General features: G+C 46.7%; 3 protein-coding genes and 1 pseudogene across 4 annotated transcripts; all 4 read left to right on the forward strand.

The window, feature by feature from the left end:
* Positions 1–10,591: 10,591 nt before the first annotated feature.
* On the forward strand, positions 10,592–21,673 carry LOC116909848 (secreted and transmembrane protein 1A-like). Its single transcript, XM_032913573.1, has 6 exons — positions 10,592–10,655; positions 17,750–17,905; positions 18,526–18,834; positions 19,838–19,891; positions 20,115–20,251; positions 20,792–21,673. The coding sequence occupies exons 2-6, from the start codon at positions 17,815–17,817 to the stop codon at positions 20,804–20,806; spliced, it is 606 nt and encodes a 201-aa protein (XP_032769464.1). The 5' UTR covers positions 10,592–10,655; positions 17,750–17,814; the 3' UTR covers positions 20,807–21,673.
* A 3,749-nt stretch (positions 21,674–25,422) lies between these two features.
* Positions 25,423–34,287, forward strand: LOC116909854 (secreted and transmembrane protein 1b-like). Of its 2 annotated transcripts, XM_032913581.1 has the most exons (4): positions 25,423–25,519; positions 32,398–32,580; positions 32,819–33,127; positions 33,691–34,287. In XM_032913581.1, the coding sequence occupies exons 2-4, from the start codon at positions 32,487–32,489 to the stop codon at positions 33,942–33,944; spliced, it is 657 nt and encodes a 218-aa protein (XP_032769472.1). In that variant the 5' UTR covers positions 25,423–25,519; positions 32,398–32,486; the 3' UTR covers positions 33,945–34,287. The 2 variants fall into 2 exon arrangements, with proteins under 2 accessions (XP_032769472.1, XP_032769471.1); XM_032913580.1 differs by lacking the exons at positions 25,423–25,519; positions 32,398–32,580 and adding an exon at positions 33,425–33,484.
* A 1,229-nt stretch (positions 34,288–35,516) lies between these two features.
* LOC116909855 lies at positions 35,517–36,070 on the forward strand (annotated as a pseudogene).
* Positions 36,071–52,016: 15,946 nt separating this feature from the next.
* On the forward strand, positions 52,017–54,914 carry Cd7 (CD7 molecule). Its single transcript, XM_032913571.1, has 4 exons — positions 52,017–52,180; positions 53,330–53,644; positions 53,838–53,974; positions 54,514–54,914. The coding sequence occupies exons 1-4, from the start codon at positions 52,111–52,113 to the stop codon at positions 54,619–54,621; spliced, it is 630 nt and encodes a 209-aa protein (XP_032769462.1). The 5' UTR covers positions 52,017–52,110; the 3' UTR covers positions 54,622–54,914.
* The last annotated feature ends 15,432 nt before the right edge of the window (positions 54,915–70,346 follow it).

Below are 70,346 nucleotides of genomic sequence, written 5' to 3' on the forward strand. Positions count from 1 at the left end.
TGCCTCCAGAACCTGATTCCCGGAACAGCAGAGCTAAGTCCAGAACATCTTATCTTGTTGGGGAAATTTGTATCTTCTCCCTTTGTTGTTGTTTGCTTTAAGTAAGAAAGTGTTCACAAAAGAACTTAGAAACCTACAAGAACAAAGTAATAATGAATGCGGGACGCGGGATGCTAAGCAAACAGAAACAGTGGTGCCAGGTGTGGGTATAAATAAGGCTGAGTCTTTGGAGTAAGAGCCTAGAGCTCTGCTGATGCAAAACACAGTGCCTAAGGGGGGCTGGGGATGTTAGGAAAATAAAACAGCTCTCATGGATATTCTGGCACAAAGATCCAGCATTCTCTTTCTTTCTTTCTTCCTTCCTTCCTTCCTTTCTTTCTTTCTTTCTTTCTTTCTTTCTTTCTTTCTTTCTTTCTTTCTTTCTTTTGTTTGTTTTTGATTTTCCAGGCAGGGTTTTAAGTAGCTGAGGCTGGCCTTGAACCCTCGAACTTCCTGCCTCCATCTCCCGAATATTGGGATCACGTGTGCCATCGTACCCAGCTGATATGAGAGGCAATGTTTTTTTGTTTTCACTTTGTGTGCATATATATACATGCCTGTACACATGGATGTAGACCAGAACTGACCACCTTTTTTAAGACAGGGTCTCTTGATGGCCTTGATCTTCCTAATTAGGGTGGGCCCATGTCTTCATCTCATCAACAATGGAATTATAGGACCAAACCACCACACCTAGCTTTTTTTTTAAAATGATGTATTTAATTTTTCCTGTAAGAGTAACATTTTATCTGCATTTATGTATGTGCAGCACGTGTGTGCCTGGTCGTCCTTATCATTCCCCATCCCCGTGCCCCACTTCCCAGAGGCCAGAGGACCAGACTGTATCCTCAGGACCTGGAGTTACAAATAGTTGTGAGCCGTTATATGGGTGCTGGGAACTGAACCCAGATCTTCTGCTTGAGTTCTAGGGTTCAAATCTGAGTCCTTGATCTTAAACGGCAACTGCTCTGCCTACTGAACTAGCTTCCAGTCCTGCCAAAGTTCACTGAAAGTATCAGTGTGGTTCGCCCACAGTTTTTCCTGTCTGTTATTTTACCCTTTGTCAACATATGTGGGATAGATTTATCTACCCATATCTTATCACCCTGGGAAAATCCACCTGGTACTAAGATATTACCTGTCCTTTCAACACACGAGAGACGGAGGCAGTAGGATCAGGAGTTCAAGAACCACTCGGCAATTCGACACAAGCTGGGCTAATGATCATTTCTGAAAATAATAGTAAAAAGGGATGCGAGGGGTTGGGGAGTATGCAAGGGCTGGTGGGGGCACTCAGGGCCTGGGATGTAGAGCCCTTGCTTAAGTTGTACAGAATCCTGGGTGTGATACTGGATACACACACACACACACACACACACACACACACACACACACACACGAGTTTTGTTTTGTTTTGTTTTAAGCATGATTAAGACAGAAAGGATCACTCTGTACTAATATGCTGCTGGCCACCACATCCTTTATTTTTTATTTTTGTCCTGTGGTCCAGATGCTAGCACACCCCATGACTTCTCCCCTCCCCACTTTGTTCACTCAGCCTTCTTTCCAAAGAGATGCTCCTCCCTCAGTGGCTGCCCCTTTGTCAGTTGTCCTTGACACAGCTTCTTTTGCCAATCCCACCCCCACACCCCCCTTTAACTCAGCACAGTGGATTCTAAACCAGGGCTACAGCTAAACGCTGAAGATGCTGACTGCTTGGGGAAATCAACTTTGAGGTGCTCTACGTCAGTCCATTTTCTGTGGAGCAGTGGCCTCAGGCTGTGCCTGCCCTAGGTGATTCCATTTTAACAAGCGGCCTTTGGCTCCATTTAGAGTCCAAGGGCCAAGACAAATGCCAGCACCTGTCCATTATCAGCGGCAGCATGAGGGACATACACGTAAGAGCGCTAAGTGTGAGATCAGCACCAGTTAGACTCCCATGCCTGTTGATCTAAACTGGAGATCTTACTGCCAACCTTCCTGAAAGAAACTGAGAGGTTGGTGGAGGGTACAGACCAGGGGAAATGGGGTAAGGGCTGTACATCTCACAGAGAAAGGATTCTCAATGTTTTGGGTTGTTGTGGAGACAGAGTATGATGTAGCTCAGGCTGGCCTTGAACTCCTGATACTCCCCTCCTCTACCTCCCAAGTGCTAGAACCACAGGCATGTGCCACACTGCCTAGCCATTCCTAATTTTAAAAGAAATTGGGCAGGTTGTGGTGTATATCTTTAATCCTAGCACATAGGAGGAAGAAACAGGCAGGCCTATGGAGAGATGGCTCAGTGGTTAAGAACACTGACTGCTCTTCCAGAGGTCCTGAGTTCAATTCCCAGCAACTACATGGTGGCTCACAACCATCTGTAATGGGATCTGATGCCTTCCTCTGATGTTTCTGGAGACAACTACAGTGTACTCATATACATGAAGCTAGCCTGGTCTATGTAGTAAGTTCCAGGCCAGCAGGGCTATATAGTGAGACCCTGTGTCCCCACAAAATTTTTGTTGGCTTGTGTACTGGCTAGTTTTGTGTGTCAACTTGACACAAGTTGGAGTTATCACAAAAAAAAAGGAGCCTCCATTGTGGAATTGCCTTCATGAGACCCAGCTGTAAGACATTTTCTCAATTAGTGATCAAGGGGAGAGGACCCAGCCCATTGTGAGTGGTGCCATCCCTGGGCTGGTAGTCTTGGGTTCTATAAGAGAGCAAGCTGAGCAAACCAGGGGAAGCAAGCCAGTAAGAAACATCCCTCCATGGCCTCTGCATCAGCTCCTGCTTCCTGCCCTGCTTGAGTCCCAGGCCTGACTTCCTTTGGTGATGAACAGCAATGTGGGAGTATGGGTTGAATAAACCCTTTCCTCCCCAACTTGCTTCTTGGTCATGATGTTTGTGCAGGAAAACAAACTCTAACACAGCTTGTTTGTTTGTTTTTTTTACATGCACGTGTGTGTGCCTGCATGTGTACACAAGAGTTGGCACTTCTACCATGTGGGTCCCCAGGATCAAACTGAGGTTCTCCGGCCTGGTAGCAAGCTTCTTTCCCTACTGGACCATCTTACTGATCCTCCAGGTTTTGAAAGAAGAAAGATCTTAGGGTTTCTTACGAGGCAGTGAGTGGAAATGTCCTGTGCTTCTGCAGATTCTTTGTTTCCTAATGCTCTTGGAAGGATCAGGAAGGCAGAGACTTGCTTTTTCTTTGAAAATCAGCTTCAGGCCAGACTGTGTGTTTCTGCTAAGGAAGCAAGTAACCTTCCACTAACCTACATCCTCTTCCAGGTCAGCTTGGAGAGTCTTTGGAGCCGTTTGGGCTGCTTCTGAGTTAATTTTAATTTCTGCAATTTGTCGAACAGGAAGTGTGAGATCCTTATCTTTTGGGGTTTTTCTGGGTCATTAGGGTACTGTTGAACCATTGAGGTGACTGCCACTTGTGTGATAGGCCATTCTAGGGATTCTTTTGGGGGAAATCTGCCACATCCAGGGAAGCTTAATAAGTCTAAAAGGGAAACAAAGAACTCAGAAAAACAAGAGTATATAGGAGACCTTTATTTTAATTTGTGTTAACTATGAAACATTAAATCTATACTATCTTGGTGTCCCCTAGGTGACTCGAACTGATTAGTCTGTGAACTTAGGGTGACTGTGATGGCTGGTTTTCATTGTCAGTTTCATACAATCTAGAATCACCTGGAAGGAGGTCAGTGAGAATTAATAATTATCTTAATTATGCTAATTAATGTGGGAGGACATTCCCTGAGCAGGGGGTCCTGGGCTGGATAAGAGTAAAGAAAGTAAATTCAGTATTAGCATGTGTGAATTAGTTCATTGCTCTGTGCTCCAGACTATCAATGTAAAGTGTGACAGTCCCATTTCTGCTGCCTCGAAGAAACCAAAATGACAGACTATGACTTGGAATTGTAAGCCAAATAAACCATTTCTCCTTTTAGATGATTTTTTTTTCAGAGTATTTTATCTCAGCCATGGGAAACAAAAACAAGACAGTAAGGCTGACGTGGTGTTGCAAGCCTTCAGTCCCAGCACTTGGGAAGCAGAGTCAGGCAGATCTCTTTGACTTCAAGGCCAGCCTAACCTACATAGAGAGACTGTTTCAACAAAATAAAACAAGTGAAAAGATTAAGACAGTGATCTACCTGAGGCATTAAAGTAATCGTTTTCATTTGGTGTCTAAAACAACATTGAACATTCACCTTTAAAACTTTTAGTAACAAAACCCTGTCTCCAAGAAGAAGGAAAATTGAGGGGACTTGGGAAGCCCCAGCAACAGTTAACATTTGTTGCAAAAGTTGACATAGTATTCCTTCTGTTTCTAGTTATTTTATATAAAGTTAGCAAGGATAAAATAGTTAAGGAACCAGACTGAAAGCCTCAAAGGTAATTAATCTCAGGTCAGGTGCTACTTGTTTTCCTGTACATTGATACAATGCAGGACAATTAGCTTTGTGTACAGGGAGCAATGTCCAATTCCTATGACGTGGACTTTAGTTCTGTTGATAGTAATCCTCCCACATGCAGCTCAGGGGCCACACAGTGATCCCATTAGCAACCCTCTGAAGCCAAGCACTCAAACTTCCCTCAGGCTCTAATCCTGGCCATTTGTGGCCAGTGCTCTGGGATATGTCTTGCCTTCTCCTCAAGCGCCTCTTTTCTCTTAACCCTCATGTTTAAAAATCTATATTTAAAATGTCTCTTAAGGCTGGTAAGATGGTTCAGCTGGTAAAGGCACTGACGGCCTTCGTCACTTGCTACAGTGCGCTGGGGTGACCTCTGTGGCTTGATGACTTTAGATTTTCAAAGGCTTTGCTTACTATCTTATCATTGTCTTTTATCATGTGTGTGTGTGTGTGTGTGTGTGTGTGTGTGTGTGTGTGTGTGTGTGTGTGATGTTCATGTTGAAGTCAGTCCTCTCATCTACCTGGCCCTCCAGGAATTTAACTTGGGTATCAGGTTGTCAGTCTTGGGGATAAGCACCTGTAGTGAGAACTTGGGTTTGTTTAAAAAACACAGAGATATTATAAGAATGTGTTTTTGTTTTAGTACCAGGTATAGGATATGGGGCTACTTCAGTTTGCCCACACAACTAACTATGATTTGCTTCGTGCTCTAGCCAGCCTTGATTTTGCCAGACAGTTTTTGGGAGTGTGTGATTTTTTTTCTTTTGAATTCTGGGAACTTTTCAGAGGATATATAAATGCTAGAGCCCTGAGAGAAGGGACTGGTTGGCCTGTTAGTGGTTGGATGTGATTTGTTGCGATTTGTCAAGTAGTCCTGCACAAAGAGACAAAGAAGAGGAAGTTGGATATCCTGGTGGTGAAGATCCAACTTGCCCCAAGGAATTCAACGCCCCTAATCAGCAGGAAGTAGTCTAACAACATTGTCACTCCCTTTCTTCTTTAACCGTTTTTTTTTTTTTCCCTTTCCTTTCCTGCCTAATGTTAGGGGGTTGAAAGAGTAGAAGAAGAGGGTAGGAGAAGGGGGGAAGAAAAAGGAACCCATGAAATAGCCAAAAGACCAATTACAAGCCCATGAAGCTATCTTTTTTTTTTTTCCAGAGCTGGGGACCGAACCCATGGCCTTGTGCTTGCTAGGCAAGCGCTCTACCACTGAGCTAAATCCCCAACCCCCGATGAAGCTATCTTGCAGACTCCTGGATGCCTTAATATCTAACCATTTGTAGTGACTGTTTCTGCATCTGTATTAACTTCTTCCTCCACCAAGTCTGCCTTGAGCGCTGTGGCTTTTTTAACCCTTTATAATCATCTGGCAACTTATAATCACTTTTACAAATCAATGGCAGCAAAGTGAGGCTAACTGGAAAGTTCAGAGATATGGGAAGAAAAATGAGCCCCTCACCCAGCTCAGAGTTAAGATTTCTTCTTAATGAAATTAACTCCAAGGAATACCTACAGAGTTCATTTCCACTCTATAGTCCAGGTTGACCTAAAGTTTTGTGGCAATTTTCCTGCTTTTAGCCTCCAAACAGCTAGAATTGCAGGCATAAACCAACATGTTGGATAGAATTCTTTTTATAGACATAATACGACAGGATATTAAACTATCGATCGGTGAACTATGTTTATATCCTAACATACATAACCTTTGAATTTAACCATAATCCTTTCTGGTCCATAGACCTGTAATTTTCTAATCACAAAAGCAAGATAATGAACCTTGTTCACAGTCAAAACACGGGTTAAATCTTTAGGACTTAGTATGTCAATGATTTGTCTGACATTTTGACTTACGTTTCTATCTTATCCACCTGTAATTGCCCAGTGCACTGGAGAGAAATCACCCTATGATCTCATTCAACACACTCCTTAGATCAACATAGGTATAGCGAAACACTGATATTTAATCTTAAAAACCTTTGACCATCATGACTGCAGAAGCCACTAAATCCATGCATGTAGCTATCCTTAGGATTATCCTGAGACGTTTATGATGTTCTAGGGTGCCTGCTGCCCTGAAGATTCCCTCAAGTCAACTCAGTCAACCTGCAAGCCAGACAACCTGCGTTCTACCTCGGGAACGTTCATGGTATTGGAGAAGAGACTCCTTGAGGTTGTCCTCTGACTTCTGCACACATGCTATGTATGGCACATATGCGCCCACACACACAGCAAAATAAAAACATCAAAAAATTTAAAGAGAAAGTCCCTCTCTCTCTCTCCCTCTCCCACAGTCAAATCTATATTAAATATTAAAACTGTGTGTGTGTTTGTATGAGAGAGAGAGAAAAAGAGAGAGAGAATACGTGAGAGAAACTGTGTGTGAGAAAGAGAATGTGTGTATGTGTGTGAGAGAGAGAGAATGTGAGTGTGTGTATATGTGTGTGTGTGATTTAGAGAGAGAGTATGTGTGTATGAGAGAGAGTGAGAGGAATGTGAGTGTGTGTATGTGTGTGTGAGAGAGAGTGTAGGAGTGTGTGTTTGTGTGTGTGTGTGTGAGAGAGAGAGAGAGTATGAGAGAGAGTATGAGAAAGAGAGAGTATGAGAGAGAGAGAGAGAGTATGAGAGAGAGAGAGAGAGAGAGAGAGAGAGAGAGAGAGAGAGAGAGAGAGAGAGAATGTGCTCGTGGAGGCCAGAGGTCACACTGGGCATTATCAATCATTTCCCTACCTTAAGTATGTGTCTCTGCGTGTGGTACACACAAATAAGTGTGTGTCGGGTATCCAGCTCTGTCACTCCCTTATTCTCTCAAGAGAGCTCTATGCTCTCTCAGAGCATGAAGCTTGCTGGCTCTTTGGCTAGGCTACTTGGATAGCCAGCAAGCCACAGTGATTACCCCGTCTCTTTTCCTCATACCACTGGGATTTCAGATGCACGCAGCCACCTCCAGCTTTTTACAGGGTGCTGGGGACTAAATTCAGGTCCCCTTGCTCACGCAGCAGGTGTGCTACCCACTGAGTCATCGCTTCAGCCCTTCCGCCTTTTTTTTTTTTTTTGAAGCTGGATCCCTTGTTGAACCTGGGGTTCACGGGCTAAACTGGCTGACCAGCAAGCCCCACAGATCCTTTTGTCTCTGTCTACCCAAGGCTGGCATTACCAGCCTGTGTCGTTGTGCCTGCTTTTTATGTGAGTGTTGGAGATTCTCTCACATAGAAAGTGCTCTCTGGGGGGCTGGAGAGATGGCTCAGTGGTTAAGAGCACCGACTGCTCTTCCTGAGGTCCTGAGTTCAAATCCCAGCAACCACATGGTGGCTCACAACCATCTGTAATGAGATCTGATGCCCTCTTCTGGTGTGTCTGAAGACAGCTACAGTGCACTCATATATAATAAATAAATAAATTAAATTAAAAAAGAAAGTGCTCACTGACTGAGCCAGTGCCATGACCACTATTTTTTTTTAATAAACTCTAACTTTGTGTAGTATTGACTAGTCCTGAAAGTCTATTCTGTGATATAATAATCCCAAAATTCCTAGAATCTGGGAGGCAGAGGCAGGCAGATTTCTTAAGTTCAAAGCCAGCCTGGTCTACATACTAGGCTAGCCAGGGCTACATAGTAAGACCTGGTCTCCAAATAAATAGTAATTCCAGCATTTCTGGGTACAGGGCTACATGCCTACAATCCCAGCATTTGGGAGGTGGGGTCAGGGGACTCCTCATCTATTCCATGAGTCCCAGACTAGCCTGGGCTACATGAGACCCTGTCTCAACACAAAATAACCAAAGAATCCTGGTGCATATGGAGTTTGTAAGGAGGAACAGACTGCAACACGCTCCTCTCTGTCAGAAAGGGCTCACCAGTCCAAATCAGCTACTAAACCATTCATGCCATTGGCCACTTAGGCATGAAAACCCCAGGGGTCAGATACAAGATGACAGAGTCCCCTGGTAGAGATGGTGTCGGTCAAGAGCCGCGAAGAGGATGAACCCGTGTGACACTGGGACAGGATTGCGAATATTTGTAGGAGACCCTCGATGCTGGACTTGAGAGCATGCTTACCACTGAAAAAGAAATGGAGGAAGAGAAGTAAAGAGGAAGCTGGCGTGACTGTCCCTGCTTGCTCTCCTTTCTTCATTACTTTCAAAATGCACAAACTGGTTTCGCTTTCATGGTGTGTGGGCGCTGACGGAGGAAATAAACTTAACGACTGTGAAGGGCAATTTCTGTGGATGAGACGCTGCTACCCCCAGCCTTCCCTTATCCCCTCACCACCAGAAACTTTGCCCCACAGGCCAGAGGCCCCTTCAGACATACAAAGGCCTGGGTGGCCCTACCTGAGAGATGCAGCCAGAGGGGAGAAAAAGTAAGGCAAAGATAATTTGGGCTGTTGTCTCGGTGACAGGGGCAATGGTATAAAGGGCGTGAGGGTTATGGTCACTGGGATCTCTCTCCCATGTGAAAAATGATGGCACAGGGGTGTCTGGAGAACCCTCGAGAGTTCCGCCTGGCCTCAGGGTCCCAGGCGGCTGCTGGGTTCCACACTCAGCCTGGTACTGTCTTTCTCGAGGCTGTAAGCTTTTTGCTTTTAATCTGACAACTTGGCAGTGGCTTGACTGCTTTGAAAGAGCGTGGAGGACATTGTTCTCTGTGGTCATCTTTGTGCTCTGGGCTGCTGGCCATTTCTTCCAGGCTCAGTGTGTCCCTAGGAAGGCAGCCCTTCTTGCTTCCTGAGTGCCTGTGAAGTTCTAGATGTTCCACCTGTGGAACAGTTGGGCCCCATATCATGTCGATCTGATTGGTCCCTCCTGCTCATCCCCATGGCGGCAGGCTCCCACAGTTGTAGTCAGCTTATTTTTCTTCCTTTTTCTTTCTGTAATTGGGCAGAGGGTGGAGCAGAGAGGCACCACATCCCACTATCCATCAGTAGCTTTCTTTGAGGCTTGGTCACCTCATGTGTCTGGAGACTGCAGGGCCTTTTCTTAGTGTTCAAAGATCTCCATTCATCCCTGTGCCAGCATGTCAAGTTAAGGCCCGGTATGCAAAAGGATGCCCGCTGCCTAGCCCCTCCAGGGTACTTCACCCATAGAGTAGACATCTTAGGGTTCTCCCATTAGATCTACACAAGGCTGCAGACCCCCTACAGAGTCACCATGGGGCCTCAGGTCATGCCCTAGTGTCCACTGAACTCACATTCAATGTATGGGCATAGATTTTGTAAATGCAAGTCCCGTCAGAGCTCACAAAGCCACTGGGGATGTAAACCATCCCTCTTCAGGGCCTCACAAGCATATCTTCCTCAGGGTCCCTCATTGCATTTACGGCCATAGACTCCACTTCCCACCGTCCATGAGAAAATTCACAGTGCGGGAACTAGGCTGACCCCACAGCCCTACTGAACCACAAGGATGCTGGAGCCGAGCATGGAGCTTACTCATGACTGGGCCTACAGCAGCCCTCCCTTCCTTGTAGCAATGGCAGACAGCAGTCTCTGCTTCTCACTGTGAGGCTTCTCAAATGTAATCCTTGCAGCTGGCTGCAGAAACTCTTTGCAAGGAGCAGGTGTCAAATGCCTGAAACCTCCTTGAACCAGGGACATATTTCAGGTGGGGCCAGGGCGTCCTTCAGGGTTTGTCATCAAGGCATAGGACCCTGGTACAGGTTGGCAAAGCAAGCTCTCTTTTAGTGTTTTACAGTGGGGCTGACAAAGGATGCCACTCCTACCCACCTCATTTACCCCTTCAGTGTGTTCCTGCCATACACCCCAAGGGTGACCAGATGGACCAAGCTGTCTTCCATAGCTCAACCCTAAGGCACATTCTGACCTGACCCTGCAAACCCACACAGCTCCCAAAAGAGCAGCCCTGAGCTCTGAATCAAACACCAGCTCCAGCCAGGGATTTCCTAGAAGAAGCCTGGACCCTCCTCAAGTGTTCCTGAGATGCAGCTAATGAAGTTTGCATGAGGCTTCTAATCAAAACATATTCATGACAGAATCACTTAAGAAACTCATGGCACTGTTAATGTTAACTCAGAGAAGTTCCTGAAAGTCGAGTGGCTTCCTACAGACTGCTGGCAAGGAAAGAAACAGAACAGGCTGCCTCGTCTAGCCCCTCCCTCCAGGCTTTCAGTTTCCTACTAGGTTGGACAAGATCAGACATCCAGTGGCAGCAGTGGCGGTAACATTGGGGAGCTTGCTGAAGAAGAGACAGGTGAGAGGCTGGGGTGTGCAGGAAGCAAGGACTAGAGGGCAGGCAGGTGGTCTGAAGGTTGAGGATTCTGTGGGTGGGAATGGCTGTCTCAGATAAGGGATGAGCAAAGGCAGAGCTGGGCCATCGGACAGGCGGTTGGGATTCAGGAAACACAGGAGACAGGGTCAGGGTTGTGGACTACATCCAGAAGGACCTGTGTGTTTCAGGTGCCTCAGGTTTGGCTCTGGAAGAGTAGAGGCAATTGCTTCGGCATTCACAGAGTGGGACAAGTAGCATGGAGTCCTCCCTTCTGCCCTCTCAACATGAATGTGGAGCATTTGAAGGATGGGAGGGCCAACAGAGTGCTACAGGCCTGTGAATGACAAAAGTGCCCTCGTCCGGTAGCACAGGTTCCTGCAGCATCTCATCACCCACAACTGTGTGCATGCGCCTATATGTAGCATCCTGAGCTTTTGCCCTCTCATACCCACATCCTGGATACTCACAGATGCCCATGAGCATCTCATAGCACACACACACACACACACACATACACATGCACACATACACATACACACACACAAACACATGCACATATATACACACACACATATACACACACATGCACACACACATATACACATACACATGCACACATACACACACACATGCACATATACACATCCACACATGCACACACATATGCACACACATGCACACACACGCACATACATGTGCACATGTACACATGTACACATTCCCATGTGCACACACACACTTATACATGCACACATGCACATGCACACACACACATGCTCACACACATGCACATATACACATCCACACATGCACATGCACACACATGCTTCAGGCCAGACACCAGGGTGCTCGGTGGCTCCTTCCCACTCTCCCTTTCAGTTTTTCCTTTGAAATACCTCCCGCCTTCAAGTTGATATCTGCAGTTTAAAAAACAAGTTATCTGTCTTGAGTGTAAGAGTTGTATTCAAGAGGCCAGGGCTGAGCCTGATTCCCTTGGGCAGCTATAAAGTGTCTCTGGAAAGTAAGGCCCAGGGGTTGGGGATTTAGCTCAGTGGTAGAGCGCTTGCCTAGCAAGCACAAGGCCCTGGGTTCCGTCCCCAGCTCCGGGGAAAAAAAAAAAGAAAAGTAAGGCCCTGAAAGGTCTTGGGTCCTTACAGGGAGGGGAATATCTGCTTCCAGCAAAGGTGGAGGCTTTCTGTGTCAGCAACCCTTTCTAGCCGCATGCCAGTGGACGTAAACTTCATGGGGGCTTGACATGAAGGGGACACACACAACAGGTCACTAAAAGGGAAGTGCTGGCTGCCTTCCTTCAGGCAGCATCTGAGCCGGGTCCACTGTGCTTCTGACTAAGCTGGGCGCTACAGCACTGTCTCTGAAAGAGCATCTTCAGGCAGTGAAGAAAGAGCCTGTGGCCCAGGAGGCAGAAGTCTACTGATGGTCAAGAATAAAGGTAGTGTCTCTGAGGCCAGAAATTCTTCAGTGGTCTCCAGAAGGGACCTGAAAAAGCTTAGGCCACCACAGGACAGACTTCTGTGACAAGAGAGTGGCCTTGGCTAGCCTGAGAGGTGGCTTTAGATGACTTGCCAAAGTTCCAGGGCAGATGACACAATGGTGCTGAGCCTGAGTGATATATTTTATATCCATGATCCAGTGAGACACCTACAGCCAAAGAAACCCAGTGATGTCCCCTGTCCCACTGCCAACACTAGCCCAGAGGTGTTGTCTACTGAAGAAGGGACATGTGAGAAACAAAACCCAGAAGTGGCCGAGTCTCCCTCTGGACAGAGAAGTGAAGCAGATGGAGGTTAAGATAAGATTCAGCCCCAGCATAGCCCAGTTTCAGGTGGGACAGCACCCCAGATAGGGCCCACTCTTCAGTGGCTGCAGTTCTGAGAGCAGAACGGAGTCCCAGGGACCCAGCAAAGCTATCACTTAGGAGGTTGTGTCCTGGCAGAAACATTTGAATTGGAGAAAGTGTTTCATAACACTGTCTCAGGGAAAGTGTTAGGTAGATCTTATCAGAGATGGAAAGCCCCCCAAGAGAATGGCCACACCTTTCTAGATGTTTCCACCCACGCAGGTCCCAAGAAACTCAGAATGCTGGAGAACTGGTTATGTGAATCCTGGTGATGGGCAGGGGTGGGAAACACTAAAAAGCTGAGTTTGTAGGTGTGGAGTAGGTCCTGGCAAACTTCTGGTTCTAAGGAAAGAAGTTGCAATGTTAGGAGACAGTTCTGGCTGGGAAACAGATCTTGAGGAAGATAAAAACCAAGGAGGGGAGATTATTTGGCCAGATGCTGAGTCAGGTGTCAAAGATGCTTGCTGAAACCTGTAAGGTAAAGGTGGATGCCCAAGGCAAGGCCACAGGTGCTTGGTGTCAGGGCTCCTGGTTTGGTGGACAGCCAGTCCTGCTTACCCAGTGCAACGGCTGCACATGGTGGACTCTCATACTCTTGAGTTTTCAACATGACTTTCGAGGCAGATCTGAGAACTTAGCAAAAAGAGTCCTGTGTGTGTGCACGTGGGTGCACACTCGAGTGCACATATGCATGTGTAAGGGTGTACATGTGCGGGTGGATACATGTAAACACTTGTGGAAGGTGTTACTCCTCAGACACTGTCCACATTGAATTTTTTTTTCTTTTTTTCGGAGCTGGGGACCAAACCCAGGGCCTTGCGCTTGCTAGGCAAGCGCTCTACCACTGAGCTAAATCCCCAACCCCCACATTGCATTTTTGAAACATGCTTTCTTATTGGCCTGAGCTTACCAAGTAGGCTAGGCTAGCTGGCCAGCAAGCCAGGGATCTTCCTATTTCCACTTCCCAGTGGCGAGATTGTGAGCATGTGCCACCATGTCTGATCTTTGTTTTTTTAATTAAAATATTTTAATCTTACCTGTGTGGGTGTATAGCAAGAATATCTTGTATATTGTATAGATGTCTCACCTGTCAATTAAAAAAAAAAAAAAAACTATGGCATGTAGGAAAGGATAGAATAGACTGTGGGGCATCCGGAAGGCAGAAAGAATTCTGGGATAGAGCCAGGGGGGACATCACCCAGAAAGGCATGAGGAGATGGAAGCATGGTAACCTGAGCACAGGTAACCAGCCACATGGCAGAATGTAGGTTAAAATAAATGGCTTGTCTTAAATTATGATCTAGTCAGAGAAGAGCCTGCCTATATTGCTAAGGTATGTATAAATATATTTTGATTCTGAGTTTTATTTCTGGGAGCATGGGGCTGAAAGGAAGAACCGGGCCTAACAGCTACATGGGTGTTTTGCCTGCATTTATGTCTGGATATATATTATACACCTGGGTACCTAGTGCCCTTAGAGGCCAGGAGAGCCCCCTGCAGCCCCCAGGACTAGAGTTACAGACTGCTGTAAATCAGTATGTGCGTTCTGGGAATCAAATCCAGGTCCTGGGGAAGAGCAGCATGTGTCCTTAACTGCCGAACCATTGCTCCAGCCCCCATACCTCACTTTTTGTTGTTTTGTTTTGGAGACAGGGTTTTTCTGTCCTGGAGCTGCCTTTGTAGACCAGGCTAACCTCAAACTCAGAGATTCACCTGCCTTTACCTCCAGAGTGCTGGAATTAAAGGTGTGTGCCACCAAGCCTGGCTAATACCTGACTTTTTTAGGTTTTAGAGAGGGGACTCAAGACAGGGTTTCTCTGTGTAGCCCTGGCAGTCCTGGAACTCACTCTGTAGACCAGGCTGGCCTTGAACTCACAATACCTGAGCTTTTAATGTAGGTTCTAAGTGTCAAACTCAGGTTCTCTTGTTTAGCACTTTACCAACTGAGCCATCTCTTCAGCCTCTGGTAAACATTTTAAAACTAAAACTTGAAGCTTTGGAAGAAAAAAGAAACGAGGAAAGTATCTGTGTACAGAACTTCTCATTACTGAGGAAAAGAGATGAGAGAGAGAGAGGCGTAACCAAAAAAGGAATTAGCCTTGTATAAGGCAGACAATGTGCTTCTCTAAACACAAATGTTTCATAAACCAGTCGGAAGTCAGATAACCCCATGAGAAACTGGCAAGGCTTAGCAAGGGCAGTGTGCAAAATAGAAACCATCCAGGAGCAAGAAGTCCTGGGAAAAGAGCACTGGCTCCCTACACTCTCCGTGCTCCCGTGCTCTCCATGCTCCTTGTGCTGTGAGTCCAGGAATTTATTCTCTCACAGTCCTGGTGCCAGAAATGGGGGTTATAATCATGTCCAGAATATTACATACTGACATGAGAGGGTCAGTTTCTGTCGTGAGGCTCTGGGAGGTTAGGAATTGTGGCTGCACCAATCTCATCTCTGCCTCAGTGTCGGATGGCCTTCATCTCTATGCCTGAGTGTCTAAGATATCAATCCTATTGGGTATGGCTCACCAGACCCAGTAGGACCTCATCCTGACTAGCTACACTGTATCAGTTCACCAGATCCTGTAAGCCTTCACTAGCTACACTGTATTGGCTTAACTCCCAATGAGGCCACAGTCACTCAGTAGACAAATATCTTAAGGGACAAATGGTATGACAGGGAGAGACAGAGTATAGGGAGGTGGTGTAACTAAGCGTTACATAAAATGATCTCATTTTTGTGTGTGCATACACACACACAAAACACACAGAGAGAGAGAGAGAGAGAGAGAGAGAGAGAGAGAGAGAGAGAGAGAGAGAGAGAGAGAATATACAGAATGTACACGAAAGGATGTTTTTATATGCTCCTGGCTTCTCTCAGCTTGTGTCTATCCGGCAGTTTCTATCGTATGCCTTTCCCTTGCTTTTTCTTTGGGAAAGGGGTGGAGAGAACTTTGGTAGTAGTGAGGCAGAGTCTCAATCTGTACCTCGGGCTGGCCCAAGCACATGGAAACCCGCCTCGGCACCCCAGTGTTGGAATAACAGGTGTGAGCCACCATGACTAGCTTGTCTCATGGTTTTCTGTTGCAGGTTATTTTTGAAGGAGTATGTGAGAAATGTAGTGACTTAAGCAATCTTCCCTTCTTCCAACAATAAATTAGAAAATTTTTAAAAAGTCCTAGAGTGGACATACCTCTAATTCCAACATTCAGGAGAACCTCAAGTTCAAAGTCAGCCTGGGATAAATAGAAAGACCCTGTCTCTAAATTAAAAAGGAAATGATACTGCTGTTTTTGGCTTTTGAGACAGGGTTTCATGTGTCCTAGATTGGCCTTGACTTTATTATGCAATGAGAGCAGACCTTGATCTTCCAATCTTCATCCCTCTACCTCCCAAGGTCTAAGATTACAGGTGAGCAACAGCACGATTGTGTAAAAGTAAATTTTATTCATCTGACGTAATTGTCATCTCAGAGGCTTTCTGTTGAATAATTTTTCTTAGCTCTTTCTGAACTCTGGCTGGCTGGTTCAATCCAGGTATTCTGGCTTAAACTCCCCTCCACACTGACTGATTCAAACTGGCTTTACTCAGCTTCTGACTTAATTACTCTTCCTGGTCTCAAATGAACTCTAGCAATCTGTTCTAAACTTCTGGTTGACTTGTTCTGTCCTCACCTGTGTCTAGTCTGCAACCTGACTTAAAACTGTCCTGGTAAAACTGCCTCTGAACTCCACAAACTGAACAGCCATAAACTAAACTCCCCTATACTGCCTCTCTGCCAGCTCAACCGAACTGGTTTACTAGAACTCGGAGATCTGCTTGCCTGCCTCCTGGGATTAAACACATGTCTGTATTCCAGCTGGATCATACAGATCTAGAAGGTCTTTGAATGTGATCCCTTGTCAGAGCAGCCATGTTGGTGGATTAAATTTTTTTTCTACATGCTTGTCTGGAAAAAGTTGTAAAAATAAAATTAAAAATAACTCCTCCTGTCCTAAAACTCATAGATACTCCATCATAGTCCTGGAACCACATAACGCAGACCCAACTTCAAGGTAATACCTGTCACCCTGGAATGTCTTGGAACATGGCTCAGGAGGGGGATCCCCTTTACCTGGCCCAGTCTGCTCCCAGGAGGTTGGAGACGGGTTGTATCTGAAGCGGCAGCAATGTGAGTGAGGGTGGAGATGTAGGTTGAGCACAGAGTAGGGCAGGAATTTGAGACTTTGGAATTCCATTCACGTAACCCAAGATTAAGCACTGCACCTCTGGATGGGTTTGTCTAGAAGGAACCCTGTGTGGACTATGGGTACTGGATACTGAGGCTATGTCCTTTGTAAGTCTGTTACTGTGACTTGGTGCACGAAGGCTGATGTAAAATATAGGAGCTGGGAATGGTGGAACATTTTATCCCAGCACTCCAGAGGCGGGAGTAAGTGTATCTCTGCTCTTAGGCCAGGACAAGCTACAAAGTATGTTCCAAGTCAGCCAGAGCTTCATCTAAAAAATAAAAAAGAAAACAAACAAAGAAAGAAAAAAGTAAGAAAGGAACAAAAAGGGGGTTGGGGATTTGGCTCAGTGGTAGAGCGCTTGCCTAGGAAGCGCAAGGTCCTGGGTTCGATCCCCAGCCCCGAAAAAAAAAAAGAAAAAAGAAAAAAAAAAAAAAAAAGAAAGGAACAAAAAAAGGAAAGAAGGAAGGAAGGGTGAGAGAGAGAGAGAGAGAGAGAGAGAGAGAGAGAGAGAGAGAAGTCGGCAACAAGAAAAATTCAATGTTTCTTTCTATAATCCCAGCACTTGGGAGGTTGAGGCAAGGAGATACAAATTAAGGTCATCCAAGCTACATAGCATGATACTGTCTAAATAAATAACTAACAAGTGACTTCACATGTTGTCTCTGCCATGATTTCATTCCCGTAAGTGCAATCCAGGCAGCTGCTAGCTCCGTGGAAAGTTCTACAGAATTGCATAATGTGTTGAGCGTGGTGGGACTTGCTCCTCATTTCAAGCATTTTGCCTCATTGCTTTACCACAGCCAATGACACCTCATCAAGTACTGGTCAGGAGAAGGGGGCACTACTGGTGTCTCAGAGTCCCGCAGATGCTCAGGTATTCAGGCAGGGCTGGTCAAAAGCTCAGGACTGCACACCCCTAGCCAGGCTAGGACCACTCCTACCAGGCTCAGCAGCAGCCTCAATGAGCCTCCGACCTCTGTGCTTTCCTTCTAGGGAGTGTTCCCAGACATCTGGAGAGGACAACGGTCTCCTAAGGCCTCCCACCCCACCAACTGGCCATGCTGACCCGTCCTGTGGTGTCCACCATCCCTACTCTCAGGCTGTTCAGCATCCTCCTCATGGTTGTTTCCCTGAATGCTCAGAATAAAAGTAGGTCTGGGTCTTCTGCCAGAGGGAAGGATGCAAGGGCCCAGACAGGTTAGGAAGGACAAACCAAGGTTAGATCCAGGTGATTACTGCCACCCAGCAGACTCATTACCGAGGATGGACAGGAGGACTGGTGTCCCCTGGGCTACGGGAGTGTGAACTATGTATCTCTGAGGGTGGCTGACAACAAAGGACCAGTCACACTTGGAGCTGATGTTAGATCACCAGTGGGACTGCCCAAACCACACCCAGACTGCAAGGGAGTCTTTGCCAGGCAACAAGAGTACTACATAACTGAGGGTCTGCCTAATGGCCTCTGGATACATCCAGCCTTGTCCAGCAGTCGAAGCATCATCTGGACCTTTAGGCCAGCAGATACTCAGGACCATCAAATGGAGGTAGAAAACAAGTCCCAGGGAGTTCCCCCAACATAGCTCTCCAGATCAAAAAATCCCCGGTGACATCAGCGCCATTCTGTTCCTTCCACACAGTGTGTGCCTATTTTTGGCCTCATCAGTGTGAAATATCCCATTCTGTCTCTCTGCCCATGGCCTGCAAGAGCAGCCAGCAACTGTCCTACATACAGCTCCACCTTGCCCATATGTGATCTCCTCTCCATACAGGCTGGGACAGACCTATCTGCACCGAGAACATTGTGTCTGTGCCTAGAGGCAGGCCTGCAGTGATGAGCTGTAACATCTCTAACACCTTCACCGATGTCACCATCCAGCTGACTGCCCATGGGAAGGACAGGACCATCTTCAAGAAAAAGCCCCAAGGAAACTTCTCTTGGAGTGGGTGGGAGCTCCATGTTCAAGGGGGGCAGGCACAGCTTGTCATCAAAGATGCCCAGGACGACCACACAGGGATATACTTGTGGCAGCTGCATGGACGCCAGAGATATTACAGAAACATCACCCTGAATGTTTCAGGTGAGGTAAGGGCTGTGGAGCAAGGAGGTGGGAGGGGATAAAGGCCAGTGTGTAGAGTGTGGCAGAGAAGTACTGTGACCTTCCCTTTTCCTTTCTCTCCTTTGTCCTCCCTCCTCCTCCTCCTCTCTTCCTTCTCCTCCTCCTCCTCCTCTCTCTCTCTCTCTCTCTCTCTCTCTCTCTCTCTCTCTCTCTCTCTCTCACTGAGTAGCTTTGGCTGGTCTGGATTCACAGGAATCTCTCTGCCTCTCTGCCTCTCTGCCTCTCTGCCTCTCTGCCCCTCTGCCTCTCTGCCTCCTCTGCCTCTCTGCCTCTCTGCCTCTCTGCCTCTCTGCCTCTCTGCCTCTCTGCCTCTCTGCCTCTCTGCCTCTCTGCCTCTGCCTCTTAAATGTTGGAATTCTAGGTGTATGCCAACTTCCCTATCTTTCTTATCTAGATCAGGACTACTTGCTCTGGGAATGGTGCCATCTATAGTAGACTGGACTCTCCTGTATCAGTTGACAATCAAGACAACCCCCCACAGACATGCCCAAGGTCTATCTGATCCAGGCAGTCCCTCAACACAGACTTCTTTCTCAGGTGGTTCTAGGCTATGTCACATTGACATTTAAGGCTATCTAGAACAGCACTACCATAGCACTTTCACAATTTGTTTACAAAGACTTCTGTTCTCCTGACACCTCTCTGTGCTACCCTTACATCCCTCTAGAGGCCAGCATACCCCCTGATGTGCTGTAAGCACACCCATCCTTACTGCACCTAGAAATAGGTCCCTCCCAGCCTGAAACCCACTGCCCAGTTCACCCTTTCTGTACCTGTAAAGCACCTCCTCCCCCAGGCTTCATCTGGCTGCCACCCTCCCCACACGAGTTCATTCTGTCACAATCAATGAATCCCTAAAGGTGAGTTTCACATCTGTCCTCCTGGAACCAGCCAGCAGGACTCCTGCAGCTGGAATTAGGGTTGGATTCACATGACACTCAACCTGATGGTATGTCTCTGGCAGAGCCTTCAAACGAGGACAAGGTCACAGACACGAGGCTGTTCACATCCCTCCCAGGTAGGTGTCATAACCCTGTCTCTAGGCTGTGCGTTCCAGCCACTCCTGATACCATGGAGCTAAGCACTGCCCCCCTGGGCCCCTTCACCCTTAGCCCTCCTTGTACTTGCCCAGGAGGTATCACTGCCCAGGATGTGGGATCAGCAGGTGGCAGATATTGGGGAAAATAGGACTGGGAGCCAGTGATGGAAACCCTCATCCCTGACTTCCTGACCCACTTCAGATCAAGTCAAGAGCTCCCAGCTAGAGGCCAAGCCTGAGACCCTTATGGGAGTCATCATTGCTGTTTTGGCCTTGGGAGTCCCAGGAATCCTTGCACTTATCTGCTACAGGCACCATCGTTCCCAGAAGCCCCATTGGGTATGTACCTCAATGCCTGTGGGTGGGGTGTTCCTGGCATTCTTCCCTGACACTGCCTTGGGGCGACCCTGAGTTCTGCTGCAAAAGGGGCTCAGAGGGATTGTAGAGCCTACACAGGATCAAGACAGCAGGGTCCAATCCAAGAGCTTTTTTTTTTTAGCCTGATACAGCTAAGAATATAGGCCCCAAATTAGGCCTGCAAGGACCATCTGTTCTCAAGGTTTATTTTGACCCTGGGATTCTTTGGAGAGTCTGGAGTCTACAGTCTTCAGGATCCTCTCAGGACTCTTGGGAACTTGTGTTTCTGATCCAGGGTGTTCCAGGCCTATGATGCCCTGGAAGTAAGTCCTTCCTAGCCTTATCCCCAGGCTTTTCTGGGAGGAAGCGTGTAACAAAAGCTGAGTGTTCTTAGCTAGGTGGCATGACCATTCACATTTGCAGTGTATGAGATGGTAGGTCATCTGCACATGCCTGTGCCCATCTGTACAGAGATCTCAGTTCAGGAGTTCACCCCCGACCCCCTCTCATCTCTCTGTCTAGGTAAGGAGGGTCTAAGTCTGTGTCCAGTGGAAGCTAATGGAGCTGCCTGCAGAGTTGATTCCAGAGAGAGGCCACCAGCATGGGCTTATCATGTTCTTCCTCCTTGGAGGCCTCTGGAACCCAAACATCATGGAATCATCATTACATGATTGACAGTGCAAAAGACTTTGTTCAGTTTGCTGGGCACAAAAGACCTTTCCCTGAGGGTAATGGAGCCCTTGGTTCTGTGCAGAAGAGGGGACAGTGACTCACTGAAGAAGGACCTTGGAAGTTGGAAAACAGTTTAGGCATTTTTGGTCACATGAACAAGAATATAGCTTCCTGACTATGGTCTTCAGTCATCTGATCAGCTCCTCAACTCTTCCCCAAATTGGGAATTCCAAAGCAGCACAGCTCTTGACGCTCAGCATGGACTCCTTTTCTTCTGCTAAACCTCTGAGGTCAGGGTCTCTCCACTACCCAAAGATCTCCAGCGTAAGCCTGATGCTGCACCAAGGTTTGCTTCAGGTAGATCGTGGGGACATACCTGCTTTCTGACTGACAACGGAAACGAGTTTGGGAAACCCAGATGTCAGGTTCCAAGGACCAAAATAGGGAGATAGGACTTTAAGATGAATCACCTCCCCTCTCCAGCCCCTGTAAGGCAGAGTGCTGTCAGAACAGGGTTCTATGAAAGAGTGCAGGTGTTGGTTGCCAGGCATTGGTCTCTGAGGGTCATAAAGAATCTCTGGATTCCCTGGGGGTTTCTCCTCAGCAAACCCCTCCTCCAGCCCCAACTCCCTGATTCATAGCCACTATCCACTGTTTGTTACTGACCTTCTGTCCTGGTTACAATGTTATTTTTTCCTTACAATAAAAAAAATTTTTTTGGTAGAAAATCCATACTTTATTTACTTTTATTTATTATTTTATTATCATTGCGTTGTATACGAGTATGGGTATAGACATGCCAGGGTGCATTATGGAGGGCAGAGGACAAATTTTGGGAGTCACTTATTGCCTTTCACCTTGTTTTGAGGCAGAATCTCTCTTGATTCTGCTACTGTGGTATATGTTGCAGCCTAACTAGCCCATGAGCATCCAAACAATTCTCCCATCTCTACCTCACGAGTGCCAAGAGTGCCCAGATGACAGATACACACACCAAATCTGGCTTTTACATAGATTCCAAAAAATAAAATTTAGGTCATCAGGTAAATGCTTTTACCTGCTGAGCCCTGTTATTGAACACTACATGTGCCACACTTTATTCTAGATACTAATCTTTAAATAAATATAATAAGCCAATGATGAGACCAGCAGATCAGCTGGGAAATACAATTGTTAGTCAACAACATAAAAATCTACCAGAAACCTCACACACTGGTACCTGAATGAAAGCTGAGACCAGCTGCCTAGTGCCTGCGGCCTCCAGACTATGGTATCTCTGAGGCTGCAACCTGTGACCAGACGCAGAAAGACTTGTCAGGTCAAAGTAAGGTGATCTCAGTGCTGGGCTTGTGAGACCATCTGTCAGTTACTTTTCTTGTTGGAACAAAATAACTGAAACAGGCAGCTTAGGGAAGAAAGGGTTACTTTGTCTCAGTTTGAGGACACAGTCTATCAGTGGGAAAGACCTGGTAACAAACTGTGAAGCATCTGGAAACATTGTGTTCATTCAGGAGGCAGAAAAACCCAATGAGGGTGCTCAGCTTGCTGTCTCTTCTCTTTACTGGTTTTTCAAGACAGGGTTTCTCTGTTTAACCCTGGTGTCCTAGAACTCGCTGTGTAGATCAGGCTGGCCTTGAACTCTCAGAGATCCAACTGCCTTTGCCTCCCAAGTACTGGGATTAAAGCTGTAAGCTACAATATTTGGCTTGCTGTCTCTTCTCTGTTCAACCTGGAATTCCAATCCTGGCCCATAGGGTAATGCTAGCCACATCCTCCTCACTTACATTTTTGTGGAAATACTGGCATAGACATATGGAGAGGTGATTCACTGTCCTTCTAAATGTAATCAAATGAATGATAACAGAACAGCCACGGGTGTTGTTGCAGCCTATCAGTTCTCCCGGTCTCCTCTGAAACTTAACAGCTCAGGGCCCTATGTGTCTCAATTTGAAGCTTGTCATGTGTTTTCTAAACCAGTTACATGTGCTGATGTAGGAAGCTCTTATCAAAAGTCATTTCTGAACCTCTACTGAAAAGGGGAAACTTCCAAATCCACGAAGTCCCCCTGCCCCTGGCAGCAACAGGGATTCCAGAAGGAAACTGAGTCAGAGGCTTCAACTATTCTCGTCTGTATGGCTTCTGTCTTTTCAGGTTTTGTCTGTCAGGGACTGAGTCCCACTATGCTCCCTGTCCCGGTTCTTTCTGTCAAGGGGAGGACATAGAATTCTTATAGGAACCTTCAAGGGCCACCTGGGCAGATGCTGCCTGCCTTCAAACATGTTTCCTCTCATAGAGTAGGAAACTAGTCCCAAGAAACTCATCTACACCTACACTGTACATGTGCACATCTGTGTCATGGGACCTCCAACTCACCACCAGCACAGGGAACGGTGCAGGGATGTGCTCTGAGCATTGCATCCCTGTATGATGGAGTGTGTGCATTGTCTGCATGTGCACATGAGACCGCCCTGCACAGTGACACACATTGACTCTGTCAATGGCTAGTGGCTCACAGAAGGCTCCAGGACAATGCATGTTCCTCCTGCTCTTCTGGAGATCAGGGCCAGCAGGGTCTTTGACACAAGCCTGTCACTTCCATCCTAGGAGAAGGGCCACTCTTGTGGTGTCTCCTGTCTGTTCATTGGTTCAGATGACTTGCTTCTGTTGTGCTCCCAGGGCAGTCATAGCCTGGAGTCTCTTCTCTAGGGCCAAAGCCAGGTCTTCTCAGTCAGGCTAGTGTTTTACCTTGGGTGATGTTTTATAGATGTGAGGACATGATTCAGACCCCAAAGGAAAATGACTCTAAAGACCAAGCTCCTGACAGCGGAGACCTACCCCCACACTGTGCACATATTTCCTCCTGCTCCATCCCCAAGGCTCCCCAACACTCCACTCACTCTACTTCCCCTCCCTCACCACTGTTGGCTCAAGTCAGTCCAAATAGGCTAGTAAGTAATCCATGCTATCAGCTACCAGGATATGGAGACACCTGTAAAACTCAGCTTCCCAAGAGGAGAACACACATATGGCCCAAGGACATGAGCCATATCTACAGATGACTCTGTGCGTGACCATGGAGTCATGCATGCAAACCCCAAAAGCATGAAAGACAAAGGGATGGACTGAAGAGATGGCTCAGTTGGTAAAGGGATGGCTTTGCAAAATTGAGGACCCAAGTTTGATCCCCAGAACCTGTGTAAAAAAATAAATAAATAAAAGCTGTGCACATTTATAATCCCAGCACTGAGAAGGTAGATCTCTCAAACTCACTAGCATACCTAATCTGATGAAACCCAGGCCAACAAGAGACCCTATTTCCCTATTTCAAAACTGTAGATAGTGTTGTCCCCCCCACACACACATACACATACACACACACACACACACACACACAGAGAGAGAGAGAGAGAGACAGACAGACAGACAGACAGACAGACAGACAGACAGACATTAAAAATAGGATTGAGCCACAGAGGACAATAAGAAATTGGCACCCAACACTCCTAAATTGTCAGCAGATCCTGCTGAAGAAATTGAGAGTGACCTGGGAGCATAAGTCTCTGAAAACCCCACAGATGAGACAGGAGATGTCACAACTCCTGGCAGAGGAGGTTCTGACCGGAGGATGTGCAGAAGGTGACTCCTAGTGGAGCTAAGCAGGACACAAGCAGCTGTGACTACCAATGGAGACACAGCAGTGCTGCACACCCACGAGAGGAGACATGCCTAACCGGAGTGGCTTTTTTGCACACAGACTCTCCAGAAGGCTAAGCACGCACCACCTGCAGACACTGACATTGGAGTTGGAACTGTCACTGGGAAAGACTTGTAACGTTCTTGTCCCCGCCTTATAGTTTCAAAACAAATAATCTAGTTTCACTTTCACAGTGAGTTTTCACTCAGACACGAAAGGCGTTTTGATGGCTGGGTGAGACACTGGGAAACTTCAGCTGCCCTTCAAGATTCCTTATCATAGGACATTCTTGCCCTGCTATACCAAGGACCCCTACCTCTGGTCAGTTAGCCAAAGCCTTGCAAGGAGGAATACGACAATCATGGGATCATGGTTATTTGACCCTCTCTCTAACATGTGTTGGCAGTGCCCAGTGTGGACACTAGGCTCCTGTCTACCTTACCTCGATTCTAAAGCTCCTGCCTTTCCCTGTGTGTGATTGCCCAGAGTGGTCTTCCCAATACAGGCAAACAAGTTCCCCTAAAGGAGCAGCTCCTGAGTACTGAATCAAACATTGACCCCAGCCAGGACTTTTCTAGGAAAAGCCTAGACTTTCTTCCTGTGTTCCTAAGACAAGCAGCTAAAAGCAGCTTCCAATTAAAATGTTTTAATGAAGGAGTCACTGAGAAATTCATCACTGTTGTGTGAACTCAGGGTAGTTCCTGCAAGGGACACTGTTTCCCAGAGTTGTTTTCTTCCTGGATTAATAGAGTCGGTTGTGTATGTGTGGGTGGTAGTTGGACTGTCTCCTCTCGGTCACGCCCTCAAGTCAGGATGTGCTTAGTGAGAGCTACACCAGAGTTCACTTCCAGAGGAGCAGGTGAGAAGCTGGAGCTCACATCCAGGTAAGGACTCATCGGGGCATGGCAGCAGAGTGTTGGGGCCCTAAAGACTGTGGGGTGAAGCCCTCAGGCAGGGTGTCCTGGCTGCAGCCTCTCTGGGACCCTCTCTCTTCACTGAATGCCTCTGTCTTGGGGATTTGTCCAGAGTAAAGTTGAGTCTGAAGTAGTGTTCGGGTGCCCTGGACATCAGGAGCAGAGTAGATCTATATCTCTTCAGGTGCCTCCTACTGAGCTCCAGGAGGGGCAGAGACAGCCGCTAGATTCTTTGGTGTGTACTGAGTGGGAAGAAGAGAGTAGAGCACTCTTCCTTGTTATAGGACCATGGGTACAGAAGCCAGGGCATGCAGTTGCCCAGGCTTACAGGAGAGGGACTTGATGCGCACGGGTGAACTGTGTTTGATATGTGATATGTATGACCTTCTCTGAAGCTGGTCACTCAGAGAATCAAGAATCTATGTCATGCTCAGTCAGGGACCCTGTGGATCCTGTGGTGTGGGTCTCATTTAATATAAGTAGAAGCCAGCTTCTGCCTGTGGGGTTGAAGGCTCATTCTTCCTGTGACTTTCTACTTCAAAATTCTTGAGGCTCCATGCATGCAACTCCCAGATCAACACTGTGCTGTATCAGATGCTCCACAGAGGGGCATCAGATCTGCTTTTTTTTTTTTTTTTTTTTTTTTTTTTTGGTTCTTTTTTTCGGAGCTGGGGACCAACCCAGGGCCTTGCGCCAGATCTGCTTCTAACTGTTTTGTGGCTCAGCACTCATACTGGTAGACACAGGCCATGGGGTCAGACCCATCAGGAGATTCAGCAAGGCATTAATTGCAAAGGCATTGGGAGAGGAATGTCAGGAAGGAGACATACCATGTTGACTGTGTAACCTGAGTCCTCAAACAGAGATCCAATTCTGAGGGTTCCAGTTCACGGTTTCTGCTGACCCCTGTAAGAAAGCAAATAAAGGGGTTGGGGATTTAGCTCAGTGGTAGAGCGCTTGCCTAGCAAGCACAAGGCCCTGGGTTCGGTCCCCAGCTCCGGAAAAAAAAAAGAAAGCAAATAAAATTACAGGGAGGGAACTTAACCAACACAGTCCTTGGGCAAGAATGACAACAAAGTCTGTTGACCCATCTTTAAGGTACTAACATGAGCTTTGGGCTTAAACAGAGGAAGGGGAAGAGCAACATCATTAAGAAGTCCTGGTCACAGTGTAGTCTGGTTGGTTACTGTCTCAGTTCTGATTGAGTAGGGTGCTGCCAAGAAGTCCTTGTTGAGGGATAATGCGGTTCCAAGAGGTGACTCCTCCTGCTGGGGTGACTGGGTTAAGGGATCTGTGAGAATGTAATTCTGACACTCTGCGCCACTTCAAATTAAGAACAATGACTGGAGACTTTTCGTGCGTTTTGGGAGGGACCTGGAACAGGACATTTCAAAAGCCAACAGATGCTTCAGAGGCTCTTGTCTGTTTCTTCAGCCATAAGGAGTTTGGGGAGGTTAGACAAATGCTCCTTGAGTAGCTACCATACTTACATGCACAGCTGAGCATGAACTGGAGCAGAAAAGACACAGCTGCACACAAGGTGGACACGGGTTCATCCTGCTTCTGGTCATTCTGGTGACTTCGGTAAAGAGGTCCTGTTATAGCTGGAAGAACTCCAGAGGTTCCCGGGGCCCGAGAGCCAAGGTTGCCAGGACCTGGGACCACAGACAAAACAGAGATCTGAAAGAGGAGCAGTCCTAACTTCTCCCTCTTTGTGATCTCACCCTCACCAGGGTGGCACGTGACCCCAGTCTGCTGGGAAAAAGGCTGCGAACTCTCGTGTTAGGATGTGGCGTGGAGCAGTTAGTAATTTGGAGAAAAGCCAGAGCCACACTAGCTGTGGAGAATCAAATTTCAAGTTTGTCTCCTTCCTCTATGTAGGTCCCAAGGAACAAACTCAGGCCGTCAGACTTGGCAGCAAGTGGTTTTCACTGCTTGGCAGAGGGCTCTTTCTTTCTTTTATATTTTTCTGGTGCCTGTTCTTCTAGAGTGCTGGGATTAAAGCCAGGTGCAACTACACCCGGAAAAAGACATTGAAAATTTGTGCGTGTAGGAGTGTGTGTGGGTGTGGGCGTGGGTATGTGTGTAGGCGTGTGCATGTGCATGTATGTACGCACAAATCTGGAGGTCAGAGGGCAACTTCGTGCCCTGGCAGTCAAAGTTTCGAGGCAACCGCCTTTACCTCACCAGCCCTTAAAAGACATTTTTAACATAGATTGATTCAAGAACAGGGGTTAATAGAAAGAATTTCAGGAAAAGTGTAAGGCATACCCAAGAGTCACATGCCACCCCCTAAGGGGCAGAAGCCAAGGGGGAGAAGCTGGTGTTGTTCCCCTCTCCAAGGAAAATCATATTTTGTTGTATTTAAAATAGGCATGTATTGGATGTTGGTGTGTTTTGAAGGTATTGTCTTCAAAGACTTACTAAGAAATTTAAGTGATGAGGTTAGAGCAATAGCTCAGAGGTTTAGAGCACTTACAGATACAGGTTCAGTTCTCAATACACACATGGCTGTTCACAACTGTCCATAAATCCAGTTCTAAGGGTTCTTCTCTTCTCTTTTCCTCTCTCTTCTGACCTCTGAGGGCACCAGGCATGCATGTGGGGCACATACATTCAGGCGAAACACTCATATACCTAAAAAAATAAATAAACAAGTAATTTTTTTAAACTAAATGATCCTGGGTGTGGTGGCACATGTCTTTACTCCTAGTACTCGGGAGGCAGAGGCAGGTGGATTTCTGTGAGTTCAACAGCCTGGTCTAAAGAGTGAGTTCCAGGATAGCCAGGACTACACAAAGAAACCCTGTCTTGAAAAACAAGCAAACAAACAAACAAATTTAAATGAGTTTGCAATGATATTTCTGAGGACAGTAGGCAGGTAAATCCTGGGTCACAGGTTCAGGAAGGTAGGGTACCATTATTGTAAATGGAAGGCAAAAATAGTCTTGTGTATTTGAGTCCCAGAAAGTATCAGGCAGTTAGACCAAAGATATATCACAGGTTCATTGCTATTTCTTTCTTTCTTTCTTTCTTTCTTTCTTTCTTTCTTTCTTTCTTTCTTTTCTTCCTTCCTTCCTTCCTTCCTTTCTTCCTTTCTTCTTTTCTTCTTTCCTTCCTTCCTTCCTTTCTTTCTTTCTCCTTTCCTTCTTTCTTTCTTTCTCTTCTTGAGGTAAGGTCTCTCTGTGTAGCCCTGGCTGGCTTTGAACTCACAGAGATCTGCCAGCTTCTGTGTGATTAAAACTGTGTACCACTGCCACATCCAGTTATTTTAGCAGGTTTTAACATGGAAATGTTTTATATAAAGGAATATTGTCTCTGTATAAGTAATCTTTCAAAACAAAATGTTATATGTGCTGGAGTCTCGATCCCATGTCCCCATTGTTTCCCTGTTTTTCTACCCTTTCTCAGAAAGGGAAGCTGGAGGCGGGCATAACCACAGGGTGCTGGAGGCACTTGACTCCGTCTTATGTATGCTGGCTCTCAGAATCCAGAAGGCCATGACCCAGGGTGCCACTCTCTGCTGAGCTAGGCTAGACACTCAGGTGGCCAGGGCTGGTCTTGTCACTGACGAGGAACAAAAGGTAGAATACACACACTGGAGTTTGCACTTAGAGCCCAGAGGATCCATCTGACCTGGTGCAAAGAAAATATCCACCTGTGGTTCTCAGTCTGAAGGTGAGCCCAGAGCTCAGAGAGGGAAATGTTTCTCCTGACCCCCTTGACTGGGTTTCTCCCAAATCCATTTCTTTCTTTTCTTTTTTTTTTTTTTTCCGGAGCTGGGGACCAAACCCAGGGCCTTGCGCTTTCTAGGCAAGCGCTCTACCACTGAGCTAAATCCCCAACCCCCCCAAATCCATTTCTAACTAGGTCGCTAGGAGAGGCAAAGTTAGGGCTACCAGAGAGAAAGAGGGATAGCCATCCAATTTCAGAAGCAGCTTTGAGAACTGGGAGGTTGTCCCAAGGGGCAGTTCAATGCTTGCCCTTTTCTCTGATAGCAATCTCAGTCCACTTGGCATTTGTGTCCATAGGGCAAACCAAAGGCCCCCTTAAAGTCAGGGCAACCTTCCCAGCTTTGACTAGGTAGGCCAAGAACAAGAAGCTGGCCACCCTACCTTCAGTCCTTCTGGGGAAGGATCTTGGTCTACTCTAAGGTCGTTCACTATGCTGTGGTTTTCACTTAGTCACCTGACTATGGTGCCTGACCAGCACCACAGTGACCATAGCAAGGCTGTAGCACCATCTAAGCGGAGGTACCCAAGAGTAAAAGAGAGGTGAGCATTGAACCATCTGGGGCTCTCAGTGTGATGATCTCATGGCAGGCATGAGAAGAAGCTGCGGAGGATCAGGGTCTGAGGATGGTCTTGGTTTTGGGCGACTGAGAATCCTGGAACTCTCTCTTTTTTTTTTTTTTTTTTTTGGTTTTTTTTTCGAGCTGGGGACCGAACCCAGGGCCTTGCGCCCTAGGCAAGCGCTCTACCACTGAGCTAAATCCCCAACCCCCTTGGAACTCTTGATAAACAACGTTTCCAGCTTCCTAAGGAGGCCACCCCAAAGTGTCAGTTCCAGCTTTCTGGGAGAATTTATGGTACCCTCAGGGCCAAGATGCCTCCTAATGTGAATGTTTTTTATGGCATCTGGAGGGGACTGCACAGATGTGTTCCCTGAAGTGAGGAAGCAACAGGGAAGTCCTGTCACGCTCAGTGCTGGCCGAGAGTTTCTTGCATCCCCCAGAGAGCTGAGTCCCCAAGGCTGAAGAATGCCAGCCCCCCAGTACTACTGGACCTTGCTCCCACCGCCCTGAGGCTCAGCCTAGACTGTTTCAGTTTCCATGGGTGTCCCTGTCTCAACTTCAGCTGTGACTCAGTAGGCATTATGTAAACAGTCTTTTGGCTGAGGCTGCTAACTTTCCATGTCACTTGAGTCCAGATGAAGAACAAGACTGACCTTTGACTGGCCTACCTCCAGCACAAGAGTGTGGACAGGGCCCCCAAACCTTAGGCCCCCAAACCTTCCCGAGGGGCTACTGGCAAATGTCCCAGAGAGCAAAGCCGTGCTCCGTGTCCAAGTCCGAGAGGCTACAGAGAGACTGGGCAGGGCCCCTTCCTACAGCTCAGTGGATCCAGATGCACTTGTTTGAGTCCCTACGGCATGCATGGCGTGTGTCAGGGCTGTGGGAAACAGAGCTGATGACACCGTCATGGTCATTCACCTCTGCTCTCTTATCCTCCTCCAATATAATATTTATGTACACGTATACGCACACATGTATGTGTACATATATGAGTGTGCATGTGTTTATGTTTAGGGTGATGGAAGCTGGGAGGAGTTGGAAAACAGGTTATTACATATTTACAGAAGAGGCGGCAAACTATAAGTAAGGTTGGGTCATGCTGTCTCTGGGGTGCTCTCTGGCGGATGAGGTCCCTAACAGGAAGTGTCAGTGATTTGCAGAGCCTTCTCTTTTATTGCCAGTCAATGTTCCAGGCCCCCTTGAGCAGGGTCTACTTATACCACAGAGGCTGCACTAGTAAGAAGGATGTGTGGGAGGGTATAAATCAAGTGCTGGGAACGACAAATCAAGGCCTCAAAGGATGGTGCAAGGCGTAGCTTGCGTGCCCAGAGACCTGGAGTTGCTGCTACCATAAGACAGAGTCAGGTGGGTTGACTCTGAAGCATAGGAGAAACTGTCTACCTACTAAAAACAGCATGTAGCCTGTCCTGTGGTAATCAGAAGAAGTATAAAACTCACTTGTTCTTTAAAAGTGTAGAGTTACAAAAGTAATATTTGCAACCAGGCAAATAGACAGAGCTTGGGTTTGAACAAGAAGGCACCGGACAGGCTGCTTGCCTGAAAGGTGGGTGCAGGTTAGACAGTGTCTAGTCATTTCTGGCATGATTTATTGTGGTGGGTGATCTTGGTTGTCAACTTGACTACATCTGGAGTCAACTAAAACACAGCCACTGGGCTGTGTGGGATTTTCTTGACCTCAGATTATCTGAAATAAGAAGAATCACCCTAAATGTGAGCGGCACCTTCTGGTGCCCAGATAACACGGGAAGGGGAGAAGAAAGCTTTGGTTTTTGCCTTCGGCCTCACTGGAAAGTTCATCTAGCCTCCTGCTGCCTCCCCTCACCAACATCAGAGCCTACTTCTTCAGGATTTCAACATAGACGGAAGACAAGCAGTAACCCTCCAGGCCTTCACTCCAGACTGGGACTCTTGAGGTGACCAACCTAGGCGACTGAACAACTCCCAGATTCTTGGCCTCCCTGGTACGAGACAGCCATTGTGGGACGACACAGACCACATCCTATAAGCTACCGTGCTCCGCGTGAGGGTGGCCAAACAAGTGAATGAGGACAGGCGGGGCGGGTGTGAAACAGCAGAGAGAACCACCCGAGAGGACAAGGCGGCTCTGAGAGGCAGGCAGTGTGCACGGGACAGAGGCTGCTTAGTGTACAAAAGAGAGACAGTTCACAGGTCACAGGTCAGTGTGACAAAACTGTAACATGACCCTGTTTCCGTACGAAGTCCAACTCGAACGGTTTGCCTGATTTGCTGTAAAGCTCTGAGAAAGAAGTGTATAAACAGCCAGTCCAGTGTGCCTGTCTCCTGACTGCCATTTGCTCATTGTTTTCCTCAGCACATTTCCCTTACCAAATGTGAGGACAGGAGGAGGGGCTTCACTGGTGGCTGAGGGCCCTGTATAGGTTCAGGAATCTGGGAAGGGGTGGACAGGAGGATACTGGGCTTCAAAGCCCTTCTCAGATTGGTGCTATTTTCATGGGCATCTGTAGCTGCTTTAGGGACTTCTGACCCCCCTCTTTTTCCTTCCCCTCTATAGGGTCCAAAAAGCAAACAACAACAACAACAACAAAACAAAAAACACTGACCAGAACAATTGTCTCCTGAGGCCCATCCAAGGAATGAGCCATGATGGCCTGCTGGGCAACATACTCTGGTCTGTTTCCCAGAATGCTCTGGGCCCTCCTTCTGCTGGCGGCCTCCCTGAATGCCTATAATAAAGGTAAGTCTGGGTTTCACTAGTCTCCTGGTGGGAGGGTCAGACCAAGTTTGGGCCCAGGTGGTGACCTTGACTTCACAGACCCAATACGGTGGAAACTGTTGAAGGAGGTTGAGGTGAGCTACGTACCTCTGAGAGTAGCTGAAGATGAAGCACCAATAGTGCCTGGGGTCACTGTCGGGGCATTAGTTGGGGTATCAAAGATCTAGGCTGCAGAGTAAAGAGTGTGCTCTCTACACAGAGTGGGACAAACCCAGTTGCACTGTGCCTAAGGTGTCTGCAAAGAGAGGTGACCGCGTGGTGATGGCCTGCAACATCTCCAACACCTTTAGAGACGTCTCCATAACTTTGACTGCCGGTGAAGAGACTAGAACCATCTTCGAAAAAATGCCTCCAGGAAACTACTCTAAGGACTCATGGCACCTTCAGATTCAAGGAGGCCAGGCCCAGCTGGTGATCACAGATGCTCAGGACATCCACGCAGGGGAATACTGGTGGAAGCTGAGTGGATTCCAGAAAAATTTCACAAACTTCACCCTGGATGTTACTGGTGAGCTGTGTGCTAGGAAGTGAGTGGGCGAGCAAGGGAAGCAGAAGCAGAGAGGAGCCCCTCACAATTGAGCTCTGGACTCCACATACAAACAAGGACCCTACATGTCTAAACCTACTGCCCTCCCCACCCTTTCCTTCCCAGTAGAGTCCCTCTGGGTTCCGCTCCCTGTGGTCCCTCACACCAGTTCAATCCAGCACAGTCATATGAACCTGTAGGACATGGGGGTAACATCAGAATTCCTCCTGACGTAAGGTGCAGGTACATCACAGCCGCTGTCCCCATTGTCTCTGGCAGGACCCCAAGACCAGAAAGAAGCTAAGGGCTGGAAACCACTCATGTTCTCTGATTCCCAAGGTAGAGGCCCTTCACAGTTTTCCCTCTCGGGTCACATAGCCCTATTCCTGGAGCCCCACCCATAGCTCCCCCAACCTCCTGCACAGTCCTTTCCTACCTCAGGAGTCCATGGTGGGAGCATCGAGGGGGGGGAGAGGCACAGGGGTAGAGCAATACCAGAGCAAATTCATAATGCAAGGCAATTCTCATTCACGCCTCTGTTCCAGGTCTAGCCACTGACAACCAGAAACCAGAGAGCTTGCCGATCATTGCTGAGCCCCAAACTGCAGTCAAGACAAAAGCTGTCTCCGTCATCATCATCATCACCTCCTTCACCATCATCGCAGGAATGAGTGCATTTGCTTGGTACAAGCACCGCCGTTCCGCGAAGCTCCGCGGATACAAATTCCAGCAGATACAAATTCCAGTACCTGGTCTGAGTCATGGGTCCCCTGGTGGCCCCTACCTGATACTGCCCTAAAGTCTCCCAATCCCTGCCCCAAAAAGATACGTTAGAAGCCCTGTTAGCTCCAAACAACAGACTACAGAGAACCTCACCTGGCTACGGCTGACAATCCACGCCCTGACTTGGGACAAGGTCACAGGAGCTCTCTGTCCCCAAGCCCTCATTTTGACCTTAGGACACCCAGAGGTCAGAATGGGGTCTGTACTCCTCAGGTTCCTCCCAAGACTCTAGGGAAATTCACACTGAGGGCAGAGCTGTGGTTTTTAATTGAGGATGCCCTGGAAATTGACCAAGCCCCTCCTGTACTCAAAACGTAGACTCTGTTGGAATTTGAAATACATCAAAGTGTTTAAGACTATCCCAAGTGTGTGTGGTGTCCGTTTATCTGTGTAAAGCTGTCTGTGCTGGATGGAGTATCTGTGCCTTACACAGGCCCGAGCCAGGATCTCAGGCAACTCCTCTCCTCTCCTCTTCCCTTTCTTTCATATTTCTTTCCTTTCTTCCTCCCTCTCTGTCTCCCTCTCTCTCCAGATGAGGAGGCTCTAAGCTTTATGGGTGATAGGAACCTGAGGGGAGCCCCCTGCAGAATGGATCTCTATTCTTGGAGGACCCAGAGCAATGCCAACACCATGGATTCGGAGCCCCTGGAGCCCCCATTACCCTGCGAACATTCATGGACCTATCACCACCCACTGGCAACAGTAAGGAAGAGCCTTGTTTGTATTTGCTAGACACAGTAACCCATGTCCGACGCCTGAGGAGAGGCACGGGATCCCACCATGTCCTAAGCAGAGACAGGGACATCAGGTCACCAGGAACAGGTGATGATAAGCGATGATCTGGGCCTCTCTCTGGCTCTCAATAACACACTTTCCCCTGTGATCGCTGGTTGCTCACTCTGCTCCTCAACTTTTACCAAAATTGGGGAAATTCCAAGTAGCACAGCCTTTGGCCCTCAGGGCTTAGTCCCTCTGCCTTTTAAAGGGGGCCTGAGCTCCTTCCTTGCTAAACTCACTCCACTTCCCTATGGTCTCCGGTGCCTTCAGGAGCTTGTGGGAGATTCCGTACCAGCTTTGCTCCAGGTCCACAGAGCCTGTCTTCTAACTCACAGTAGCTTCACAGATCCTGTTGTTAGGGCCCAAGATGATGCACCACCGCACTCCTACCACAAGGGGGTGGTGTGGGCCTATACGCGGGGAGCCCTCAGGGACAAGGAGCTCATTGAGGGGGGCAGAGGCCCGCTAGTGGGCACTGCTTTTTTAGGGGGACAGCTGGGCCCTCGGAACTCCTCGTGAACCTTTCTCATTGTAGACTGACTCTCCCTGACTTCCTACTTACCTCCACCCTCACCTGCTGTTCCTCTTGGGCCCATTATCTTCCTTGTTGTAATACCAACTCGAATAATTTCATCTTCTATACACTATAACTCATTCTTCAGTAAAACACTTCATGATGCAAATTGTTAAATAAATATAGTAAATCAACAATTCTATAAAGCCATGGGGCTGCTAGGAAATACACAGGTTATTGAGAAACATTAAAAACCCACAAAACTCCTCTTCCTGTAAGCATAGAGGTGACCTGTGAAGATGGTCCCTTGACCCAGAAAACCCCACAAAACCATGCAAATCAAGAGGTTCCAACCTTCATGTTCACTTTAAGAACACCCAGGAAACTGTCCAGGTCATCAAGGGTATGCATATCCGCAAAGCCACCAAGGATCTGAAGGATGTCACTTTAAAGAAGCAGTGTGTACCATTCCTGCGGCATAATGGTGGAGTCGGTAGGTGCGCCCAGGCCAAACAGTGGGGCTGGACACAGGGGCGGTGGCCAAAAACGAGTGCTGAATGTTTGCTGCACATGCTTAAAAATTCAGAGAGTAATGCTGAACTTAAGGGTTTAGACGTAGATTCTCTAGTCATTGAACACATGCAGGTGAACACGGCACCTAAAATGACGCCGACGAACCTCCAGAGCTCGTGGCCGGATTAACCCATCCATGAGCTCCTCCTGCCACATCGAGATGATCCTCACTGAGAAGGAACAGATTGTTCCAAAGCCAGAAGAGGAGGTTGCACAGAAGAAAAAGATATACCAGAAGAAACTGAAGGAACAAAAACTCATGGCACGGGAATAAATAAATGCAGATAAAGAAAAAAACAAAAAAAAAAACAAAAAACAACCCACAAAACAGGACTGGAAAGATGGGTCAGAGATTAAGAGTACTTGGTGCTCTTGCAGAAGACCTTAGTTTGGCTCCCACTACCCATGGTGCTCACAACCACCTAAAACTCCAGTTCCAGGGCATGCAATACCGTTTCTGACCTCCACCTCCTCCTGCATGCATGTGGTGCAAATTTGTACAATCAGGCGTGCACATGTAGATATAAAATAAATATTTTTTTAAACCACAAAACACTTGCATGTTGAATTCTAAAGGTCACAGTTGAGGAGGCTTCCTGTTGCCCTTGACCTGGTCCAGATCGGGCCCATAGCAGCTTTGAGGTGGTGACCCTGAACCCAGGTGCATAAGGACATGTACCTATTGGTCTAAACTAAGGTCAGTGTCATCATGATGCTCAGTTTGGGCCAATTCAAGCCAAGACAGCCCACCAGATCCTCCGTGCCCTGGGTCACATCGGGGACAGTTCACCCGGCCCATGCATCTGGGGCTTCTAAAACTGTTACATACTGCCTAAAACCAGTCAAGACTGCTGCTACATAAAAGTCACAGGAGGTGTCAGCTCTGAACCCTCATCATAGTGGGAGGGACCACTTAGCAGCCACCGGAATCTTACAAGAGAAACTATGTAGAAGCCCTTGACTTTGTTTTCCTCCTCCATGGCTTCTTTCTTTTCAGGTTTTCTCTGCTTGAAACTGAATGCTGTCCTGCACAGTCCAGGCTCCCTTCTGTGTCTTTCCCCTCTACTCCAGCCACAGGGCTCCATAAGGTCCTTGTGCCAGGCTCATGTGATCTGCCCCTCCCTAGTACTTTGATCCCTGTTTCTCTGTGGCTTTCGAACTTCCTCCAGCCGGCCCTTCCCCCATGTGCCCTGGGTCCATGCGATCAGGTACCGCGGGTCCCCTTTTTGTAATGCTTCTTCGAGTATACTCAGATTATAATCCTGAATGGTTTGTGCAGTAATAATAATTTCCCCTTAACGCCATATAATACCTCTTCATTCTGTATAAAGCAGACCAAGAACCAAATCATATTGTAGAAGTACTTCAGTTAATGAATCTACCTGTTGATAAATCTGAGCCCACTTTCCTGGTCTGCCAGTTGGCATTACGGGTAGCCATTTTGTCCCCTATGCCAGGAAGTTTTCTTTGGACTTAGCATTTCAACCGTTTAGGGGACAAGGGACATCGTGTTCAATTTTCTAACTACTTCCAGCTGAAACTAGGGCGCCACTCTCAGGGCTCAGGAAGGTTGAATGGCAAGTCAAAGGCTGGGCAATGGGGAAGTCATCAGAAGAATCTGGTTAGCTGACCCAGCTGAAGAGACATGGAACAATCACATCAGATGGACTGGTTCACACCAGCTTTCAGCAAGTCCAGGGCTCAGCGGTCTGCAGTCTGCAGCTGATTCCTGGGTGGTGTCTGTCAGCCAAGTGGAAATCTGTGGAGACAAATATAGATTAGAACACAAGTTAAAAATTGGGAACTTAAAGGAAAATCTTACATTTGGAACTTTCGGGCCCCATAATCCAAGTAATAGGGGAAGGGATGGAATTCCAGGACCTGGGAAAAGAGAATTCACACTCAGGAACAGACATGTGGGGAAACTTAGCTGTACTTAACTGGAATCCATTGACTTGATGTGTGACAGGTGCATTCTAGTCTTATGACTTCTTTGACCCCCTAAGATAACATGAATTTTTAGTTTGCAAAAGAGATAAGGAAGTTTTAAATATACTAAAATTAATCTGTACTGAGGTTCATGTTGTAAAACACCAAACTATAGCTTTGGGTTTAAAAGCATAAACGTCTTTTTCTCAATCTAGAGGGCAAGATATGTGTTTTTATGTGAGTGAGAAGCACCTTTTAGTCTATAATTATATAATCAAAGGATAGTTAAAATCTTGAGCTTGTGACTATCAGAGCTCCATTGATCAGTGCTAAAACTACGAACCCTTGAAGTCTTAGTGTAACAGCAGTGCAGAGGGAGGGAGAAGAAATCTAAAACATTTCCCATTATTTATCAACTCCACTGAGCAATGTTAAAACTCTGAACCTTCAAGATCTTAGTATAACATTAGCATAGAAGGAGGGGGGAAGAAGTCTAAAACGTGTCCCAGTGTTCATATACCTGTAGGCATAACTATTAATAATTATTAAATTATTTCATAACATCAGAACTCGCATTTATACATCTTAAATCATTTTCTGAGCCTCTGACAGCTCGCATGGGTCTTTAAGCCTCTTTTTGAAAAAAAAATCTAAATTTACCAGAGACACGAGTAGTTATTATTGAGAACAGTCATCGCAAAGTAAATTTGCTTATCCTTTAATACGAAGTCTCTTAGCAAGGCAAACCTGTCTGTCTGCCTTGTCTTAACAAGAGGTGGGGTAGTTTAACTAACTAATGAAATGACTAATTAGCTGCAGCCTTGGGCGAAAGAACTGGTTGCCCGCTCTTGGCAAGCTGACAAAGGCTACAGTTAGCCTAGCTGTCGATGGCATCAGAGATCTGAGAAGGATAAATAGCAGGAAGTATAATCCAAACAGCTTATGTATCAGTTAAAATGACAGAGAACAATCCATTCCCTAGACAGTCATCCCAAGCTCCTGTGGTTCCCATGGGGCTTGGGGCAGCGTCAGTCTTCAGCTTGTGGGCCAGATGAGCAGCTTTCCTGTAGAAGAGGAATATCAGGGGACTGACCCTACTTTGTCTGAGCAAAGCAGAGCAATCAGCTCTTTAGGAGTCCTGCTTGCCCACAGTTTGGGCCAGGTCCTGGCAGCAAGTGAGACAATGGAAAAGTCTTGCCCAGTGGTTAGCGTTACCACAATCCAGGTGGAGTCTGTATGACTGTTATGCCCTACTATCTTCTTAGAGACTTTGGGGGTTACTGCTAGGAGCTGGGGGGGAGAGATTCCTGTCACAGTAAATGTTTTCCATTAAACATCTTAAACTCCATACTCAGCAGATCTCTGACAAGGACCATTAGCTACTAAGTAGCAAACTTTGTTTATATTTTTAGTTACTTGCTTTAGGCTACACCTTGAAAGCATGTACAGAAGGCTAAATAAAGTTTTTCCTGTAATTAATTACATTAGCTCTTGGCAGGACTGGGAGCATAGTTCTGAACCTATTATGGCTTAGTCATCTTTAACAATTTAATAGAAGTAACAATTTCTGAAAGGAAGCTTTTTGTTTTAATTAATACGGTCCCTAGGGAGATTAGCAACTTTATTTTCCTGGTCCTTACATAGTGAACCATTATAGAATACTAGTTTCTTGTTTGACTCAGTTTACCAAAATAGCTATAGCTTAACGATGTTAGCAAAAACAAGGAGGTTGGATATACATTATTTTTTTTTAAATAAAGGTTTTATTTATTTTACATATGTGAATACACCATCATTGTCCACAGACGCACCAGAAGAGGGCATCAGATCTCATTACAGATGGTTGTGAGCCACCATGTGGTTGCTGGGAATTGAACTCAGAATCTCTGGAAGAGCAGTCAGTGCTCTTAACTGCTGAGCCATCTCTCCAGCCCCTGGATATAAATTCTTAAATCAATCTCTGTTAGCCTGTGTAGACCTTAGGTAAGGAGAGACCCTTCACCAAACTATTTAGATTATTATCTTGTTATATCATAAGACAGGTGTACCTCAGTCTCTGGTGTTTAATGTTTGGTGCCCATATCTGTGGCCCTAATTTTAGCCTTTTGTTTATCTATTTATCGAGATAAAATAGTAATAAAGATATAATAAAGTATATTATAAATTTAAAGTGTCCTATACTCTTTTATAAGATCTTTAAACATACACTTAAAGATGTTCCTAAAAAATATCCAGTTTTCTTCCTGATTTAAGTGTTTTTTTAAAAAAACTCCAAAATTTCTTCTTGAAGAAGTTTAAAATCTCACCTGAGTGGTAGTGGTGCATGCCTTAAATCCCAGCACTTGGGAGGCAGAGGCAGACAGATCTCTGTGAGTTTGAGGCCAGCCTAATCTACAGAGGAAGTTCCAGGGCTACATAGTGAGGCCTTGTATCGGAGGGGAAAAAAAAGCTTAAAGTTCCCCAACTGTGTGTTCCTACAATATCAAAATAAAGTATCGGGGTTGGGGATTTAGCTCAGTGGTAGAGCGCTTGCCTAGGAAGCGAAAGGCCCTGGGTTCGGTCCCCAGCTCCGAAAAAAAAGAACCAAAAAAATAAATAAATAAAAATAAAGTACCTTTTTTTTTTTTCAAAAGAGAAGACACGGGTCACAACCATAATCTGTGAGGCAAAACCAAGCTCCAAGACTGCAAATGATTCAAAGTCTCCAAAACCAATACCACCTGGGTGTCTCATGTTACAAAGCTTGGCTGCTAACAAGGTATGCTTTTTTTATATGAATGCAAGGCAGTGCGGCATTCATACCTCTTAAACAAACATTGTTTTAAACCCTGTCTTTCATAAACCTTGTTTTTAAAACAGGACATGAATTAACACAGAAATTAACATAGAAGCCATCCCAATTCAAAAGTATCTTTGGAGGCCTGTACTCTCCTTGGTCAGCCCATACCACATAGTTGCCCTTAACCAAGATGGTGGTGAAACCATAGGACATTTTTCTTCTGCAACTCTAGCAAAGATGGCTACTAGCCACACGGGCTTATAGCCCAAAGTGGAATCGTGCCACATGGTTCCATTAGAACTACTTGTGAATAGAGTTTCCATTACAAACCCCGTGCTATGAGTTTAAAGTTAACCTTTTGTTATGGATATTATAGATTTTTTTTTTAGCCATAGAAAAGTTATGTTATAGTTTCAGGGGAGTAGATGAAACCAATAATGTCTTTAGCTGTTTTTCTTTGCTCTCCTTTCTTCCTGTCTCTTGACTTTAGAAGCACATCTGGGTCTGAGAAAGGGAGAGCCATAGCCTAGTTTCAGAAACAGCTTTCTAGTAAAGTGGAACAGCACAAAACAATGTTTTTGTTATCCACACACGAATGATGTTTGGATCCCTTTTTCACTAGATCCAGTGGCCAGAGATAAATTCTGAGTTCCTGGACATTACTGGTTGAGACAGTAACAGCTAAACTATGACCAAGAAACGCAGAACACAGTCAAGGGACACCAATCAGAAACAGACACACAGTGGACACGCTCATACATTCAAAACAGACAGACAAAATTTTCCTCATCTCTTCCAGTGTTGTAATTTCAAGGTTTGGGGGGCACCTTGGTAGCCACTGCTGGATTCAATGTCTAGAGGGCTACTATAGTCCTGCCTGCATCTTAGAGCCACCACAGTAAGTGGGTTACAGAGCTGTGCACAGACTTGCCATAGCCCATGTCCCCAATGCCCCACGGTTTCAGGAGTGACCTCTGGAGCAGCATATCAGTCTACTCAGTCGCCCTAACAGCATCCACAAGACAAGACGAGTCAAAGCGATAACGGAAAACAACACGAAACAAAGACATTTGACTATTGGAGCTCTCTGCGTCCTCTGCGTCAAAGGTCTACCAGTTTGACCAAGAGAGATACTCTTCGCACAACTCCTGGTCTGTCTGATGTCCCCATTGGTTTCTTCAAACTCCAGGTTTGGCTCCCGGTGTCTTGAGGCCTCCTGGTTTTGTTGTGTCGTGCAAGCGTTGGAATCTCACTGACAACACCGTGTTCTAGACACATCCAGTGTGCTCAGATCCTATACCCCACAGGTCAAATCAGTGACAGAGATGAGGCTCTCTTTTTTTTTTTTTTTTTTTTTTTTTCCCGGGGCTGGGGACCAAACCCAGGGCCTTGCGCTTCCTAGGACCTTGCGCCCTAGGTAAGGGCTCTACCACTGAGCCAAATCCCTAACCCCCGAGATGAGGCCCTCTTATTCTTTTTTTTTTTTTTTTTTCTTTCAGAGCTGGGGACCGAACCCAGGGCCTTGCGCTTGCTGAACAAGTGCTCTACCACTGAGCTAAATCCCCAACCCCAGGCTCTCTTATTCTTGACAGGTATGGAGTGGAGAGGGGCTTTGGAATACCGTTTGGTTTTGCTTATCTGACGTAGGGTCATAGAACCATAAAGCACACAGGGTTTGCGTAGATTGCTGTCTTTATGCAGGGAGGGCTGGCACAAGTTAAGGCAAGGCCTGTGATTGGGCAGTGAAAAAGTAAGGCAGGCACAGAGTATTGAAGGGAGGAGAGAGAGAGAGGAGAAAGAGGAACAAGAGAGGCAAGACGGAGGAGGACAAGGAGGATCATTCTCTGTGTGGTTTTAATTAGCCACAGGTAGCTATGAATATCATATAAGGGATGGATTATTATAGGACAGTTTGTCTTGTCTAGGGCAACTTATATCATATTAATTGGCTCTGAGTTTATTGCGTGGATGTTTTGTGGAGTGTAAATTTACTGAGATAAATCTGATTGTTAAGTTACAAGCTTATTGAGTTTTGATTTTAATGGGTTGCTGGGAGTTGATACTATAACCATCAGGGGTCAGATCCCGGGAATGTGAGCAGAGTTTGTCGACAGAGAGCCAGGAGGGCGGCCACCGCTGGGACCAGAGAATAGCTAGAGGTGTTATTATAGCATGGTGCCCTAGAACCGGCCGCCGCTGGGGATGAATGAGTATACCCCGCTAATGCCATGTAGCTCGACAATGCCAGCTAGGGCGGGTCTGTGGTTATTTTTATTTTTAATATTTACCGCAACAGGTTTGAGCTGCATTTCGGAGGGAGAAGGACTGGTTATCGAAAGAGGTTGAGGCTGGACAGTGGTACTGCTTGACATCCCTGAGACAGTACTAGCTGGAGCTTTATGGTCTGTAATCTTCAAGAGGGAAGTGAAACAGGAGGGTTAAAAAAAAAATCCAAAAGGAGAATTATGCAGGTGACTGGACCATGGAGAACTAGTAACCAAGAAAGCCAGACCCAAGGCCTTTCCAGGGCACCATCTCTCAGAACTGCTCTCTCATAAATCAGATGTCTGCTCTTTTTTCCTTCTAGCTGCAGCTGGAACTGCCCCTGATGAATTGGCACAGACTCAGCTCCTCCCCTCTTAGACCAGGCAAGAACCAGGCCTGGCAGTTTTGGATCCACCTGGTCCTGAAGGTCTCAGGAGCTGCTACAGTGTAGCTAATCTCATATAATCTCATAGCCAAATTCACTGACAAGTTATGATAAACACGAGAAGTCAATCTAATTACACGTTTCTGGTACCCGTTCCTGTAGTGATTCTGAGCCACCCAAGAAGGATGTGCTGGTTTTCTGTCAATTTGATACCAACGAGTATCAAATTTTTAGAGTATTTTAGAAGAGGAGACCATGGAAGAGTCTTAGGCACATTTTCCTTATTGATAATTGATGCCGGAGAGCCCAGTTCACTGTGGATGCTGCCACCACTTGGCTGGTGGTCCTGGCTGTATTAAAAGAAAAAAAAAAGAAAAAAAAAAGCAAACAGGTGCTGGGAACCAAAACCAAGTTCTCTGCAAGAGCAGGAAATGCTCTTACCACTGAGCCATCTCTCCGGTCCAGGGTTAGTAATTTTAACAAGAGTAAAAGCCAAGGCATGAGGGCTGGAGAGATGGCTTAGCAGTTAAGAGCACTGACTGCTCTTCCAGAGATTCTGAGTTCAATTCCCAGCAACCACATGGTGGCTCGCAACCATCTGTAATGAGATCTGATGCCCTCTTTTTTTTTTTTTTTTCGGAACTGGGACCGAACCCAGGGCCTTGCGCTTGCTAGGCAAGCGCTCTACCATGAGCTAAATCCCCATCCCCCTGATGCCCTCTTCTAGTGTGTCTGAAGACAATGACAGTGTACACATAAAAAAATAAATAAGTTAATTCTTAAAAGAGCCAGGGCATGAAAGAAATACCTAGAAATCAAGACTGCTCTAAGGAGAGGATAAAAATGAAGGAATTTGGCATTGTGGTGCTGAGGCTGTTTGATCTTCCCAGTATAGGTTGAACTGTTGTGCCCAGATGGCCAAAACCCCAAAGAGACCACCAGGAAGCATAACTCTAATGTAAGCACATGAGTCTTTATTTAAGCTCAAGCTTGGGCCACAAACCTTTCTAATGTAACAGAATAAGAGAGTGGCCCCAAAATCTAGGGGTAACAGGGTTTGTAGGGGTTTTCAAGTCTTGGAGTTATATGAGGGGGTAAAGGAATGTTGGTCTTTAAGCTAATTGTTTACAGCACCTGGTTAAACCTGGCTATATCAGAAAGGAGCATCTCAACCTGGGAACTACTTATGTTTTCTTAACCCACTCTGCCGTTATCAGCCGGTTGCAGCTGCTGTGTCTGTTTTGCAACTACCAGGGACATTTCATGATTTTTCTCAGACCTCAAGGGTCTCTAAGGGCAAGTTAACTTAGAATGGAGTCTTAAAAACAAAATGGAATTTATTCTGTTATCTCGCTCCCTTCAGTACATGACCTAAGGAGAAGGTGTTATTGTAAATATGAGGGAGAGAACATCTGGAAGGCCAAGGGAGGAGATGACTGGAGAGTGTGGGGAAGAAGGAAGAGAAGAAAGAGAGGGAAGAGGAGAGAGAAGGCAAACATATGGAAATGTCCAGGAATGAAGCCAAAATAAGACCAAGAGACCCAGAAAGTGTGTAGCCAAAATGACTAGGTTTTATTGAAAAAGAGAAGTTTGTGGAAGGGAAGTACAAGGGCTGGAGGGTTGTGGGGGGGGGATGGTGGTGGTGAGGGGAGTCGGGAGAGGGAGAGGGAGAGAGAGAAATACTGAGAAGCCAGGAGTAAAAGGTACTTGCAGAGAGACTGGCTGGTTTCCCCTTTGATTGGTTAATAGGCAACTCAGCCATTTTGTCCTGGGTTTCTTTGAGACCTAACCTTAGTTACTGTAAGTTACTTAGTTACTTAGTTTTGTAATACTGTAACAAAATACCACAACCAAGGAAACATAAAAAAAGAGTTTTATTCCGTTTCTGGTTTCAGAGGGTTGGTTAGAGACCTTGATGGCATAGTAAAGGCAAGGAAGGCAGCAGGTGTCTGGAGCAGCATGTGAGAGCTCCTGTCTTATAAGCAGGAAGCAAATAACACATTGTGAATGGCTCCACTCTTGAAACCTCAAAGCCTGCCTCTAGTGACACTTCCCAGGACAAGACCACACCTCCTAATATTTCCCAGTCTACCAATTAAGTATTCAAGTACTCAAATTTGAGGAAGGTCAAATCAACGACTCTTCTTTTGAACCAGCTGCAGAGCGTGGGAGCCCATTCTCATTCAAACCAACACAATTGGACTCACTGTTATTCATTAGAGAGAGTGGGAATTTGAAGGGCCTTTTGAGAGCGGATACAATCTTGCCAAGTTGACAAGCCAGGACAAGTTGTGTGCTGGTGAATTGTTTTATCAACTTGACACAAGCTAGAGTCGAATGGGAAGAGGGAAACTCAAATGGAAAAACAACAACAACAAAAACAACAAAACTGCCTCTTTCAGTCTGCAAGTCTTTGAGGGGGCGAGTTCTTGATTAATGGTTGATGTGAGAGGGCCCATCCTGTTGGCTTTTCTCCTAGGCTCTGTCCGCCCCACAGTTACCTGGCAACAGCCAGGTGTGCCTGTTTCACTGTAAAAGAGGCTACTGGCCCCCTCTTCACTCTTTTCTCTTGCTCTTCTTGCTCTTACCCTCTTTGCCTTCTATCCCCTCTCTCCTCATTCCCCTCCTCCCTCTCCACATATTCATGACCTGCCCCCCCTTCCCTTGTCTCTACTCCCTCAACTCCCTGTCCCATGCCTTAAATAAACTCTATTCTATATGGGCCTAGTACCTCAGGGGGATACCTCAGCACTGGCCCGCAGAGGCACCCCCTTCCCACACACCATACCAAGCCTTCATCAAACATACCCTGGCTTCCTTTCCTTTCTTTTTTTTTTTTTTTATAAAACACAACACATCCCACTGTGGGCAGTGCCACGCTGGACAGAGGTCCTAGGCTAGATGAAAAAGCAAACTGAGGGAGCTAAGGAGCAAGCCAGAAAGCCACATTCCTCTGTGGGCTTGGTTTCAGTTCCTATTTTGATTTTCCGCCTTGGCTTCCCTCAGTGATGGGCTGTGATCAGGACCTGCAAACCAAAAAAAAAAAACTCTTTCCTCCCTGGGATTTTTTTTTTGGTCATAATCTTTATAACAATAGAAAGGAGATGGGGGTTGAGGGTGGGATAGGAGGTTTCTGGAGGGGAAACCAGGAAAGGGGATAACACTTAAAATGTAAATAGAAAAAAATCCAATAAAAGAAAAAAAGATTTGAAAAAAAGAAAAGAAAAGAAAGGAGACGGGCAAGGACTAGCTTGATTGAGTGTTGAATTTTTATTTATTTATTTAGAGTCTGTCAGACATGTGGAAAGCACATACCTATGAGACTTGTATGTTTATATGCTGCCTTGGCGTTAGGGGTGTTTGAGAGAAAGAAGAGAGACAGAGAGAAAGAGAGACAGATTCCTTTTGTCCTGTGTAATAGAATGATCTCTTTGTATGGTAAGAGTACCCACAGGAATGGACTTTTCTCTATGCTTGGTATCCTAAACACAGGTGGAGCACGGATTAAAAGGTAAACAACTGACAAGACTTGCAAGCAAAATATAAAGTGAGAAAATTAAATTTGCACTTACATTTTTGCTATGAAAACTTTGGAAGTGAGATAGGAGGTCCCTTGGGAATGGATGGGGAGGGAGATTGTTACTTGGGTCCCTATTCTGACAGAGGAGGGAACCTCAATTGGGAAAATGCTTCCATAAGATCAGGCCACAGACAGGCCTGTAGGGCATTTTTTTAATTAGTGATTGGTAAGAGTGGGCCCAGCCCATGATGGGTGGAGTCATCCCGGGCTGGTGGTCTTGGGTTCTATAATAAAACAGGCTGAGCAAGCCTCAAGAAGCAAGTCAGTGGGGTTGGGGATTTAGCTCAGTGGTAGAGCGCTTGCCTAGCAAGCACAAGGTTCGGTCCCCAGCTCCAAAAAAAAAAAAAAAAAAAAAAAAAGAGGAAGAAGATGCAAGTCAGTAAGCAGCACCCCTCCAAGTTCCTACCCTGCTTGAGTTCCTGTCCTGCCTTCCTTCTGTGATGGACAGGATCGATGTGGAAGTGGAAGCCAAATAAACCCTTTCCTCCCCAGCAATGTTTCATCACAGCCATAGAAACTCTAACACCGACAGTCCGTTTGAATGGAGTAACAGGTAAGCAAGTCAGCACAACTGGGAGCACAGGGGTGCGGAAAGTCACAAAAGGCTTCTGCACAGGTTGAGTTGAATTGTGTCATTTGGGGAAATCATGGCCCTTTAGGAGAAGGGAGAGGGAAAGTGACTTAAAGGGGCTGGGAACAGAAATAACAGGATAACAAAAGTCTCCCTGGTTTAAAAATGTACCCTAGGGATGGGGCAGGCAGTATAGGGAATAGTTTAGCAACCTGGGACTCCGCTTGGTTTGGGCTTGCACACAACTCATTTCTAAGTATGCACTGGGCAGCCCGAAACCCATATATAATGCACATACGCACCTCTCCGAGCAACAAGTCTAGCATCCTAGGACTCCCCTCTGCACTGAGCTGTATTCACACATCCACTGTGAACCACCACCAAACTTAGGATTCTACTTAGCTGTGCTACACTTACATGGGCTAGGAAGCCTAATCCTTCCCACCCCTCCTCCTGTGAGGGAACACCGACAGTCAACAAACTCGGCTGTTACAATCGTTTGCTAGTGGGCCCAGGGGAACTCGTTAAGATTGTGGCAGTTTATCTCAGGACAATCCTGCACAGCAGTTCAACGAAGAATCCATCGCGGTGGGGAAGCTGAGGCAGCAGAAGCTTGAAGCAGTGATCTCCTCATACTCAAAGACAGAAAGCAGAAAATGATGATTCTGTGTGATCAATTTGCCTTTATCTTTTTATTTCATTTCATTTTTTTTCCAGTCCGGGATCTCCTGCTCGGGGAATGGTCCTGCCCAGAATTAAGATGGCTACTCCCATTGCAATTAATATAATTATTTTAATCCTTCACAGGCATGACCAGATGCCCATCTCCTAAATGATTCTAGTTTCTTTCAAGTTTAGCACTAACCGTCCCAGGGAGCATGAGGAAGCAGCTACCATGGGATTTCCCCCTCCCCCCACCCCACACACAAAATGCTCTGTTCTCAGACGGCTCAGCCTTAGTGGCATGTTTCACCACCTATCACAGTGAGCAGGCAACCGCCACCAACACTACAATAACAACAACAACAACAAAAACCCAGACCATCCATCCTATACCACACAGGAAAAAGCGGCCATGAGAATTCTCCATCCTCTGACAGATTGGCCTCTGCTTGCGTGTCTCTTCATCACAGGGACTCTACAACTGTTTCTCCTGAGCTCACCTTTGGTTTTATTAGTCTCTGGGCCTCTGTCCAACTTCTAGCCACCGCCAAAACAGAATCTCTCTGTCAGTCTGTCTCTGTGTGTGTGTGTCAGTTTGGGGTTTTTTTTTTTTCTTGGATATTTTATGTATTTACATTTCACCCCTTCCTCCCTCATACCCCCTCACACTCCCACCCACTCCCACCTCAATGCCCTGGCATTCCCCTACATTAGGGAAAAAGCCTTCACAGGGCCAAAGGCTTTTCCTCCTATTGATGCTAGACGATGCCATCCTCTGCTACCTATGTGGCTGGAGCCATGGGTCCCTCCATGTGTACTCATTGGTTGGTGGCTTAGTCCCTGGAAGCTCTGGTGGGGTGGGGGTGGGTCTGGTTGATTGATATTGTTGTTCTTCCTATGGGGTTGCAAACCCCTTCAGCTCCTATGTGTCAGTTTTTAAAGAGAACGTTTCTCTGTGTAGCCCTAGCTGTCGTGGAATTCACTATTTTAGACCAGGCTGACCTCAATTCAGAGATCCAACTACCTCTGCCTCCCAAGTGCTGGGATCAAAGGTGTGCACCACCACGGCCTGGCTAGTCTTTTCCATTGCTATTTTTTACTGCTTCTGTAACTTCGGAGAGGAGCCTCCTGACTTTTACAACTTTCTGAGCTTTCTGCTTTGCTTCCAGAGACTTATGAATCTCCCTCCCCGCTCAAGGAGGAAAAGTTTCATTTCGGTTCTGAGGAAATAGCTATGCAAGCCTTTGCTCAGGGACACTGGACACGTCCCATCTATGATTGAAACCTGTGTGTGGCCATGCATTCACATGCACTGCAAAATTCAGAGAAAAAGGAGCCCACAGAGCGAAGCCACACATTAGAGCGAAGCCACAGTAAACAAGAGATGGACTCACCCAGCGCTTCTGGAAAGTCAGCTGCTGTTAAAAAGAAAAACCATGAAAGAACTCAGAAAGTACAACACAACCCAAGGTTTTGCTCCCCACTTCACTTGACCTTCAGGGTCCACTGCCTCTGCCATTCATAGCTGGTGGTACACATCTTTAAATCCCAGCACTTGGCGGGCAGAGGCAGGGGAATCTCCATAAGTCTGAGGCAGCCTGATATACATAGTGATTTCCATTCCAGACAGGGTGATACAGTGAGACTGTGGAGAGAGAAAGGGAGAAAGGGGAGGAGTAGAGAAGGAGGGAGGGAGGAGAGGGAGAGAGAGAGAACACAATTGTGTACCATCCCTTCAACTGAATCCCTCACCTCAGAGCCTAAACTCCCTAATAGTCTGCAGCGTCTGCAAGGGTTATACCACACCAGCTTTGCTTCAGGAGATTTTATTACTCACAGTAATAAATTCTGGGGACCCAGCTGTTAGGTGCCCAGGGCACTTGAGTTTAGAGATCCAAGATATGTTGTCTGGTTCTCACCACAAGGGGGCAGAGGTGGCCTGCCTTACAGGGAACCCTAAGGAACAAAGAGATTCTGGAGACTTTGAATTCCCCAAGGATATCTCTTTACAGATCTCCACCCCACCCCCACCCCCATCTCCACCCTCTGTTTCTCTTGGGCCCACTTCTTTTTCTCTTATTGTAATCTGAGCTTGGGTGATTTTGCCACCTACATCCACCATAACCGGATCTTCAGATAAGCGTCTGTGATTCTGATAGTTAAACGAGAACAGTAAACCAATGGATATAAAAAAACAATCATCTGGGAAATATGATCGTTAGAAACAAACCCACAGAATACTCGCTGAGCCAGGCTGGTGGCGAATGCTTTTAGTCTCAGCTCTCAGGAGGCAAAGGCAGGTGGATCTCAGCCAGCCTGGTCTATAAAGAGAGTTCCGGGACAGCCTGGGCTACACAGAGAAACCAAGTCTCGAAAAACAGCAAAAACCACTGTTGAGCTGAGATCTGAAAATGAAGCCCTGAACTGAAGACACTGCCTGGTGAGATGGCCCAGTGGTGAAGGCCCTACCTGGTGACAGTGGCCTCAGAGCCATAACTACAGTGCATCTGAGGCTATGGCCCAACACCAAGGTGCACAGGAGTCTGTGTCTCCTTAATCAAAATAAAGTCCACTGGGGTTTGTGTCATCACCTTCCCCTGGCGCCCTGGGTCACATTTGGACACAGGCCACAGGACTGTGTGTGTCTACAATATTTGAAACTGCAGGCATGCTGCCTCAAACAGTTAAAAGTGTCCATGCATGAAGACCACATCAGGGTCAGCCCTGTGGAGGTGGTAGCAGTCCGGTCCATGTGCCCCTTGTATGGCCACGGGAATCCTAGGAGGGAGACTAGGTTAAGGCCTTTGAATGTTATTACTGTAATTTCTGTCTTCCCATGAGCTTCTCCCCTGGGGCTGAGTGACAATTTCCCTACTGCCCACCTGACCTAGCTCCCCTCACGTTTCTCTCCTATATTCTCAGGTTGCAGTTTCATACCTGCTGCCCCTGGGTTGCACACAGGTGACCTGTCCCTCCCCAGCCCTCTATTCCTAAAATCTTCCAACTTTGACCTTCCTTTACCTGAGTCCCTCTTCCATGTGCCCTCCAGTACCCCACACAGCACCCCTATCTACACCATAGCATTCCAAATCCACTTACATGAGAAACATCTTCCGGCCACTTAGAGTAGGACCCCCAGAGGAATTGGCTCTAGGTCCCTATGTGACAATGGACACACACAGAAACTCACCCTTCAGTGTGACAACACTGGCTTTGGTACCAGCAGTAAAACTCCATGGTTGGCAAGAATCCTAGCTCTCACCTGACCTGAGAGACAGACGCAGGGCCCTCAGTTTTGTCCCAGAAGGCAATTTGCACTTGAAGGGGCTCTTAGCTGCCCTTTAGCCTAGCAGGTCTGACTCATTCCTGCTCCGAAGGAAGGATCACCCAAGTCTCCAAGGCAATCCTAGCCAAGGCTACCTGATATGCTGTGTCAGGCTGGTGCTATAACCCCAGTGAGTCCAAATAACAGGTGAGACCACAGACCTGAAAACGCCAAGGGGTTGGAGAGATGGCTCAGTGGTTAAGAGCACTGACTCCTCTTCCAGAGGTCCTGAGTTCAATTCCCAGCAACCACATGGTGGCTCACAACCATCTGTAATGGGATCTGATGCCCTCTTCTGTGTACTCATGTACATTAAATAAATCTTGAGAGAGAGAGAGAGAGAGAGAGAGAGAGAGAGAGAGAGAGAGAGAGAGAGAGAAGAAAATGACACCAAAAACACAGAGGAAGACTTCAATTTTCTCCTGGCCTTTAATCCTCTAAATTCCCCCCAATTTTCCTTCCAGGTCACAGGACTAGTCCTTATTTCTTCTCTCTCTCGATGTCTCCTGTGGAGACTCCTGGTTAGGGATGATAAAGAGGTGGACCGGTCAGCCAGCCAGTCAAGGAGGACAGCTGGGGTCAGCTAATTATATTGGTATAATTAGAGTGCCTTCCTCCACTTGACTTGCTGTGCCCGCTGCCGCCAAGCTCCACCTTCACCTTCAGGAAGCCCCTCCCTCTGTGCGTCACCACCAATCTTATTGAACTACCATGCCCCTGTTTCCTTCCCTGGGGGTTGTTGGTGTGGTCTTTCACAGTGCTCAGTAATGTGTTGCAACCGGAGTGGCTGATTTGGCTCTGATCAGCTGGATTTGGGCATCATGACTCAGGCACTGTTGGCTTTGCTACTTACACTGGCTAGAATCCTGCCTGGCCCCCTGGATGCCCAAGGTAAGCATCCCCAAGGCAGGGCTCCCAGGGGACATCTGACACACCTGCCTCGGTTGGCGCTGACTTGACTTCCCTGAGTCTTAGTCCTGAAGTAGTCCCAGCTCCGTGGAAAAGCAGAGGCTTGAAAGCTTTAGTTTATGGATTAACATTTACCCTTGGTGCTTGTGAGAACGTTGTTCTTCAGTTCCCTTTCAGAGCAGCTGCCTGTGGGAAGTCTTGTGGTGAGGTGCAAAAGATCTACAATAAGATTATGGGAGGCTCAGGCTCCCAGGCACAGTGCTTGTGCAAAACCAGCATAGTGTTCAGTCTGTGAGATGCTGAGGTTTGCACTCTGTCTGGTGTACACAGGAAAATGGTTGGCATGGGTGCCAGATAGGACAAACGGGGCTGGAATCTGAAAGAGTGGGTATCCCATGCACAAGCCAACACCCCTTGCACAGGACCATGGGCTCTGGATGCTTAAAATGATGAGAGAGGAGGATATTAAGTAACCAGCATTGGAAAGAGAAGGCAAAGAGGAGATAGGACAATGGCTGCCGGGGAGTGACTCACTTAATAAAGAAAGAAAGGATACAGTCAAGGTGGGGAGTAGTCAAAAAGGAAGAAATCCTTGTGTTGGGTGCAACAAAGTTGCAGAGAGCCCTCCCTGAGGACCAAGAGCTGTTCTGGACTTGAGCATAGTCAAAGTGGCCGGACATCAGCACCTAGAGCTGCTCCAACATCCCCACAGCATCTAAAGTGCCATGTTAGCCCAGAATTGACCACAGGCCTGGCCCCAAGTCCCTACAGCATTCTTGCAGAGAGGTGTGATCGATTGAGGAGGTATCTCACAGGGATACAAAATGGGACAGTGAAGCCTGGAGATGTAGAGTGTGCAGTTTCTGACCGGCCCCTCCCTGTGCACAGCAAAGTGAGAACTCGAGTGTGTGTGTGTGTGTGTGTGTGTGTGTGTGTGTGTGTGTGTGTGTGTGTGTGTGCGCGCGCGCGCGCGTGCGTGCAAATGGTGCATATGCTGTGAGAGATGCTTGAGAGTACATAAGGACATATATGAATGTAGGATATATGGAGTCTTTGAGACATGTGTTAACGTGTTTGAGTCACCACATGCTGTGTGCCGGCTCAGTGCTAACAGAGGCCGGTCCTTCATAGAGGTACATCAGTCTCCCCGAGTCGTGATCGCCTCCGAGGGAGAGTCCATCAACATCACCTGCTCTACAAGAGGGGATTTGGAAGGGCTCATAATGAAGCGGATCTGGCCACAGGCTTCCAATGTGATTTACTTTGAAGACGAATCGGAGCCCACAGTAGACAGTGCCTTCTCAGGCCGAATTAATTTCACTGGGTCCCAGGAGAATCTGACCATCATCATGAGCCTTCTCCAGGAGGCAGACACTGGAGCCTACACCTGCGAGGCCGTCAGAAAAGTCAGTGTCCGTGGCTTGTTCACCACGGTTGTGGTGAAAGGTAAAGATCTGCCCATCTGACTACTTGTTGCTAGGGACCTTCTTGGCACTTGCCGAAGCTGTCTGCTCAGAGCCTATTTCTTCCTGAAAGCCTCCTAATAGTACCCATAGTGGGCTTGAACCTAAGGCTTCGGTGGGATCCCCTCCACACCTGTTCATGTCTTCCACCAATGGCTTTTTGTTCATTTTCCCAGAAAAACTATCCCATGAAACGTACAGATCCCAGGAACCTCTGCAGATATCAGTTTCCCTCCCAGCTGCCATTGCTGTAAGCTTCTTCCTCACCGGGCTGATCCTTGGGGTGCTGTGCAGCATGCTGAGGAAGACACAGGTCAGTGTGAGCCTAGGGCTGGTATCAGCAAAATGACCCTTCTCACGGGCTTAAGGCAGAGATCGGTCAGGATGTACATGATAAGAAGCTGAAGATTCAGGGAGCCATGAGGGTGAGGCATCTCTCAGAGACACAGAATGGGAGAGTGAAGCCTAGAGGGAGAATGTGGGGCTTCTGACCAGGTCCCAAAATGAGATAATGCGCGTGTGCGCGCGCACGTGTGTGCGTGCACACTATTTGAGATGCACTAGTGTAAGTGAATCTTTATGAATGTAAGATAGGCAAAGCCTCTTTGTCTTTGAGTCACCATGTACTGTGTGAGAAAGGTCCTGACAATGGTCAGCTCTTCTGACCACACAACTGCTTGCCCTGGGCCCTGCCTACGGTTGATTCTGTCAGGTGCAAATGAAAATCGATCTGTCCCCCAGGTCTGGGAAAACTGCACGTTGCTGAATTAAAGGGGTTACTTGGAGACAGGGGTACTTTGCCTGGGTCACCAGGCTGGCCACTGTCTGGGTGACAACAGGCTGTCTTTTCAGATCAAGAAACTGTGTGCCTCAGGGAATAAGGACTCTCTGTGCGTCGTGTATGAAGATATGACCTGCAGCAACCGCAAGATACCATGTACCCCCAACCAGTACCAATGAGTCCCTCTGCCCGCAGCCCCCGTGCCTTGTTTCAGCAAAGTTCACAGCAGTCCTGCTGACCCACCCAGCCTAACTCCCCCAGCACCCTTCCTGTGGCACTCAAATACCCCCTTACTGTTTCTGGCTGGGTGAGATTCCTCCTCTGTAAGCTTCCCTACAGGGCTCTGCAATCTGTCACCTACCCTAGCCAGGTACCCCTGACATCAAGGACAAAGCTGGAAGGGGAAAAGTGATGCCTGCCTTGGCACAGCCTGGCCAGGAAAAATTAAATAAACAAATACATAAATAAAGCACTTTTTGGTCGTCTTGTTTTCCTCCTCAGACCATGGCTTCTTCTAGCCAGCTCCTACCTGAAGAGGGCAGGGATTCAGATTGTCAGACCTCCAGGGTTCTGTGTCCAGTGTCTGTGAGAGCAGAGGAAGGCAATGTGGGGGTGGGGGAGCTCTCCTGCCTCAGCACTCCAGACACCCCACACAGAGCGGCTCATCTGCACAGGTGAAGAGCCAGAGACAACACCTTCACCCATTCTAGATGGTCACGTTCCTGCCGGATCAGCCTTACTGGGTTTCTTCAGTGCAGCCCTCAGTGAGAACGGCATAAAGTGGCAGTTCTCCTGGACTCGCCCTTGTCTCAGTCCCCAGGAGGGAACGTGAAGTGACCACAGCACTATCCCAGCACCTGGGGCCAGCCCAGGTCCCAGTGTTGCACCTGGGGATAGGAACCCTCACTTTCCCACTTGTGGATAGGGAGACTGAAAGTTATGGGTACCCAGTGGATACATGGTGAGCTGCCCTGTCCCCATCTACTTCACCATGGACTCTGAGGGTAGCTGAAGGACCAGGAAAAGAACAATGTCAACATGTGTGTGCTAGCCTCGCGTCTGCTCCAGACTCTCAGCTGCCACTGCTTGTCTCCTGCCGTTCTGTTCCATCCCTGTTGCCAACAGAATGAGGTGGGCACAGAGGACAAGTGACCAACAGCAGTGGTGCAGTGGGGAACTTAACAAATAGCCCTGCCCTGTGCACCTGGGAAATGGGGTATCATAGAATCCAATGGAGAGGGGCACCCTTCGACCCAGACCACAGCTCTATTCAACTCTCCACAGAGCATCCCGTGCTGCCAACCAGTCCCCCAGTTCAGCCTCCCTTACCCAGGTTGACCTCTGCCCCCCCAAGCTTCCACCATGGCCCTCACAGAGACCATGTGCACCATGACACTATTGTGTGGTCACTAAGGTGACTGTGACAAGAAAGCCTGAAGCAGTCACATAAGTCACTGGAGTTGTGAGGACTCAGCCTACCATGCAGATAGATCCCTATCTAGGGCTCATGGGAGCCTCCTGGAATCGATAGGATTAAAACTCCTGTGAGGTAGCTAAGGCCTCTGTTAATAAGCCCCAGCAAGCCTTGTCCCTTTGTCCTTTATCCCCTCTTACTTGCAACCCTAAGTCCTATCAATCTGGCCACTCCTGGGTCTATGTGGCCTCCTAGACAACACTACCAGCTTCCCTTAGGAAATGTGTATTCTCAGATTTCAGTGATGCCTCTAAGACATGAGGCCCCCCTCTAAACCTAAACTCTGGCCCTCTGTCCTCCATCCAGGCCTGACCAGGCTGACCCAGCTTCCCTGTCTTCTCCACCCCTGGTATCTCAGACTACTGATCCAGAGGCTAACAGTGAGCCCTGAGACTAAGTTTGTGCCTGACCACAATGGCAAGTCTAAGACAAAGTTAATATTGTCAGCTGCGTGCTTAAAAAAGAAAAAATCTCAAATAAAAATGGACGATGAGGAACTAGCAATGACTGGGAAATCTGTTTAATAGACTGGTCAGGATCCAATATGTTTAATTTATAAGATGACGAGTTCATGAATAGGAAGTTGGCATCTGAGGTAAAGAATCTACCAGAAAGGAGCCAGCAGTACACAACTGTCCCTTTTCCTTTACAGTGACTCTGCAGTGTCTGCTGTCACTTAGTGCTCTCTCTGTGTTAGCAGCCCCACTCCTCAGCATCTGGAGGCCAGCAACCCTCTGCAGATCTGAGAGAGACTATCATATCCGTACCGAGAAGTTCGTCCCCTACCCTGCAACGATTAGCCGGGGTAGCTCTAGCTGAGTCCTTTATACTTAGCACCACAGCTGGATCCAAACTGTGACTAGGAAAGGTGAAAGAACACAGGAGTGTGAGTCCCTGGAAATAGTCTGAGCATGGCTGATGTTCTGAAGCTCTCAAGCCCGGCCCGGCCCGTTGGTGTGCATGGCTGCTGCTGACAAGTATCCTTGAGATGTAATAGATACAAAGTCTCCTCCCATACTGTGAAGCGGCCATGTTGGCAGTTCTACCTGTGCAGTAACAGAAGTTTCCTTCCAGCAGAGTCTCCACATAGCAAAAGACAGCGATGGGACAAAGCCCAGGAGGCTAATGTCTGTCCTCTCCACCTCCCTAAAGGAAATAGAGACATCTATGTCTTAAGATTCAGACAATGGCAGATCCAGGTATACAGCAGGTACTACCAGGGCCTGTCCAACTCCACAAAGAAGCTTTATTATTGGTCCTTGGGCCCTCATTTCCCACCTGTGAATTAGGAAGATGGGGTCTACTTCAAGTGCTGGTTTGGTTACCAGACTTAGGGGGCACCAACCGAGCTGTCCCAGACCCTCAGCTCCCACCACAGAGAAGTAACTCTACTTGGTTTCCCTTCTCATTTCAGAAGCAATTTCCTGAAAGATAAGCAGACGTGCCACAAGCCCTTGTCATCTCAGAGTCCTCGTCATCTGAAACATTGCTTACTAGACCCCACCCGGCCCCAACACACCATGTGTCCTCAGAGCTGAATCCCCAGGGTCCTCATCCTTCCTCCTAACATCTCTCTGGCCACTCCGTACTCAAGCCTATGTTCTTCAAAGTCCTTCCCATGACCCTTCCATGTTCCAGGCTGAGTTCCCACGGTCCTCTCTGTTCTCATTCAGGCTCTGATATGTGGTACACAGGAATGAGAACTTCTACTATGTCCCCTTCCACACCCAGGCTCAGAAGTACCCAGCCTCTTACTGAGTACCACTATGTGCTGTGCATGTTAGGTAATATTCTGGCTTATTCCTCCACTAACAAAAGCATGTGCTTGGGCTGAGACCTGGCCCCCTGCTGCGCTCATTTCCGTGCCTCCCACCTCCCTGCAGGAAGTGGAGCCATCTATGGTTTGGGACTCAGCCAAGGACAGAGCTGAGTAGACAGCAGTGCCACCAGGGACTTGCTGACTCCTAGTGCCAGATTTTGACTACTCAAGAAATAAATAAGCCTTATTTTTGGCCCTTGGGCCTTTGTGGAGGCATCTGGGACAAAGTGGTAGTTGGATGCCATGAAGATTAACCAAGATGTGGCAGGCAATACCCCCACATAACAAATACTCTCTTAGACACTCAGGCTTGGACAGACAGGAGAGGTAGACCACATGGGGAAAAAAAACCTTAGGGGAAGCCCCCCACAGAAACCACACACACACACACACACACACACACACACAGAGAGAGAGAGAGAGAGAGAGAGAGAGAGAGAGAGAGAGAGAGAGCTGGAACTTTGAGAATTTCTTGAGCTCAGCCTCAGCCTAAGGTTTCCCAGCACAGAGGGGAGTCATAGAACCACAACCCCATGCCTCTTCCTCCTTTACTCCAAACCTGAAGGTATCAATTGATGTTTTGTTAATATTATACTCTGTTGCAAGGACCCGGCCAAAGGGTGGCAGCCAGTGGAGACTATGGGAAAAGAAAGGTTCACAGCAAGCAGAGGGCTCCTGTGGGATAAGACTTCACCCCAAAGGCAGCTTGGGGTAACAGGTGAGAGGGAAGGGAGAGCCTGAGAGAACCACAGAGCAGTGAGGAGATTCCAGACCCACATGGTGCCAGGCTCCCCATGCATGCCGACAAGACTCAACTAAAGTACACAAGTTAAGAACAAAATAGTAAGGCATTTAAGCTCTTAAAACACACCATCCAAAGTAAACCTTGTAGTCATGGATGGAAGCAGGATTCAAGTCAGCCTAGGCTCAAGTACAGAAAATAAGACATCAGAGCTTAGGTCTGTACAGGCCAAGAGCATTGGCTGCTCTTTCAGGGACCAGGGTTTAATTCCTAGATGTGCATGGAGGCTCACAATCATCTGTCACTCCAGTCCTGAGGGCTCCAATGTCTTCTAGACTCTCAAGTTTTGCACACCTATGGTACACAGACAAAATTCAGACAAACATTCATATGCATAAAATAAAAGTGAATAAAGTCAGGGGGTGTGGTGGCACACACCTTTAATTCCTGCACTCGGGAAGCAGAGGCAGGTGGATCTCTGTGAGTTAGGGGTCACCCTAGTCTACAAAATAAGTCCAGGACAGCCAGGGCTGGTTACACTGAGAAACCCTGTCTCAAAAAAGCAAAACACAACAACAAAAGGGAAAAAAAAAGTCAAAGCTAAGAACATGAATTATTTTGCAGATGTTTTCTTGCTGTGATGAAGCCCTGAGTTTGAGCTTCAGAACCCCAAAAACTCATGGTGGTACACACCTATAGTCTCTGCGCTCCGGAAGCAGGAGCAGGTAGATCAAGAGTTCAAGGTTATTCCTGGAGAAATACATTTCAAGGCCAGATGGGATACACAATACCCTGTGTCAAAATACAATAAAACAGAAATAAGAGACCAGCTAGCATTTGCTTTTGCTTTAGAAGAATGAAAGACTAAAGAAAGCAGAAGCAGAATCTACCTATCTAACACTATAGAACCGAAATTCTACATTGTAGCAGCACAACAAGGTGGGAGGAAAGGTAGAGAGAGCAAGGGGGGGTGAGAACATGCCCAGACATTTCTCACATCAGAAAGATAAGACAGACAAAGGCTAAGAAGACACACTGAAAAATTAGGTGTGAGGCTTACAGGCAACTACCATGAAATCAAAATATACCTGTATTTTTTAAAACCATATATATATATATATATATATATATATATATATATATATATATATATATCTTTTAAAGATTCCGCAATACATTGTTTACAGGACAGAATAGAATACAATAGAGCAAGATACAAAGATACAACGGGTGTGAGATTAGCAGATTTGATACTGTGAAGATGGTTACACTTTCAAAAGTAACCTATCCATTTGATTCACTCCCTCTTAGGCTAGAGATGACTTGGCAGATAGGAGCATTTCTAGCTTGTCCAGAGGACCTAAGTTTGATTCTCAGAACCCCCACCAAGTGGCTTACAATCCAGGTCCACTGGATCTAAATAATGCTCTCTCTGGCCTCTGTATCTGCACAGACCAGGCACACACTCAAACAGGCGCACTTGTATATGCATAAGTGTTTTCTTTTTAATTTCAGTCCACTGTCCATCAAAATTCCACAGATATTCTTTACAGAGCTACACAAGAAAAAATACTAAAATGTGTGTGGAAACACAAAAGACAATCTACATAAAGAACACAGGCAAAGAATTCCACTACCTGACCTCAAATTATACCACAAAACTATACTGACAAAAGCATGGTACTGACATAAAAATAGGCACGTAGAGCAGAATAAAAAAATCCAAAAATAGATCCACTCGACTACAGGCAGCTAATCTTTGACAAAAGTGTCAAGATCATACCCTGGAAAGAGCATGCATGCTATTCAATAAATGGTGTTGGCAAAACAGTGTGTTCACCTGCAGAAGAATGAAACCAGAACTATATTTCTCACCCTGCTTTTTTTTTTTTTTTTATCAACTCAAAGTGGATCGAAGACCTAACTTAAAATCTTAAACATTTAAATCTCAAAAAGAAAAAAAGAATCCAAGGGAAATGCTTCAAGATTGATTTGAACAAGGGTTTTGTTTTTGTTTTTGTTTTTAAGGCAAGGTCTCACTTTGTAGCCCTGGTTGGCCTAGAACTTGCTACGTAGACTAGTCTGGCTTCCAGCTCAGCAGAGATCCACTTGCTTCAGCCCTCCAAGTGCTGGGATAATGATGTGTACCATCATGCCTGGCTTAGGTCAGAATTTCTGAACAGAACCCCAGTAGCACAGAAAACAGCCTCGATGGAATTACATGAAATCCGAAAGCTTCTGCACAGCAAAGGAAAATATCAATGGAATAAACAGCCTATAAAGTGGGAGAACTATTGCCAGCTGTATTTCAGACAAGGGGCTAATATCTAAGCTATAATAGGAAGTGCAGAATTAAACACCAAAAACAAAACAACAACAACAACAAAATAAACAAAAACAAAAACAAACCCCACACTGCCAATCATTAAACAGATTAATCATCAGCTGAATCGGAAATCCTCAAAAGGAAATAGAAATGACCAACAGATGCTTAAGTGTTTAGCATCCTCAGCCATCAGGGGAATGTGTACTAAAACTACTTTGAGATCCTATCCCGCCCCAATCTAAAATGCCGTCATCGAGAAAATAAAAGTCATCTCAGTGCTAGAACACTCACCTAGCATGCATCAAACCCAGGGTTTAATCTCTCATACTAGGGGTTGGGGATTTAGCTCAGTGGTAGGCGCTTGCCTAGGAAGGCAAGGAGGAGGAGGAGGAGGAGGGGAGGAGGAGGAGGAGGGGAGGAGGAGGAGGAGGAGGGAGGAGGAGGAGGAGGAGGAGGAGGAGGAGGAGGAGGAGGAGGAGGAGGAGGAGACAGCAAATATTACTAAGCATATGGAGAAAGATACTCACTGTTGGGAGTATGAACTAGCGGAGCCCCTGTGAGGGCTTCTCAAAAAAGAACCTTTGGGGCTGGAGAGATGGTTAAGTGGTGTAGTGTGGGACAATGGACCATGCCAGGAAACTTGGTAAGATAGAGCAGGTCTGAGACCCCGGCACCCAGGTACACACCCGAGACCGTGGGCACCTCCCTGCTCCCTGCCAGATTCCTGGTGTGCAACAAGTGCCCACGTTGGTCACATAATCTGAAACAAAGATCTCCATGCTAATGAGGCACCTAGAGGCCCTGAGGGTTTAGCCAATAAGCTTCCCTTCTCCAACATTCCTTCCCACGGAAGGTATTTAATCTCTGGTTTACCCTGAGAAGTTAGTATGCATCCCTTTTCCATGATGAATAGTCAATAAATGGTATGGATAAGCATGGACTGTCTCTTCCATCGAAACCACTTAGACTCCATTCTCAGCCTGCCTGTGACCCCCGACTCTGCTCAGCTCGGCGATGCCTAGATGTTCAGGAGTTTGACACTTCATTCCTAACTTCTCCGTGTGGCGCCCTAGGGGTGACTAGGTATCCAGGAGTCAGAGAACCCCAGCTTTGGTCCCCCTGCATCTTGGTCTGCACTTTCCCACCCCTGGAGCAGTGTCTCCATGCTTCTCTAAAGTCCAGCACCCAACAGCAGCAGCGCGGGATAAGCCCAGTTAAGTCCCCCCCCCCCGCACCCCGTTTCACTTCCCCAGCAGACTGTGCCCAGCACCCCAGTGGCTGGGCGGAACTCGGACCCACGATTTATTTTTAGAGCACTTGTTGCTATCGCAAAGGACCTAAGTTTGGTTCTCAGCATCCACATAGATGCTCACAGCCATCTTTAACTTCGGTTCCAGATCAGACACCCTCCTCTGACCTCTGCAGACAGCAGGCACTCACGTGGTACACAGGCGTCCATGCAGGCAAAACTCTCATGCACGTAAAATAAATCTAAATATTCTTTTTAATCCTAAAACTAGAGGCACAGCGTGACCTGCAGCATCACACTGGGCAGATACCAAAAGGTATTCTACTACAAAGACACTGGCCCGTCCATGTTTATGGTTATGCTTTTCCAAATAGAAGGGAAATGGAACCAACCTACGTGTCCACCAACAAATGAACAGATGACAAAAAGGCGGGACAGGACATAGTGGAATTCTAGTCCCCCATTTAAAAAAAAAAAACAAAGTTATTAAATTTGCAGGAAAATGGCTGGAAAGTACTATTCTAAGTGATGAAACCCAGGTTTAGAAAGAAGGCCACCTGCTTGCCCTCATTCATATGCAAACTCTGCTTTCTAACTGTTATATTTGTGTATTTGTGTGGATAGAACCTATGAGACCAGAAAGGATCCTATAGAGGGAGGTCAAACACTTGAAAGGAGAGGGTTGGGTTAATAAGACACTAAAAACCAGAGAGTGGAAGGGTGAATATTGGGGGTGGAAGGATACACTGAGGGCGGGGCAGGGGATGGTAGGAAACATGGGAGAATCAACCTAAACTTAGCCGAGTGTGGAAATGTCATATGGAAACACATTAGTTTATATGTGGTTAAAAAATAAAGTAAAATAAAACGGGCTGGAGAGATGGATGGCTCAGTGGTTAGGAGCACTGACTGCTTTTCCTAGGGGTCTTGAGTTGAAATCCCAGCAACCACATGGTGGCTCACAACAGCTACAGTGTACTTATATATAATAAATAAATATGCTTTAAAAAATAAAATAAAACATTCAATGATATAAGCACCATGCAAACATGTGATCTGGAAATGTAAAATTTGTGCAGCTGAGGACACCATGACCATAGACAGAGACAGATGAATCCATAGTTTTTTTTTTAATTATTTATTTTATACATAAAATATGTATGTGAGTGCACTGTAGCTGTCTTCAGACACACCAGAAGAGGGCATCAGATCCCATTACAGATGGTTGTGAGCCATCATGTGGTTGCTGGGAAATTGAACTCAGTTCCTCTGGAAGAGCAGTCAGTGCTCTTAACGGCTGAGCCATCATCTCTCCAGCCCTAAATCCGTAGGTTTTGTTTCCTTTCTTTTCTTTTCTTTTCTTTTCTTTTCTTTCCTTTTCTTTTCTTTTCTTTTCTTTTCTTTTTTTCAGAGCTGAGGACCAAATCCAGGGCTTTGTGCTTGCTAGGCAAGCGCTCTACCACTGAGCTAAATCCCCAACCCCTTAAATCCATGGTTTTAAGCACAGATTTTACAGAGCGGCGTAAGGAGGACAGAGAGTCAAATCAGTATGTATGTAGCCAAGGATGACCTCATCCTCATTCTCCTGCTTCAGCCTCTCAGGTGCTAGCATTACAACTGTTTGCTACCATGCCTGGCTTGGGGGAGTTTTTAAGCCCCACTGCAGCTCCAATTCACAGAGCTAGTCAACAAAGGATCCAATAGTCATACCCACACTACCACCTGATCGTGTGAAGCTGTATTTTAATCATAACTTGTGTCAGGCCCTGACCAGTGAGAGGCAGGATGAGGTTTACGAGCTCAGCATCCTTCATGCAACTCATGAACTTACAGAAAGTGCCAGAGCTCTTTGCTGTAAGCAGACACAAAGGAAAGTGCACTTGAAGTCAGACCAGTCAAGAGACTATCTTGGTTTTCTTACAAGGGAAAAAACAAGAAACCACAAAGCAGGAGAGTGGCCATGATAAGAGAGAGGTGACAGCTCCAGTCTTAACATCTGAGGAGGACCTGAGGCCTGTACACTATCTTTGAAGTTCAGCCTGGCCTCTGTCTGGACCCAACCTGAGGTTTGTGTGCCGAAATCTAGATCTGCTCCACCCAGGAAGGACCCAAGCCCCCACTAGCCATTCTCTCACCTGGGCTGCAGGTTCCTACCCAGCTCATGACACAGGACCCTAGAGTATGCCTTGGAAGGAAGCCGTTTCCCAGATTCACCCTAAACTCTTCCTTCTGGTGCTCACGTCTTCCTTCTGGTGCTCACGAAGCCCCTCTCTGTGTGAGTCCATCCCTTGCTCTCCTCACAGCCTTCCCAGCAGTCTGTGGTCTTGAAACAGCTGCTGCTCCAGAGATCTATCTGTGCAGAAACCCCGGAAAGTCAGAGTATCAGGGTATTAAAAAGAAGAAGCCATATACCTGGTGGCACAGACCTGTCGTTCTAGATAGTCAGAAGGCTGAGGCAGGAGGATCAGAAGTTCAAGAGTAACTTGGTCTACAGAGTAAGTGTAAGGATAGCTTGGTGAGACTGGGGGCTGAGGTTATATAGTTCAGTGGTAGAGCTTGCCTAGAATGAGCAATGCCCTTGGTTCAACTCCCAGTACAATTAGTTAGTTAATTAATCAACTAAATTCAACTGAAGATGTAGGGCTGGTGAGCTGGTTCAGTGGAGGAAAGCATTTACCAGCAAGCCCAAACCCTAAATTCAATCCCCAGACCCCACATAGTGTAAGGAGAGAACAGACTTGACAAATTTCCCTCTGACCTCCACACATGCATTGTGGCATACACACCTGCACACACACACACACACACACACACACACACACACACACATACACGCACGCACAGGCTTTCATTTTCCATGATGTAGTTGGTGTCTCATCTGTAACCACACTGCCTCCCAAATGCTGAGATCACAAGCGTGCACCACTAAAACCTACTGAAAATGATTCTTAATTATATTACCACAGACAGCCACATTTTATCATGCCTGTATATATTCTCCAATTCAGCAAATGCCAAGGTCTATAAACCAGGCCCCTGCTGCATTGGCCATGGAGAGGCTCACCGGCTGTGGAGAGGCTCACCTTCAGGCCAACTGGGAATGAAGAATACACAAAGACTTTCCTAGGTTTCTAGGCATGCAGAGGGGCCCGAACATGCACAGGCTGAGAAGTTGCACCAAGAAAACAAACACAAAATCACAGTGCCACCTGGTGAGATAGAACATACCTGCAACCCAACACTTGGGAGGTAGAGGCAGAGGGGTTAAGAGTTCAAGGCCATCTGCAGCTACATAGTGAATTCAAGACTAGCCTGGGCTACTTGTTTAGAATCAAATTAAAATTATAATGTGAATGTTTTTGTAACTGTACACATATGGGAACCAAAAGTCAACCTTGAGTATCTCTCCTCAGGCACCATCTCCCTGGGTCTTTGAAGTAAGTTCTCTCACTGGCCTGAGGTTTACTAGCTAGGCTAGGCAGGCTGCCCCTCCAGTTCTAGATACCTGCTGTTTCTACCTTTGTACTGCCACCATGCTGGACTTTTATTTTCTTGGTGGGGGGGGGGCGCAGGAGAGTTGAGGCAGAGTTTCTCTGCGTAGCCCTGATTGCCCTGGAACTCACTCTGTAGACCAGGCTGCCCTCAAACTCACAGAGATCTGCCTGCTTTTGCCTCCCAAGTGCTGGGATTAAAGGTGTGTGCCATCACCACCACCGGGATTTTTATGTGGGTTCTGGGGACAAAACTCAGGTCCTTGTAATTGCAAACCAAACACTTTGCTAACTGAACTATCCATCCAGTCCCGTTTTGTTTGTTAGTTGGCTGGATTGTTGGTTGGTTTTTTGAGAGAGGGATTCTCTGTGCAGCACTGACTGTCTAGGAACTTGTCTATGTAGACCAGGCTGGCCTTGAACTCACAGAGATTCACCTGTCTCTGCCTCCAGTGTACTGGGATTAAAAGTAAGTGCCACAGTGCTGGGAATCAAACTTGGGTTCTTTGCAAGAACAGAATTTGATCTTAGCCACTGGGCCATCTTTCTATTTCAATATTTTTAAATACAAGAAAGAACCCCCGAAGTTAATGTTTTAAAGAATATGTAAGGGCTGGAGAGATGGCTCAATGGTTAAGAGCAACATATACAATTTAGGAGCCTGTACATATTTCTTATAGTTCAAAGAAAAGATTATAAGTTATAAAATTTTAGAGAAAAGAGCAAGGAAGAATTTTTTTTTTGAACTTGTGTCATTGCATCTTTTTTTTTTTTTATTAACTTGAGTATTTCTTATATACATTTCAAGTGTTATTCCCTTTCCCGGTTTCCGGGCAAACATCCCCCTCCCCCCTCCCCTTCCTTATGGGTGTTCCCCTCCCCACCCTCCCCCCATTGCCGCCCTCCCCCCAACTGTCTAGTTCACTGGGGGTTCAGTCTTAGCAGGACCCAGGGCTTCCCCTTCCACTGGTGCTCTTACTAGGATATTCATTGCTACCTATGAGGTCAGAGTCCAGGGTCAGTCCATGTATAGTCTTTAGGTAGTGGCTTAGTCCCTGGAAAGGGAAGAATTTTTTAAAGATTTTTTATTCATTTATTTATTAAATATAGGTACACCGTAGCTGTCTTCAGACATACCGGAAAGGAAAATCAGATCTCATGTGGTCTCTGGGATTTGAACTCAGGACCTCTGGAAGAGCAGTCAGTGCTCTTAACCACTGAGCCATCTCTCCAGCCCAAGAACTTTTATTTGTGTGAATAACTTTGAATTTATGAACTTTAAAAACTAAAATATAGACTACTAAAAATGAAAATAGTATTGTAACTTCTGTACATCTCCATCTCCTTGGGAAACCATGAAACTATGACTACAAAAAAAAGAGTAGCTGTCATTGATGATTGATTGATAGATAGATAGATAGATAGATAGATAAATTTTTCTTTCAAAGGGTAAGACCAGCAGCAGGTTTATTTTTATATATTCTTAGTGTGGATTTAAACCTTTAGGTTGTATCAAATTAATTGTAATGCAATCCATTTTTAACTTCAGCTTACTTTAAAAATAACTATTCTGAAAAACATAAAATATCCAGGAACTAACAATATAGGTGTACCTATAACACCACCTCCACCACCACAACACCCTCACCCCCACACCCTACACCCCCACACCTCCGTCCCGCACATGCACCCACCCCACAGGTCTCTCTATGTAAGTCTAACTCTCCTGGAACTCTCTATGTTGAACGGCCTTGAATTCACAGATCAATCCTCCAGCCTTTGCCTCTCAAGTGCTGGTTTTAGAGATGTATGCCACCTTGTCTGTCCATTCAGCTATTTTTTGCTGGGTGATTTCACACCCTTCTCTCTCCCTCATCAGGTGACCACAATTCCATGGGGTTCTAGAGAAAAGATAGGAAGTCTCAATGCTGACTCAACAGAGATATGTCTAGGAGACCCAGATAAAGTGCAACCTAGTGGAGATTTTCAGACATGGGCTTCGCTCATGACACACACAAGGAATTCTGTTTTTTTTTTTTTTTTTTTTTTTTTTTTTGGGGCTGGGGAATCGAACCCAGGACCTTGCGCTTCCTAGGCAAGCGCTCTACCACTGAGCCAAATCCCCAACCCCACACAAGGAATTCTGGAAGATGTTTGTTGAGATTCTAGAAATAGTAAAAGAACGGTGTGGTCACAGATGTCATAGGCGGCTGCATCATGGGAAGTTAAAGTGTGCGCTCGTGACCACATGCGTGAGTACTCAAGTGAATGCGCGAATGAGTGTGTGCGTGCATGACACACATCACATAGCACACTCCCATTCCCAACCTTGGAACCATATTTAGGTTACTCACCCACTGAGCATCAAGAATTTTAACACAGGTAACAAAAATCACAGTGATGACTGCCCACGGGAATCCTATGAGTTATTTTGGTTATTTGTTTGTTTGTTTGTTTTGTTTTTTGAGAGCGATGTTTCTAACAAAAACGTTAAAATTAGGACTGGAGAGAAGGTCAGTGACTAAGAGAACCTGTTGCTCTTGCAAAGGACCTGGCTCCCAGTTCAGTTCCTGGCTCCCAGCCATCTGTAACTCCAGTTCCAGTGGACCCCTCTTCACACCTCCCCGTGCACCAGGCACACATATGGCAAATGAACATACAAACAAAACACTCACACCCAGAGAATAAATACACCCTTTTTTGTTAATGTTAAAGTAGCAGAGAACTGTGCGGAAGGTCAAAATGTTTGTGATCGTTGTGTTTAGGATACTCCTTTCTCATCTGTAAATCGATACCTCGCCAATAATCTCACATTAAGATAATGAATCTGTTTACTGTTGAAAAGAGGTCTTGAGGTTCTTTTCCGTTGGATGTCCCTCAACTGTTTTTAAGCTTATCACCCTCTATCGCCTGCAGGTTGCACCTCATATGCCACTGATGACCTCACTTAGTAAAGTTTCTTAGTGATGGTTTGTATATACTCAGCCCAGGGAGTGGCACTATTAGAAGGTGTGGTCCTGTTGGAGTGGGTCTGTCACTGTGGGTGTGGGCTATAAGACCCTCACCCTAGCTACATGGAAGTCAGTATTCTGCTAGCAGCATTCAGAGGGAGATGTAGAACTCTCAGCCTGCCTGGATGCTGCCACACTTCCTGCTTTGATGATAATGGACTGAACCTGTAAGCCAGCTCTAATTAAATGTTGTCTTTTATAAGAGTTGCCTTGGTCATGGTGTCTTTTCATAGCAGTAAAACCCTAAGACAGTAAATGTAAATGTCCTTAACTGTAAATCCTTTGACTAGTGTAACTTCAAACTCACACACATAGCCATTGCTAAAACACTGAAATATGATTCTTGAAATAAGACTCTCTTTTTAAAAAAGATTTATTTGTCTCTATTTTGGGCTAGAGAGATGGTTATCATTAAAGAGTACTGGCTGATCTTCCAGAGAATCCAGGGTCAATTCTCAGCACCCACGTGAGCAGCCCACTTTGCTCCGGCTCCCCCTCAGAGAGCTGCAAGTCTTTGGCCAGGCCAAAGCCAGGCCAGAACCCCTCAGATCCCCAAGGATAGCACCCAGTACAGGACCAGCAACTGGGCTGACTTGCCAGAAAACCCTAGGGATCCTCCTGTTTCTGCCTTTCCAGAAATAAAATACTCTTCGTGTTTATGCCACAGCAAACGCTTCTGGACCATCTTCTAGATACTTTTTGTTTTTTCAGACAAGGACTCATATAACACAGGCTGACCTTGAACTCCTAATCCTCCTGCCTCCACATCACAAATCCTGGGATTATAATTATATACCACCACACCTGGCTCTAACTTTTTAATCTCTATCCTGCCTGTGCCTATACACCACTGGTGTCCCTGGTGCTCATGGAGACCAGAAGAGGGCATCAAATCCCTTGGGCTGGTGTTACACACAGTTGTGTGTGTAACTGAGACTCAAACCTGGGTCTTTCACAAGAGCAATGAGTGCTCTTAACAGCTGAGCCATCTCTCTACCCCTAATGTTTTGTTTTGGAGAGTCTTACTCTGTAGCCTAAGCTGGTCGAGAAGTAACAATGTTGCCTAAACTTACCCAGAACTCAAAGAGATTCTACTACTTCAGCCTACCAAGTGCTAGGATTTGTAAGCATGCTCCGTATACTCAACTCCCATATTTTTTTTTCCTAGCAATTGATCATGCTGCCACCTGGTTTTCAGCCCCACCTGGCCACACCAATTGGCCAAAGGGGTTAGGGCTGTAACAAAGTCCATCTACCCTTCATTACTTCCAGTAGCAGGAGCCCCTCCCCCATCTCCACCCCCCAGGATGTTGAGGCACCTAAATGGTAACCTGCCAGCGGGCGCCTGTCTGCTCGAGCTGTGGCTGTGGCTTTGGTTTATGGTGGCTGATGCAGGAAGAACCTCCTGGGCCTACAGAGGCCCATCAAGTTCTCAGGACCTCCACCGTTTAACACCACCCCCACAGTACCTCAGCACCAGCAAGGGTCCTAGACTTTTGTGCTGGATAGTTCACAGCCCTAAACCAGGTCACAAGGGTTCATAAAACACTCTGGTTTTGGCAAAGAACCCTTATACAGACCCGAGAATCAAGCTAGGGGCTCTGCACCAAGTGGGTATGCTTGTGTGTCCAGTCCCTCTGCCCATGCCTGGCTCCTCCAATGAGATTTCATTGGGCCCATCAACCATATGCATTGCTTCTCATTCCACTACAGGAGCCATGGCCAATCTGGGGGACTCGCACAGTCCTTGACTCCTACTTGGCTTCCTCAGATTCATCTACAAACCCGGTAG

The sequence above is a fragment of the Rattus rattus genome, chromosome 9 (genome assembly GCF_011064425.1).
Source record: "Rattus rattus isolate New Zealand chromosome 9, Rrattus_CSIRO_v1, whole genome shotgun sequence".
NCBI lineage: Eukaryota > Metazoa > Chordata > Mammalia > Rodentia > Muridae > Rattus > Rattus rattus.

Bases quoted from the DNA above. Each gene is read 5' to 3' on its own strand.
- LOC116909848 (XM_032913573.1), top strand. From the start codon at position 17,815: ATGCTGACCCGTCCTGTGGTGTCCACCATCCCTACTCTCAGGCTGTTC. The intron at 17,906-18,525 runs GTAGGTCTGGGT...CTCTCCATACAG, and splicing joins CCTGAATGCTCAGAATAAAA to GCTGGGACAGACCTATCTGC. The intron at 18,835-19,837 runs GTGAGGTAAGGG...TGTCTCTGGCAG, and splicing joins CATCACCCTGAATGTTTCAG to AGCCTTCAAACGAGGACAAG.
- LOC116909854 (XM_032913581.1), top strand. From the start codon at position 32,487: ATGATGGCCTGCTGGGCAACATACTCTGGTCTGTTTCCCAGAATGCTC. The intron at 32,581-32,818 runs GTAAGTCTGGGT...CTCTCTACACAG, and splicing joins CCTGAATGCCTATAATAAAG to AGTGGGACAAACCCAGTTGC. The intron at 33,128-33,690 runs GTGAGCTGTGTG...CCTCTGTTCCAG, and splicing joins CTTCACCCTGGATGTTACTG to GTCTAGCCACTGACAACCAG.
- Cd7 (XM_032913571.1), top strand. From the start codon at position 52,111: ATGACTCAGGCACTGTTGGCTTTGCTACTTACACTGGCTAGAATCCTG. The intron at 52,181-53,329 runs GTAAGCATCCCC...GGTCCTTCATAG, and splicing joins TGGCCCCCTGGATGCCCAAG to AGGTACATCAGTCTCCCCGA. The intron at 53,975-54,513 runs GTCAGTGTGAGC...CTGTCTTTTCAG, and splicing joins GCATGCTGAGGAAGACACAG to ATCAAGAAACTGTGTGCCTC.